Raw genomic sequence first — 72089 nt, 5'->3', positions numbered from 1 at the left:
TAAAAAGAAACATGTCCTGATTATTTTATTGTAATCATGTTACCGAAAATCATTATTGAGTTGATTTAATATTTAAGAGTACGTTTTAATTATTCTACAGTATCATCCTTTTTGAGGATGATTTAATTTAATGGTAAGGAAAGTTAATTAACTGGTAAAACGGCTGGTATGGGGAGAGGAAGTATTATGTTCGCTTCTCTACATAGTGCTTTCTCTATCCATAACAGACGTTTTTACTTATATAAAGACAGTTACATTTTTAATCAAACTGTCCGTCAGGGCTGAAAAACTGTTATATTCAGTTAAGCTTTGTTCATAAATTATATCTCTTTCTGGATTGATTCCTCTGTAGCAAGTCTGTCTTGAATTCTGTTGGTGTTGTTTCATATTTTGAACAATAAAATCCAATAAAAAATTTTTGCAATATATTTAATACAATAAGGAATACAATTTAAGCTTTTCTTAATTTATTATTTTACAATGCTAAACATGAAACGTAGCATATATAAGTTCACAGATAATTACTATAATCAATGAAACGCCATTCGAAGTTCCTTTGCATATTTTCAGTTGTCTTTCCGATTCGAAAGAGACAGGGTTATCAAGCGTATTTTTTTGTTTTGTTTTTATTATTATATTGTTGATCTCTGGATGTTTTTTCTCGTTGACACTAACGCTATCTAAAATTTCGTCTCCAGGATTAAGAATCCCAGTGAGCAAAATCAATCTTTGAATATCTCTCATCCGTGTCACGAACACTCCTGAACTATTAAAACAATACATATACAATATATACTTTGTTGTCATTTTTACTTGTTAGTGCGCCTATCTATCCAACTAAAATGCATCTAAGAGTAGCCAACTTGCTTTGTTCAGCGATGTTAGTGAGGTTAGACACGAACACAAAATAGCTTGAAAAAAAAATATTGTCCATATAAGGAAAAAAAAATGCTTGAAGATTTAGATCGCGTTAACCAATTAAAATCCTTCTTCCATTAAATTATCTTCTTCTCGTTGATGATTCGACAGTTTTGGTTGGTAAAACTGCTTTTTTTTTCTATTACTCTTTATCATTTTCTATAGGTAAGTATTTCCCAAACTGGCAGTTAAATGTTTCAAACAAATTAATCATAGCAGTTATACTGAATAAAAATAACAACGCATTGCGGCTTGATTTTTTCTTCTCTTTTCGCAATATAAACAATCCTTAAAGTAACAAGAAATCAATGAAAGACACGCGGAACAGCGACTGACAACTATATAGGCGTAATTATGCAATTTTGTTTCTAGGCTTTGTTATGTAACTGTTGGTAATACAGCTAGTTATCACCACCCACAACCAACTCTTGAGCTACTCTTTTAAAAACGAATAGTGAGATTGACCGTCAGTTATAACGCCCCCACGGTTGAAAGGGCAAGCATATTTGGTGTGACGGGGATTAGAACTCGCGACCCTGGGATTACGAGTCGAGTGCGTTAACCACCGGGACATGTCGGGTTAAAAACTATTAAAGTGAAATTTAAATACGTTAAGATAAAATTGTTTCAGTTACGATGCAAAACCCGCCAGACTAAATAATAAAATTCAAAATACAATAACAACAACTTGTACACTAGGTAAGTACTGACTTTAATAACTACATCATATCGACCTTTAATATGGTATCATCATCATCATTAGTTCAAAATTGTTGTTATTGTAATTTTATATTAACCGTTACCTTATTTTCTGCCGGATTATGCCGTGATAATTTTGTTTCCCCTGTAATTAATTAACCTGAAAATAATATATTCAACACATAATCATTTCATCTTTGTTCATATTTGCACTCACGAAATATATTAACAATCTAGTTGTTTGGTGAAGGGACCTCTGACGTGTTTTGTATCAAGAGCATCAAAATGAATACTAACAAATATGTTTATTTCTTGCTTTTCAAGTTCATACGTCACGCTGTGTTGTATCCTGCATATTGTACAATTATTTTCGTGATTCGTGGCATGTGCACGATTTACTAACGTCACGCCAGTACAAATTGCATTGTTAAGCGTCCCTTAAGTGACAACATTTCAGTGTCTTGTAACTAAGTTATAGACAAACAACATACTACTATAAAATGGTGGAAATGGTTAAAACAGGTGATCTCTCCAGGTAATCTTTTACTCTAATAATAATAATAAAAGAAACGCTGTTATGATACAAACCAGAGGTTGATTACCTTTACTGTTTTTCAACCTTCCCTGAGCGATAAAGAAGCCATAATGTTTGTTCATAGGTTTTACTTACCCACTACACGTTTTCCATCCGCTTGAATTTCAATTACACGACCATACATTTCGCCCTGTTCAGTATTGTTGCAACTAGAGTACGGTTCGGAAAGAAAAAATGTTGTTAAAGCACAGATTGTTGTTTTCCTTTTATACTAGCATGGATTAAAAAGGTAAGACATCCAATTACTGTGATGCCACGCGGATGATAGTATGAAACAAAAAAAACACGACATAGTTGTTCAAAGAAGTCCAACGAAACTGTATGATACACAAACTTAATACAATTTAAAGTTTACTATAAAATGTATTTTAAATTAGAAATCGTCGATTACCCTAAAGTCATGTTAAAAACTGTTGCATTTTTCACATCTAAATATCACTCTTTCATCAAACAGATCCTCACAGAGATTAAAAGTTAGCATTAATTTATACTTATTATATTCTACTTGGACGGGCCAGCAGTGGCTGATATTCAGTGTGCAGGGTTGCGTTTCTCAGTGTCTAATATTCGAGCCCCAATGCAGCTAAATACAGTCAGTAATTTCGGTTGTACTTGCGTTATAGGAATGCCAGTCAGTCTCATTATTTGGTTCTAAGAGATGGCTAAAGTTTCTTATGGTTATTTCAGGGTCACATAAAACATATGTTACCAAATTTGTCTGCTTGAATAAAAAATACAACAATTAGGCGCCTAAAAGAAATTATAAGTGAAAACGACTCTAAAAGATGTTGACGACAAAGACAATATGACAGGTAGTGTTTATCTAGTTTTAGCCAAGCAGCAAAGGTGCAAAGTACTTGAAGAAATACATAGATTATATTAGTAACTATGAAACCTAATTATATCATTGGATTACATACTTTTCATTGAATTTTAAGTTAACAGTTTTTCTGCTTGATAACAGATTATAATCATCAATAGTACACATTCTTATCAAAATGTAAGTTCACTATGGTGAGATAAAGACAACTAAGAATAACAATATATAATATACATGAACTGTTACGTATTTATCTTAAACCGCTTGTGTCCTATTTGATTAAGAAACTATATGAACATATTTTTATAGTTTTAAAATGTTTATTTGATACTTAGGCAATTTGATTTGGTTTCTTTTAAATTTTGCGTGAAACTACTCGTAGGCTATATACACCAACCATCCTTTCAGCAAAAGAAAGACACCTATTCAACATCAAACAACGTCAACTATTTATTTGCTCTTTTTATCAACGAATAGCGAAATTGACCGTCATATTTTAGTTTTTTCTTTACAGCTAAATGGGTGTATGTGTTTGGTGTGATGGGAGTTCAAAACAGCGTTCGGCAGATTGTGAGTAGAGCGTCCTAGCATCCACTTAAGCTAGGAGTGAGGACTTACTTGAGAATACATACCTTTTGGGCATGAAAATCTCCGGAGGAACTGATTTTTCTTGTTCATCACAGATTGTGTTAATGATTGCTCAAGATTCACCTAAAATAAGATAAAAAATGCTGATTTCTGTAAAACTATAATAACATCTCAACTAGTTTTGATTTGATATAGTAAGGAATCTGCTAGAGTAAATAATTATATTCAAAATACAATAACAGCAGCTTCTACATTAGGTAAATTCTGATTTTAATAGCTACATCATATCGTCCTTTGGTTGTTTTTTTTTATTTCTCGCAAAAGTACACAAGGGATATCTGCTAGATTATTGTATCTCTTGAATTTGAACTTGTATATAAATTATGTACTGCTTTGCTGAAGACCATATCTTAGAAGACACACCAATACTCTTTCGTTCTCCCCAAACTAAATCTCTTTATTATGTTTATAGATTATTGTTTACAAACTCATTGTTATATTAGCCTAAAGTGCTTCTTGTTTGTTTGTTTGTTTGTTTTGGAATTTCGCCCAAAGCTACTTGAAGGCTATCTGTGCTAGCCGTCCCTAATTTAGCAGTATAAGACTAGAGGGAAGACAGCTAGTCATCACCACCCACCGTCAACTATTGGGCTACTCTTTTACCAATGAATAGTCATATTATAACGCCCCCACGGCTGAAAGGGCGAGCATGTTTGGCGCGACGGGGATGCGAACCCGCGACCCTCAGATTACTGGGGCACGCTGAACCCGAAAAGTGCTTCTTTACTGAAGCATTAGAAGAAATGTTTCTTTTGCTTTATGTTACAAGTTTAATTATTATTTTGTTTAACGTGTTGAAAATCAACAAATATCTTATCCTATATTTTAATCGATAAAAAAGATAAAGCATATTTTAGGTAATACAAAAAGCAACATACGGTTAACAGAAAATACTTAAATTTATAAATATGAGTTTCTACATGGAAGAAACTATAATGGAGAAATAAAACATAATCTAAAATATCGTTTACATTACATATGTAGACGGCATAAAAATATTGACAATTCGGTCATAGCAGAATATTACAAGAGAAAAAAACATAATTTAAAATATTTTGTTAACCATGAAGTGTTAGAGCAAACGATATCTGGGAACAATTGGAAATAACAAAAAGTAAACAGATTTAATGAATCATGAAACAGAGACGCATTTCTTTGTAAGAATATGTCGAGACTTGTCATAATTTTTTTTAAATCTGAAATACGCTTATTAGACACGGTACGGGAATGTTTATAAACGTTAGAAGTGTAAGAACTCAACACGATGTTCACACTCCCTACTTTGGTGTTTAGCCTAGTATAATCATTCAAAGCACGTGAAAGTGATGTTTAATTCTAATGTTCGTTGAGATATACATATATAGGATAAGAGTGATATAAATGATTTCACTTTTTTAATCCTTCATTACCAGATCATGGTGTTGGTTGTAAATTAGTGATTCCACTAAGTTTACAGAATTGATTGGCTGTGATGTGAGATTCGATTTTTGTTCTATTTTGTCTGTGTGTAGTCTATTCCAGTTGTCAGATTATTTTATGTTCTATCATAAGGTGACGGTAGCTCATTCTCACATAAAATACAGTCCAATATATTTTATTTGTTTCCAATCCTTCTAAAGAAACAAATCTGTTATATTGCAACGAGATGATGAACAAGATTTTCCTTTGTCTTTAATTGTTTGGCCTGTAATAATATGGTTTGCTTTCTACATTTTGATCATTTTCAACTAACATTGGTTTGGTAAGAACCTGGTTAGGTGTACAGATATGTGTCAATTTTTTAATGCCCAGGATTTTTTTTATGGTTCTCTATAACTATGGCTTGAAATATTAGGCTCATGTAGTCTTTCTTTATTCTAACAAGAAAAGAGCTCAGGATATTTATTTACTACAACTACATGATTAGTCGCTTTTATCAGCTGAATATTCCGAGTATATTTTAAATTTTTGATTAAATAAACGTGAGGTTTTTATCTTCTTCAAGTACTGAAAATTATTGTTAACTGATGGTAATGAGCTTTACCTCTAAAACTATTACACCGGTTCTTTAAATGTTTTAGATGTAACAGCCAAAAGGGAAATGTATACTGTAACGATTGTTCTCCATTAAATCACTTGAGACGACTCTGATTTATTAAATCCTGATGGATATGATACTGATAGTTGTACACGATCTGTACAAATTATATAATTATCGTCATTATCACGACATGTATCACGACATGTAGATTGATTAATTACATGTTTGAAACGAAACTAAAGTTCAGTTTGCTTTCGTAAAGATAAAACAACTGTTTCGTTTTTGACTAAGTTACATGATTTTGTTTAGTGCTTCAAAAGATGCAAGAAGTTCAGTTTTAGAAAGTGGAAATTCATGTGTTGAAATAAGTATATTGATATGAAATATTTTCTTTGCTGATTTCATTTCTCCGATTTTGAATTGAAATTGCTTGAGAAATCTTTTTGTGGTTGTTCTGGCAAAGAGAAGTAACTGAACTTAGATTGGTTTTTAATTCCATACTTTCGATGCTTGTATTGAAGTTTTGCAATTGATGTAAATTTGGTAAGTGGGAGAAAGAGGCGGTTTTGTTCTTGGGTGTAGTATATGATAAAATAAATATTTTAGGAAAACATTTAACAAATTTTAAAAGATTTTGCTAATACTTTTAATACTAAAAAAAAAGAAAAAAAAAAGATATATTACCTTTTACTTTATGGCCCGGCATGGCCAAGCGCCACAGTGTATACTCTATGACGGGTATTGAAACCAGATTTCTAACGCTGTAAGTCCGTATATATATACCGCTTGCCCCTGGGAGTAATATCCAAAAGATCGAAACGATTTATTGTGGATATGAATAAGAAAATACTGGAATAAATGCCTTTTATTTCCTTCTTTTACCGGTTTCGTAACTTTCACTGTTCAAGAAATAGTTACACTGAGAATCTTCGATATCCGTTGTGGGCATAGCAAAGATAACCAGTTGTGTAAATTTGTGCTTCATTTGAAAATATCAATCATTCAATTAACGTTTGTCTCCTTTTCAAATAGCTAGTAGTAAGAGAGCAGAAAAAACTGGTTACCTACAGCCACTAGGAACTGTGAAAACTTTCTAAGACTTATAGATATGAAAAAGTAAGTAAAAGTGTGAAGTTATAGCATAAATAAATTGCATTTTTATTATAAAAACAATGAAAGTATAATTAGAATAACATTAATTTAAAAAGGAAAATATACTGACTGGTTATTTTTTAATATTTGTTTATACATGGACTGTATGATAAGTGTACATTTGGCCAGTATGTGTATTTATTTTACATTTTTATGTTTAGATTAAAAACGGTATCTGTATCTTTTATTGTTGTTGTAGATTCATAGTAAAACGGCCCGGCATAGCCAAATGGTTAAGGCACTCGACTTGTAATCTTAGGGTCGTGGGTTCGGATTTCCGTCACATCAAACATGCTCGCCCTCTCAGCAGGGGAAGGGGACGGTATAAGGTGACAGTCAATCCCACTATTCGATGGTAAAATGGTAGCCCAAGAATTGGCGGTGGGTGGTGATAACTATCTGCCTCTTGTCTTACACTGCTATATTAGGGACGGCTAGCGCAGATAGCCCTCGAGTTGCTTTGCGAAAAACTCAAACCAATACATTAAACTTATTTCACCTTTAAGTATCACATTCGTAGTTTTTAATATTTTCTCACAGCAACATTTAATGTACATATTAATCTGTCCTTGTAACAAATCAATAATGAGTTGTTATTTTTACACTCACCCGCTGATAAAACAGTAAGCCTACAGATTTACAACATTAAAATCAGGGATTCGAGTCTCCGCAGTGTACTCAGCAGATAGCCCAATGTAGTTTTATTTTAAGGAAAAAACAAACACATTTTTATAGTTTTAGGATGCTTCGGTAAGTATTAAAAAACAGAACTGCGGTTATTAATGTTATTTTTAGCGCTAATGAAATTTATGAATATAATTTACGTTCAATTCAAATTCACAGCTGCCTTCTCTTTGTGATAACCGGAAAGAAAACCCAATGACAACTGGGTCCAACAAAACTTGTAATGTAGGAATGGCCAAGTGGTGAGGGCGTTCGACCCTCTTTTCATTGATGAAAGAGGAGCCAAGAGTTTGTCGTATGGTATTTTCCATATAATGCACTTATCAATGATATTTTATGTTTTGTTTGACATAAAATACGTACATTTATTCTAAAACTTGATGCGACGAAGATCTGAATACAAGAGAAAAAGTAGGCTGATAAAAACATCGTGATAAAATATAATAACATGGACAGCCCTAACTTCAAGTGTAGAGAGAACAGGCGTGGAAGTGTTCGAAGTAGGATTCTCACAAAACGAGATACTGGCAATGATTGTGAGAATAATAAGAATAACTTTTCTTAACAGAGAGCTGTTAAAACATCCGAAGTAATGTCTCCAAAACAAAAGCTGAAGAAACGGCACATCATGCGACAGAAGGTATGAACATCCAATTCAAATCCTTCTTAAGTTTCAGACACAACCGTTCTTTATTTACAACTGTTAAAAAGTTAAGGACAACTATCAGCAGTAGTTACCACTCTTTCGTAACATTCCTAACCGAAAAACAACACCGATGAAGTTAGTTAAAATACCCTGTAGTTAACAGCTTGGAACGTGTTTAGCGACACATTGTGGCTCGAACATGGGACCATCAATTAGTGACCCCAATTTTAGCTACTAAATAACAGCTAGCACTTCTACCACGTATATTAATTTGTAAGTCTTGTAGAAATTTTACCTAACTTTTATGTCACGATGTAATTAGTACAGGTGTTTTTCTTGTTGTAATATTTCCTTTTATACTGAAATTCACAAAAATCTTATTGCATATGTTGCTTACTTTGCATATTATAATAAAACATAATCTGTCCATCTATTCCAAGTTCCCTTGTGTCTCTGTGTAAAGAAAGTCACTGTGCAGTTATGAAAGCAGCGATAACAGCATTCATTCAGTCTATTTCAAGCCAGCAACTGATAGCGGTGTTTAGAAACAAAATAAGAAGGATCCAAGCCTGTATTGATGCTAACGGGGGTCACTTTCAACATTGTTTATAATTGTCATTTATATTTACCTCATATATTCTATATTGAAACATGTCTGTTAATAAATATATAAGTGCACAGTGACTTTCGAACACCCTGTAGAAACAAAATATACATAAATTAATTGCAACCAAGAATACTGTTAGCAAAAATATTGTTACCTATCTTGACCTTCTTCTTAACGGTCAATACAGTAGCCCAATTATTGATCCTAGCTGCCTTTTTTTACTAAATTAGACGGCTAGCACAGATAGCCCTCGAGTAGCTTTTGAAATTCCAAAAAACAAAACAAACAATCTTCTTATACAGTAAATTGTTTCTATATATTTATAATTGACCTACCAGCTTTATTTTGTAACTTCCAGTCAATGTTTTCTAATTAAATGTTGTGTAACAATACTGGTATTGTTTTTATAAAAAAATGGTGGAATAGAACTTTTTCAACCAGTGAGTTGTTAATATATTATTAATATTTCCTAAATAAAATTGAAATAGGTTCTTGGTTTGTTTTATTTTTATTGAAAATCAAATTTTCATATTTTGACAGTTATAATTTCTCTTTCACCAAATTGTAAAAATTCTAAAAGATGAACCTCAGAGCAACTTGGGAAAAGTTTCACATAGTGTTCAAGAAGTAGCTGTCCTGTTGGTTGTCACTGCAACTCATTGTACACAAATGTTCTTGTATCTTTTCAAGTGATAACTAGACACTGGATCTGACTGAGATTGCCTCAACTATGCAAGGACATAATGATGCTCAAATAAATTTCAATTCTCCAACTGTATAGTTCCTGTTGAATTCTACAAATGTAACATCAGTTTCAAAATTGTATATACCACTTTGATTATAAGTTTGAACTATATAAAATATTTAATTGCAATAAATATACTGAAGTTTGAGCTGTTGAAGTTTTCAGAACAATAATATGTCAAATTCACTTAACCAGCAATGACATTCCTTTTGTAGTTTAAGCAGTTTGTATTTGTTTCTGTACATCTAGTTTGAAAGTGAAGTAAATGTGTGAAGAATTACTTTTAATGGATCATCAACTGGAATAATTCATGAAAATTCAACAAACCCATAAATTTAGCTTAGTTTTTTGAACAAGTATAAAATATTTGTCTATACTTTTGAGCTCTAAAGCCATCTCATGATCTGCAGAGACCTCAGTGTAATAGAAATTCTTCCATTATTTCCAGATATATTTATATCTTACTTTAAACAATATTGTTAGGACATAAACTCACAATTCTTAAATGTCCCCATTTAACCCTTTTAACTTGTTAGGGTCTTGTAAATCAATGAGGGAACTAGGAACACAGAATTTTACTTGTGTTTTTTTGATGAGAATAAACTATGAAACAACACTTGTAGATATAAAGAGTATAAAAAGGTATTATTTAAAACATAAATTATAATGGACATTTAGAAAGTAAAATAATAATATGACATGAAAAGTAATTAAAATGTAAATGTTCAGAAAAGGGAAATAAAGGAATTCAAATGAATAAATATTATTTTTTATAGATAATAAGTATTAAGAAAGATCAGGGTTAAAAAAGTAAAAAACTTGCACCATAACTCAACAACTAATTTTCCAAAATGTTGTTTTTCATAAAAGCACATGAACAGATCAGTAAATGACAAGCAACAGTATCTGTCTCCAGTGATGGGAAAAGTTGAAGTTAATCTATCAATTTAAATTGTTTTCTCATCCTTAAAAGTATTCCATTATATCACACTCTTGGTTTTACTCAGAACCAAAGCCCTAAGCTACTTATACCACCTGCCATGTGAAGTAATTTTTGAACATTTCGGACATGTTAAGAGCCACTCAAGAATAACATATGCTAAATCTACATTCTTATTATTTCAATTACATTACATCAAATTTTGAAATGTGAATTATGGTTTGATTTTTTTCTAACAGTTCAGTCTAGAATATCTTTCTTGTAAAATAAATTTTGGCATCAACATTATTCATGCCTGTTCTCTTATCATTTTAAAAGTGAAGGTTGAGCTTTCCCTGTGTGAGCATCACGTCAAGTGCAGCATGGGATAGGTTGCTGTAAATGGGAGATAGGTAAATGCTCAAGCAGACAACATGGATAGTAATATGTGTAAGATGGTGCTAATACACATAATCACATGAATTTGGTGATATATTGTTATTAAATTAAAAATTAGATACCTTGGTAACAAATTCTAATCATTTCTGAAATATATGTTTCAGAATTACCTACTTTATGATATAATAATTAACTGTTAATCTTGAAGTCTTCACTAAATTAATGTTAATGTACAAAGAACCTACCTCAAAATATCCATAGGAAGTATTTTTACAAAACTGTTTTTCATTTCATTAGAAAAAATAACTGTTTTCAAGAGTATACTCATTCTAAGTGTAATGTTCATGTCGAAAAACTTAAACAGCAAACTAGCTAACTCATGTTACAGTAGTCATATACAATCTATTAATAATATCATAGAAATTCCATAGGATGTAGCCATATGGTTGTTTAATGCTCTTATCATTGACTATAAATATAATTTATAATATTTTGTAGTTTCACAAATAATTCCATAATATTTCTCTACTCTCTGTAGAATTCTTTTCTAACACAGTAATCTTTGTATTGTAATTTAAATTATTATTAATTTTAGAATTATCTGTTTTATTCACAAGAACATTTATATTACTTTTGTCATTTTTCATTTTATTTCTTTTATCATTTTTTACTGATGTTTCTTATTAAAAACAATTCTTCTTTAATACATTTCCTATATCCATATACTTATTAATGATAAACAATAGCAGAACTATTCCAGTTATTTACTAAACTTTTAAATGATGGTCAATCTCATTATTTGTTAGTAGAAGAGTAACCCAAGAGTTGATGGTCAGTGGTGATGACTAGCTGCCTTTTTTATAGTCTTTCACTGTTCAAAACTCACACCAAACTGTTAACTGATTTGTTATAATCAGGTCATATTTTTCATTTTGAAACTCATTGTAATAATTTTTGAAAAATAACAGATAATCCTAAATCTTACATTTTAAAGGAGAAGTTACAAACTTGAGACTTGTTCTTAATATTGTTTTCTGTTTTATTCTAAACAAAATCAGAAAAGTTAAATACTACATTATTAAGATCAGTTATAAAAGTGTTATTCCCTGAGCTGTTGTTAAATGGTTAAGTGTATCCAAGTTTTTTGAGTAATAATTCTAAGACAATACCAATCTTTACACATAGTTAAGCTATCTCTCTTATGCTTCTGTTTTACAGATTAGGGTTTGACTTATCCTCATTGAATTCCCACATGATCTTATTAGATTTTATTGTGAATTGTGCTACTTCATAATGAGGTTATTATGAATAAAGGCCCTTTGCAAATAAGTGGTTGATACATCTTTTCATGCACTCACTCCCTTTGTGTATTTTCACTCATTAATCTTCATCCCTTTCCTCAGCACTGAACACATCAGATGTGTTTTTAATTTAATGAGATTTGTGATGTTTAAGGACCTTCCTACTCAATTTTTTTTGTATACAGACTATGAGCTTGACCAGTTCATGTGACATCTATTACTTGTATAAGTGAATAATTTCCTCATACAAGTTATGTATGGCTTATATAATTATGTTAATAGTGGGTAATGTAATGGCCATTGTGCACATGTTAGTGTGTTTTTGTATGCAATCTGGAGGATACTTCATCAGGTATTACGTTTTGCATTTTGAGAAGACAACAAGGAGGATGGATTTCATTGTCTTATTTTATTATTATACTTTGGAAACTTTTCTCACTGTTCTAATCCTAACCTTAAGTAATCTTTGTTTTAACTTTCCTTGACCTTGTAACTTGTAACTTCAAGCTTCACCTGCACATCTGTCTGATTTTTATATCCTCAATTTTAATGACTCTGAATTCCCTCTCTTTGATTCCACAATTGGAATTTCTCTTGTTAGGTTTGTTTATGTGGGAATGGGATCAGATTATTTAGTACTGGTTTCACTTTTTAGTTCTCAGTATTTTTGTCTTTGCTTGATTCTTTTTACCATACTTCACCTGTCCTTTTTATACCAAAGTCTGAGGTGCTGTACCATGCCCCAGAAAATTTGTGCAGGTGATTATCATTCCCTGTGTTCTTTTTTCCACAACATTTTTGTGGTAGTTCTTATTGAATTTAATCACATGCTGAGGCTACCCAAAATCAGTCCTTCATTTTGCTCATAGTTTCTGCACTATTTCAAACTGAAACCTCCACCACTATACCTTGTTTTAGTACCCAGTTTCCTATTTAAGAATTTCTAATTCACAAATTTCTTTTACTACATGCTACACGATTCATTGAGGTTGTCAGTCATTACTAAATCCACTTGGATCTTATGAGCAACTGTTTGTCATGGTTTGAGTACACGTTGTCACACTTTTATGTGCACAGAGGGGTAATCCTGCATTTTTACCAATAGTTTATTTCCCTAATTCTTTCTCTTATCCTCCTTATCCTGTTTCTTCCTGCAACCAATTTCAACTGTTTACAATATATCAAATACATGTTCATTAATCCTTTTGAATTTACCTTTCTCACACTTAATGCCCCCCAGTAGATCAGCAGCATGTCTATGGGCTTACAACGCTAAAAACTGGGTTTTGATACCTGTGGTGGGCAGAGCAGAGATAGCTCATTGTGTAGTTTTATGTTTAATTCAAAACAACAACAACACTTAATATTCACCTGAGAGTGTTTCTCAACTGTAATGTGGTTGTGGGCTGACTTGCAGGCAGACTGAGTGGATTCTCTTGGTGTAGCCATTGTAGTTCAACTAATACTACCTGCTGTTACATGAAATATTTATTTGAAGTGAAGATGTAATGGGCGAATGAAGCACACAGGCACTAACTCGAGGATTTATAGTTAAAACAAAGCGAAAAGTCTTGAGACTAAGGCCTCTAATAACATGTTTTATTTAAGTGATCAAACACTTAATATTTACATACATGTATACATACAGTTTATCTTTATTAATGGTTATCACAGGCAATCATTTTAACTCTATCAACATGATGACTGATGTTTAAGAAAGAATGACATTAAAGACTTATAAAGAGCTTGGGCAAGAAATGGCATTTCTGCTAATGGTAAGAGACATCTTTTCTCTTTCTTTTGTGAGATGAGCTAAAATGTAAATGATCAGAACAGTTCATATTGCTTGCTGGATTTTGAATATTCTAATGTCTGTTCTAGGACCTTTTATACTATCTGAGAGGGGAATTGTGGACCTATCCATTGTATCATGGTGTCAGCTGACTTCCTGTTTGTGATTTCTTAAGCTCATTTCATAATAATTTATACTAATGTGTCATCAATTAATCAGAGTTTCTTCTTGTTTATGAACTCCAAAACTCATGAGTTACATTGGTTAATCAGTCACCATAGCCCATACTGTCATTTGTCATGTCATCCTATTATCCCATGTTCTTCTTGGTTTCAATGTCCAAGTTTGCTTAACCACTTTTAACCTTGATAGTGTAAATTCACTTCAACTCAAACATACAATAGATAGTTTCTCATATTTATTTTATAGCTTGAATAACTCCTTTTAACCTTGATAGTGTCTATCTATTTCAATCTAAACAAATAGCAGATGTTTTTCAGCAGATTTTTCTGAATGTCTGTTTTAAATAACTCCTCTGTTGTCCTTGATAGTGTCAGTTCTTCATAAACTAGCTATAAATTAATCACATGGCAAGAAGTTTCTTGGGGTGTCTCCTTTAACCGTTGTTATTCTATAAACATCATTGCTTTGAACACATTTTATTATACTTCACTATTTTCTGTTTATTATTACAATTACTTACACAAGGCATCCAGATATCTAGTAATGCCTCACAACTTTTTTCCATTTGCCTGTGAGTCACTTGTTACTAGGATTCACACTTGTTCAACTTATAGTTCATGAGAGATTATTTGATGATTGGGACCATGGCTTTGCTAAAACCAACTAACTCTTTGTTCAAACACAGACATATGCATCTTCTCTACTGGACCTTGCGTGTATAGAAGAATCACTCACTGTAATCATGCCTAAAATAGTTCATATATTCTCTCCTCCAGCTCAGGATTTATGTTGGTGGCTTGCCTCTCTAGTATCACTATCAATGCACCACTATCTTTATCTAAGTTGAGTCTGTACGTGTTCACTGATGCTTCCTCTAATGAGTTCTCTCATCATATGAATGCACTCCAACTTCTGATAGTCTGTTAGCATGCTCATTGTTCTTATCCTTCCTTATGGATCATTTCTTTTATGTTCCATTTAAATAATTCAGTGTTGTTTTCTTCCTATATTACCTGCCATGAGGGAGCTCAGTCCAAGACCCTATGTCTTGACACTCTGGACCTTCTTTATTGTGCCAGTTCTCAGTGAGTTAAGTTGATTCCACTTCCAGAGTATGTGATGGTGAAAAATAAATAATTTTAAGAATTGGAACTTTTTGATACATCAAAAATACAAAAATAAAAGTTATGGTTTGTTTTTCTTTGTTTCAATGTCTTATATAAATCCTTACTTTTCTATCATTGCAGCAGTTTTATCAAGGAAGGAAGAATAGATAAATCAAGTGTGTACATTACAACTGTGCTTACTGTTTATAGTAACAGCACACTTCCATAGAGATGTTATTTGTAGTGTTTTAAACTGTTATATATAATACATATAAAACTTTCTTTGAGTGAGGGTGGAATAACTCTCCAGCTAACCGTCTTGTTACCAGATTGTAAGTTTGTTGAGAAGTGATATCAATTTAATGTCTGTATAGCTAAATTTTTAGATTTTCGACTCGTAACAATTTAAATTTTATTTTCATTCAGCTTTATTGTTTTAATATTCTTTTAACTATGTAACTATGCTTAACAAACCTATAAAAACCTGGTAAACAAATAACTAAAACTAGAGTAAAACAAAATACTGAATTATGTAACACGTGTGCATTTTACATGCATAGTTTTCTGAGGAATTGTTTCATTCATGTTTTCTTGTTTATTCTAATAATATTCTGAGTTTCATATTGTACTCACTTTTGTAACAATAAATAAGAATTATACTTATGAAAACAAGACTTTTGGTACTTCCTTGTGGACCTTGTACATTATTGTAGTAAGTCTGGATAAAAGTTAACACTGTTGTTAATACTTTGCTTAATTAAATTACGAGCAGAAAATAGTAATATGCAAACATTATGTAATGTCCTATAATTAATATAATTTAAGTGGCTTTCTAAATGAGCTATAACTGTATTAAAATACATCCCTTTGTCGAGGTGTACTCAGTGACATAAATTTTTAACCTGTAGCCTGAATAATTCAACAGCTGTAGTGAATATGAGATAGCCTGTTATGTAATTCAGTAAATTAGAATACCCTTATTGTTTTTATTATAAATAATGCTTTAGAAAATGTCAGATTTATGGATATCTTTAAAAGACAACGTGTAGGAAGAGATGTAGAACTAAGAAAAGAACTCTATCATTGTTGCCCCTTATTAACATTTTTGTTTAAAGTCATATTTATTATTTTTTTGATTACTTACTGGCAGTCAGACATCAGTCAAGGAAGAGTTTTTTTGCCATCTACCACATAAATTTCTTCAGTTATGTGACAGTTCCTTTTGTATGAGAAGAAAATTTATTCCACCACAATTTGTAGTTCTAATACTTAACCATGGATTCTTTACAACCAACAACTACAGCCAAGTAAGTATCTAATGGTTAGATTATGTACAAAATATCTGATATGGTTAAGATCCAACATCCATATAACTGTGGTGAGAACCAAACCTTTCTTATTTTATTAGTTGTCAGTCTCCCAGAGTTTTACCTCAATTTTCATAGCCACAAAACAGGTGATTATGGGAGGGAAAGATTTATTGTGGGTAGAATGTTGTATTGAATGTCTTACATGGTCCTCTTATTATGCAACATGTTGATAGATAATAAATGTCTGTAAAACCACTTGCCACTGATTCATCCACCAAGGCATTATACAGACACTGTTTAACATTTTGGGTAAGTGGTTGCCCCCAAAATCTATGGGTACTTGTGCAGCATTGAAAATCTTTGTTATAAAATTAGAGGGCTTATCCTCAATCTTTTTGTGGTAATGAAGTAAAAATATCAAGACAATAGGGCCTGCATCAGTAGCCATGATAAAAAAACAAAAACAGTTAAGTATGAATACCAAATAATAAGAATATACCAAATTTTTCATTTTCCTATTAAATTTATAAATATTTTTAAGAGCTGTATTGAGAGATTTGTTAAATTAAAAAGAGAAAGTTCTGGTTGGCACTCTTATGTATAGCATGGAATGCAAATCAAAAATATGTTGTACAGTATAAGGAAAATGAAGGAGTGCCATTGTAACATTGATAGGACAAGAAATATCAAGAAAAGGGCAAATTTTTAAAAAATATTTCTTGAACTTCTAACTCTTATAAGTATATACAGCATAAAAATATAAAATACAACCCCAAGAAAATTTTTGTGTAATATGAAATTTAAGTTAATAACTTTAATCACGATCAGTTATATTTGTGAACTTTGTGAAGTATTTACCGTTATATCTTTGTTTTTATACCTATGCTCATGAGACATTATATTGTTGGTTGCTATAGTCAATATACTATTGGGTTGAGGAATAGTTCGTGAGCGTTTTTTCAAGTTAGAAAAATATATTCATAAATGAAACGCTTTCGCAACATATTTCATGTCATTTGGTAGATAATTTTTTGGTTTAATAGATGGTGTGTTTGATTTTCATATGTCTTTAATTTTTGCTTTCATTTTCAGCTCATTAAATGGAATGTCAAGTGGACAAAATCGAGCGTTTTCGACACCATCTGCTTTTCGCATTTAATTTCTTGCAATTTCGTTTAAAACAATGCATACTATATATCTAGGTATTACATGAAATAAAGTATCATAATAAATGTTTTGGGTGTAATGTGTTCATGCATTGAAGTATTGTATCGTCTTGCATGTAATGCTTGAATGAAATTATTTAAAAACGCTCACGAATTATTCCTCAACCTAATAAATGCCTCAGAAGCTATAATTGTGAAAAATATATGTAAAAACGGCTCGTTTGGGTTGAGAAGATTTTTTACGTAGAGGAGTGAACAACGTTTCGACCTTCTTCGGTCATCGTCAGGTTCACGAAGAAAGAGAGAGGTAACTCACCGAAAGCTGACCACATGTTTGAAAGGGGTTGTGTAAATGCGTGTCAGAATGTAGAGGGCGGGCTTATATGTTTGAATATATAATTTTATATATTTATTATTATTATTTATTATATTATTTTTAATATAGGTATAAAGGTGTTCCTTTGTATTGGTTTATTTTGGACTTAAGTTGTTGTATAAGTAAGGCTTCTTTAATTTTGTGTTTGTTTATGTTTGTTTCTTTATTTAGTATTTGAGTGTTTTCTATGGTTATGTTGTGTTTATTTGACTTGCAGTGTTCGAAAACGTGTGAAGGTGACTTTTTATGCTCTTTAAATCTGGTTTCCATTTTTCTACTTGTTTCTTCAATATAGAAGTCGTGGCAGTTATCACATTGTATTTTATGAATAATGTTGGTGTGGTGTTTGTCAGTGTAGTTTTTACATAGTATAGACCTCAGTTTTGTGCCTGGTTTTTGAATGAATTTGGTATTAACTGGAATGTCATATGTTGTTACTAGTTTTTGCCAAATGTTGGTTATTTTTCAACTGATGTCGGGAATATATGGTATGCAACAGTATATGGTTTTGTGATTTTTTGATTCGTGAGATATATTTACTTTTGTTAGTTGATTTTGCTTTTGTCTAGGTGTGTGCGTATAAAGTTTTCTACGGTTTGTGGAGGAAACTTATTGATGTTGATGAAGTATTGTTTTATTTTGTCTAATTCATCGTTAATTTTATCTTGTGAGCATAGTTTTATGGCTGTGTTTATTTGGTTTCTTAGTATGTTGAGTTTTTGTTTTGTTTCATGTGCTTAGTCCCAAGAATGTATAGTCCAGTATGGGTGATTTTTCGGTGGATTTCTGTTTTAAATTGTGTATCGGTTCTTGTAATTTTGAGGTTAAGAAATGATATTTGATTGCTTCCTTCTTGTTCACATGTGAAGTTGATGTTGGGATGTATAGCGTTAATGTGACTGAAAAAAATTAAGTGTATGTTCTGTAGATGTGAATCCCGCAATCGTGTCGTCTACATATCTGTACCAATATAGTGGTGGATGTAATGCTGTGTTTCAACTTGTGTCATAAAAATATTGGCTAGAACTAGTGATACTGGGTTGCCCATGCTTAAGCCATTTGTTTGTATATAGTTGTGGTTGTTGAACATGAAGTTTGTCTTCATCGTGGTGAATTCTATGAGAGTTGCTAATTGGTTGCTGAGAATGTCTATAGATGGGTTAGGGTCTCGGATATAGAGTTCTGAGGCTATCTTGCAGGCTTCAGCGGTTGGAACTTCTGTAAAGAGGGATATAACATCGTAACTGGCCATTAAGGCTTTATGATTAAGTTGATTAAGATTAAACTTGAAACTAAAAGAGTCTTTGATAAATGAGCTGGCTGATGTTACATATTTGGAGAACGCCTATGCTATGTATTTACCAAGATTGTAATTAAACGATTCATATGTGGACATTATTGGTCGTATGGACAATCTGGTTTATGAGGTTTGGGGATGCCGTATATTTGTGGTGTGCGTGAGTCGGTTTTGCGTAGGTAGGAATAAAGTGTTTGTGTTTGTGAAGATCTTAGCATAACTCCAACTTCCCCACTCTTTTCTCCTTGCTGAGACGTCTTCACAGCTTTGATCAACTTGCCCCATATAGATCATAAAACAGTAACCGAGGTAATCATTATTACCACTTACCAGCCTAGTTAATAATCTCAAATTAAGTGCCTAACTAACTAAAGCCGCGAGTGGGGTGAAGGGAAACAAAAGTTTCTAACCGGCTTAGGTTATTTTTCGTACCCCTTTAGGGGAACGAAAGAATAATTTAACTTAAACGCCTACCGAGGAATTGGTATCAATGGGCGTGTTAGTAGATATCCGTCCAATAGGTATGGCATATGGAAAGTTCGTGTAGGTTGCATACGTAGCAATCTACGAATTCAAAATTTATTATTCGTGTGTTCGTTGTTATTTAATTAGTGTTATACTGTACTACGTTTTTATTGTATGTGGCGATTAAGATACAACATTAAGTTTCCTGAATTCTGTTTCTAACACAAACTTTCACTGTGTTTTGACGTATCCCTGGTCACTAGAATCAAAATACCTAAGCCTTTTGAAATTGATTACAATTTCTTCTAAACGTGTAAGAATAATACTGTACATTTTAAGCATATCACAGTTCTTCCCAATAAGAGAAAGATAGACACATGATAACAGGTTCAGCAAGTACTGGTTGATTAATAGTTCGGTAAACTAAATTCTTTTTTTCATCCTTCCTTTGTTTTATGGGTACATAAATGTACATAAACTCAAGTAATTAGGTTACAGAACATGGACGAATAACGACTTCAGGTATTGTGTGTGCTTGTGTATGAGTGTGGGAAGGTGTTATTACCAGAATTTTTGTTTTCAGATACTGTTTTTAATGTAGTCAATATAATTGCAACACGTCTTTTAACCTGCTAACAGCCACAATGCTGGAATTACCATCACTATATAGTATACGAATTCCTATAATGTTTCCAAAATATTAAGTCCACCATACAAGTTCGAATGAATAACTTTAAATTGTTCTGTGTAAAAAAGCCCCCCAGTGGCCTAGCGGTGTGTATGCGGACTTACAACGCGTTAAAACCGGATTTCGATACTCGTGGTGGAGCACAGATAACCCATTGTGTAGCTTTGTGGTTAATTCAAAACAACAACAATCTGTGTAAAATTTTAACAGAAAGCATTACTTGGTATAAAAAATCCACAGCGAAACTTTACAGTAAAAATATCATTAAAATTAAAATTGTATTAATTTCAACGTAAGTGATGGTTTTACGCGTGATGGCAGTTTACTCAACTTCTTGTTGATCATAAATGTCAATCATAAAAGACGAGAGAATTAACTTATGGATCAAGCTTGCAAAACGTGATTGCAATTAGCTGCCTGCCATCAGATATAAATGTTAAACCTATTACATTCGTAATAGTGTATTATATATCTATAATAGAACAATTTATAATAACAGCATTCAAATCACATTAATTTTGACATATCTATTGTATAGACGCGTTTCACTCATCAATAAAGTGCATTAAAAGATATAATTGCCTAATACTAGTACATGATAACAGGTGAGTTAATTATGCCATGATTTGCCATCTTGACAAAAGGCGTTTACACAATAACACAGGTGGCTGACTGGTTAGTGTGAGAGAATCATGTAGCAAAAACGTTGAATATTAATATTCTTGGTGAAATAGTACGTATAATCAATTGTGAAACTTTGCGCTAAAGAACAAACAAAACAATTAATTTAATTCAAAGGCCATAAACGTACATATTGAAGAGCAGTTTAATGTATCATTAAAGTTATCAATACATAACTATGTCAAGAGTTTTAAATAAAACAAAATGGCTGCTATAAAAAAAAGACTGGAAAGAAATTCTGAAATCAGAGCCAAAGAAATGCTTTTTTTATAGAGTAAATGGGATGAAATCACTTTTAAACGTCTGTGTTGTTCCAGAGAAAAATCCATTTTTTTTTAAACTGGTCCGCAATTATATAAAAGTTTTATTAACTCAGAATGAAAACAAATATACTGTAAAATATTTTTTAAAATTATCATTAATCAAAGAACTGATTTCTTTCATCATTTCTAAATAAAAGACCTCAGTCATTGCTTGATTTTGATTCATGCCCAATCTGTTAATTAAATAAAATAAAGAAAGTTTTTATTTAATATAGTTGTGGGATCTGACCTGGAAGAAAACTGAAGAAGGGTTATAAATTTTCAAACTTTTATTTCACTTTCAGCACTTACTGAATCTTAATGTATTGTCAATTAACCAGTGGAGGGGCCGAGGGGGGCACCATTGTTTCGCTATGTTTAGGGCATCAGTTGCCCTTAATCCGGCTCTGGCTTTTGTTCTAGCTAAATCTTGAACATGGTCACTGATATATATAAAATACTTGAAGGCAAAGTTGACTTTGTGTTCATATAATCTGAGTTATACTGTCATTTCTTGATGTTTAATTCACTGTTTTAATTTTAAATCCAGTTTTCCAAATGCAGACAAGTACCTCGAATTATAAATCAAGTTATTATTTTAAAGTTTTTTGATAACGTGAGTGTCATATATACTTAAGAATATCAGTTACTATAATCATCACACACATATATATATATATATAATTAAAAATTATCATACAATATCTATTTAAAGACAACGTATAATAAAATTAAGCTCCACGTACAGTTTATGTTCACTTATGTTTATGTTAATTAGTTTTCCTATGTTTGTGAAACTTAAAAGTAAGCAAACATAATATTTTATATACTGTTATAAACAGTACTGTTATAAATCAAGTTATTATTTTAAAGTTTTTTGATAACGTGAGTGTCATATATACTTAAGAATATCAGTTACTATAATCATCACACACATATATATATATATATATATATAATTAAAAATTATCATACAATATCTATTTAAAGACAACGTATAATAAAATTAAGCTCCACGTACAGTTTATGTTCACTTATGTTTATGTTAATTAGTTTTCCTATGTTTGTGAAACTTAAAAGTAAGCAAACATAATATTTTATATACTGTTATAAACAGTAAATTTTTATTTTGTCATTCAGCATTTAGTTATTATATACAGTGTCGAAAATACTGTCAGCAGTTGAATACGTTTCAGTGAGCTTAGAATTATTTTCATATGGAAAGATCGATTCACTTCCACTTAAATTTGTTGAAATACTTTGATGAACTTTAAAAAAAAACAACCAGTGATTGCTATAAGTAATAACAATAACCTTTCCTACAGTATCAGTCTTGACGGCATTGCTCAAAGATGACCCAAAATACAATAGAATTAGAAATCAGCAGTGGCCGTTATTGACATTTATGGCTAAAGACTTGTAAACTTCATCTAATGTTCTAAAGGACCGTTCAGTATTGAAGACATTTCTACAGTCAGCTAAATTTTCAAAAACATGTAATATCTTCAGAACATTTCAACTATGTAATATATAGAGGTTCTTCAGATTAAGACAACGCATATGGACATTTAAATGAGTATAGTTTTTCTGAATGTTTTAATGTTTGAAATACTAATTAAGGCACGCCAATTCAACCTATAGTTTATAGTGATTGTAATAGAGTTTGTAAGTCTGCAAAATGTTAAGAGAGATGAATTCTAGAACAAATAGTAAATAAACGATATCTTTGTGTGATAATTTTACCAGCACAACAATATTTTTTTCATTACTGACAGAAAAACAACAACAATGAATTTCATCGATACGGCAAATTCACTTATGTGGGTTATTAAACATTTATCTTAAATAACCATTTCATAGATTCGTCAAATCCTCACTTTTTCAAAGTTTTATATCGAGAGAGATCAGGAAACTAAATTTCATGAGGCAAACTGCTATTATAATTCATTTAATGAATTCTGTTAATTCTTATTTTAGAAATAACATGAATTATACATAATATGAAAGATTAAGACGGACATTTTATCTCAAATTATCTTATTCGTCAAGGAATAAAGCGCTAAATTATCATAAATAATGGAAAATCATGCTCATGTTTGTCAAAAATGTTAGAATTAGAATTATTGAAAGTTACGATTTTATACCTATGCCGAAAATATTTGGATTGGAAGAAGTAGAAAGAGGATATTTTCCTCATCATTTCAATACAGGATCAAACCAGGAATTTTCAGAACCTACACTGGATGCCGGTTTTTACTTTTCTGACACATTGTTAACATCCATAAGAAAAAAGTTCCTGGATTGTCATTTTCAGCAATTAGAGGAAGAATACGTCTTTCAAAAAGAGATGCACTGTTAACAACAAAAGAGAACACTCGGTGGTGATTCTTCAGATACTGTCGATTAAATGTATATGTACATCGATGGTGCTGCCTTCAATATAGGGAAGATTACTCACAATCTATAACGTAGGTCCATTCTGTACTCAACCATTGTTTCTTTATGCCTGGCTGTATACCGAAGGAAGTTTATATCACTAAGATTGAGAGCTCTCCTGCCTAATAATGGATACTTACTTTACCACGAACAAGTACAGCCAAGTAAATATTCAATGATTAGATTATGTAAAAAAATCCGAGGAAGTAACCATTCAACATGCTCCTAATAGTGGTGAGAAGCAAATCCTAAATTATCGAGTAGGTGGTTTCTGCATGGAACAAAACATGATGTATCAGTTTTACGGGTGATATTACCATGGCTGTAATAAATATTATGACAACTACACAAAGAACGTAGTTCAAAATAGATACTGTAGTTTATCATAAATCGCATATTTGTGAAACAGAAACAACTTGAAGCTCTAGGATACAAGCTCATAACAATATGGAAGTAAGTGTTTAAGAAAATGAAGCTTAATTATATACATATGTAATTAATTTCATGAGGGAGCAAACAGTAGTTTCTTGCCTTGATGTACAAGATGCCTTTAATTCAGTGAGAGTCAGCAAGAAAAGAATTTTATAAATTATATAGTGGAAGAGGAAAACCAATTTAAGATCAATGAATTGATACAGGATATGACTAATACTTAAAAGGATATACACTTATTGTCTTTGATTTTACATCATATCTACTTGTTGGGTATTCTCACTTTAACTTGGTGAAACATGGAAATTTACGGATTGAAATACGTTTTGGTAGTGCCTTGCCCAATACTATAATATAGAAATCGATTAGTATAGAAACTTTTTATCTGATATCTGTAAATCTCTAAAGTTATTGAGATATTTTATAATAGTCTCACAATATGTACACGCAAGAAAAATATTTGGAGGCATCTTTACCACTGGTCAACTACTGACCATACAGAATAACAGTTATATATTGTCGATCTGGATCTGAGTGAAAAATGCAGTAGTCACTAGGCCTGTGTTTTTTTTAATTAAGCACAAAACTACATAATGAGTTATCTGTGCTCTGCCCACCACGGATATCGAAACCCGATTTTTAGCGTTGTAAGTCTGCAAACATACCGCTGAGCCACTGGGGGGGGCCTGCGTTCACTCTAGTTGAAATAAAAAAGAGCATTTTGATCTATAAGACTATATAATCTCAAAATAAGAAACTTCGTCAAGAAGAACTGTTTAACGTGGACTCACAAGGGCTGTAATGTGGACAATATTGTATGCATTATACTTATTATCGTGGTCGACATGTCAAAATAAAAGCGCTATCTAGATTTAGATCCCACAGACATAATAATGACATTTTGTTCATGATTTTGTTGTGAAACATTTTAATGTAAATACGTCCTTAATAATTGATTCTTAAACATTAGTCTTAACAGTAACAAACAGTCTTAAGAATAAGCTACTGGAATTTTTACTGACTACTTATTTTCAAGCCACAAGTATAAATGCAGTGGTTAAGACCAGTGTAGGAGTAAAGTGTTCACAATTTTTAGATTTAATGAGTACAATGTGTGAGTTTTATTTAGGAATGTTAGACGGTCATATACATTTAAGGAAACTAATAATGAAGATATGCAACTTATATGTACATTTTCTAGGTAGGAGGAGAAGTTTGAATATGGTGAAAACTTATTTTAATGATTTTGCATTATCATTTAATATTTGCTTTGGTCTCATAGGGGTCGTGGGAGTCTATTGTTTGGATAAACTATTCTGTTACATAATATATAATATTTTTGAGTAGGTGACAATAACACTCAGTAAGGAGCATCTGACTTTTGGAGGCTATTTGTCCACAACACATGTTCAAGTGATTTTCCATAGTACAGTCAGAGATGAGCTATCTGTTTTCACCCATCTAGGGATAGTAATATTTCCCTGTTTGACCTTTTAAATGTTTTGTTTGGTTTAAGATATTACTTAGCGAATTTGAAGTTAATTCATTTTTATTTTTTCTATGTTACAATTAATTTCACACATAGGCGTTGGAGGGCACTGGATGCACGTGTCTTCCAATTTTGGCCTGGTTGCAAAGTGTCCCTTTGAATGGTGAATAGAGACTTGTTTATTACCATCGTAGAAAGTCATTATTTTAGTTTTAAATTAAATGGTCGTGGTTAACATATCAAGTAAAGTGCTCTTTACCCCAAAGCAAATTTGTTCCACCACCTATTATTTCACATGTATCATCAGACACGCACTACAATTATCTAGCCTTCCATTGAGACAGCGGTAAGTCTTCGGATTTATAACGTTAAAATTAACGACTCAATTTCCCTCCGTGGTCACAGCAGATAGCCTGATGTGGCTTTGCTGTAAGAAACACACACACGCCAGTTACCTACTCTGGCTTATCAGCTCCTTTGTAGCTAAATATTCACACAAAGCTACCTGATGGCTGTCTTGACTAATTTTTCTAATATCTCCAATAATTAGTGAGACTGACCATCACATTATTCTGTTCCCATGTAAGAAAGAGTGGGGATGTTCACTGATAGTTTTTCGACCCAGTAGCTTGCAGTTTATGGAAACAATAAAAAGCTAAATTTTAATGAGCTACACACATATTTAAAGGAAAACGACTATAATCAGACTTTTTTGAAAATGTTGTTTTTGAAGAGATGTTAAAAAAGCGAAAATTCTGCCCAAAGGCAGAATTATGTTTATTATTTGCTCTTTATCATCCGACTGTTTCCTTAGTGCCCGGGGTTAATTTCTAATGAATTATTGATATATTTCTTAATATATTTTGTTAACCAATTTTTGTTCTCTTGAAAATGGATGTCACATTGACGTGAATGTAATATATATATATATCTATTTCAATGAAATATTAATAATAAAAGGCGCCACTATTTAATTTTATTGTAATTGCTTCTGTTTTTACTGGGTTCTTTTCTATTAATTGGTTAAAGAATAATGGACAACCTAGTCCACAAAGGAATAATATTAAAAACTCTGTTCCTTAAAGTTTCTCATTTACTATAATAAATGATCACAAATAGCCTACGTCTAACAAACATTCCACTTACATAATGCTTTCACATATAAATTTCTTTCTCAAAACAAAAAATCAATCTTTTCTGTATAAACAAACTGTTTGATATTAACAGACAAACTAATATATAATTAACTGACTAACAGTTTCACTACCACTGACTTAAATTTCGTATATGACTGAAGTTGTTTCCTAAACTTTGGAAAAATTACAGATATTAAAATCAAGTTCATCATCTTATGTCAAAATTCCTTTAGGCTAAACAACAATAAAAATTTTTAGAAATGTTTAGATTATAAACACAGACTATAGCACTGCTCCCTCCCGAGATTATGAAATACCTAGAACAGCCCTATTACACAAGGATAATAAGGCATATAAGGTATATTTAAGCTGAGTTTCTATAAGCTGCAATAAATTAACTCTTTTACAATGAACGACGTCAATATTTAGAATCATTACTGAAATACGTAAAGTGCATTCAGATTTTTGAATGACAAAAACAGTCTATCCTCACTCATTTAGTTACCTTAGATTACTCTATCAGCCAGTCTATTGGGAAATTTCTCTTTTCTTTTGTTTGTAGTGGGAATATATGTTGTCCAATCGTTACTTTCCATTTTGTCATTGGGGGAGTTCTTTACAGGTAAATAATCGTGGGACTTTACTTATAGCTCCATTCTTGGTCATTCATTGAAAGTGATTTCGACAAAACTCCTGGGCTTTCCTTCAGATTGATTTATTTTTTGCAAAGATTTATTTCAAGTTAACTAGTTGGCTGTTATATAACCAATTTGTTTCCAAAGACAACCACGGTAGATGACCTTTGAAATATACAACTTGCCCTTTATGAAGTAGAGGTGGACAATATTAATCCCGTATTCTCTAATGTTCATCCAAATAAATCACTGATTCATATAAAAGCGTAAAGCGTCAAAAGAGGTTCCGAATAGTTGTTTTTTCTTGCTTCCAAACATTTAAGATATATCCATGAACAAGGCGAATTCAGTGCTTAGTTTTTAATTCAAATTAAGTTTCACAGGCTTCCCAAATCTTAAAACAAATCTTTGGAGAAGCTTGTTTGCTAGACTTTCCTCTAGTCATTAGTAAAATAGCCCATCATCACATTGATTTATTTATTTCTACTGTTTATCTGTAGTAAAGGACCAAGAATATCAATAACAACTCTCTCAAGTTATGGTCAAATGCATTGTTGTTGTAGTTGTCCATGCTCTTTCTTTCATGGACTTTTTTTTTCTCATCGCACAGTTCACATTATTTATAAAAATCGTCTTTTAATTTCAAACATCGAACCCAGTGTGAGTATTCCCGTATTTGCTTCAGTCCTAAGTATCCAGTTGTTTCATGGTCATGGAGGTGAAGGAGTAATTTTGATTGTAGTGACCGTGAAAGAACCAACTGAAGCTATACTTTCTGTCCACTTGTATCTCGCCTCTTCGTATACAACGTGCTTACTGGTACCCGTAACTTATTCCATTTTGCCGAGAACATTGTGATCTGTCAGCTATAGTGAATTCTTGTCTTCCAAAAAGTCATTCTACGCCATTTTTAATTCATGAGTAATTGACTCAATGTTTATATATTTTACTTTATCATATTTTAGTTCTGTTTTGGACAATATTAATTCTTAACCAACTGTGGATGTCTTTATCTTAGATTTTGATCTGTTGTATTTATCTAGTGCTTTTTGTCTTTTTCAATGTCTACTTTATTGTTAATTAATAGAAAGTTCTCAAGAAAATGCATCGTAATTTTCATTGTTCCAGTCCAGAGTATTGTATTATGTTGAAGTTGTAACGCTGAAATGTGTGATCTATCTAACAATCTGGCCATCTATATCGTAAATATTCATTAAATTCTTCAATACTACACGACTTGTAGCTCAGTTTTGCTTTCAACAGAAAACTTGCCTTTGAAGCATTAGCTCAGGATCAGCATTTTAGTACACTTGTATTCTAGTAAGTTCATCCTGACCTAATCTCGTAAAGGTCAAATTTCGTTAAACGTAAATAATGAATTCCTTCTGTGGTTTAATAAAGTCATGATTTATATGTAAAAAAACAAAATAATAAGTTGTAACGCCATAATCATGCTATTTATATAACACCTAGAGACTGCGCTATTGGCCCGGTATGGGTAGGTGGTTAGGGCGCTCAACTCGTAATTTATGAGCCGTGGGTTCCAATCCCCGTCACACCAAACATGCTTGCCCTTTCAACCGTGGTGGCGCTATTATGTAACAATCAATCCTACACTCTTTTAATAGATACTTTATGTATTGGAGAATATTGGAGAATTGTGTATCTATCGAATAGAGAGGTTTGACCTTTTCTTTTATGGTATGATTTTGTATATGGCAACGGGACGCGAATAATGGACCATAGATCCACAGTACTGCAGTCTAAAAATTAGGTCACAACCGGTCTTAAATGTTACGATCAATGAAAAGCAGTGAAACATATTCATATAAGTAATTATTAACTATGATAATGCAGATAAGAAAAGATATGGTGATCACATAGCTTATATAAAAATAATATGAATCTCTTCCAAATTTCATGTATATATGTGTATCTGAATAAATATTATGTTTGTTTGCTTATTACATTTAAAGCTAGAATAATGATTCAGCGAAAATGAAAAATACATGACACTTAACATGAGGGGGTCAGCTCAAGTTTTTAAGCTTTTGAATTGTTTGAATACTAACACATTAGATAAAAACTTTCGAGAATATGGAATTAATAGAATGTTAAACTATTTAGTTCACCTTTGACTAAATTTGTAATTTAATTACAGAGTGTTTTTTGTCTCTAAGTTTCACTTAGATTTTTACTAATTAGAAAATTTATTGTGCTTTCAGGATTTGTAGTAATATTGGATATATATTATATCTTTGCGCATAATTAGTTTATGTCTGCAGCGTTTATTCTTCACAAACGTAACGTTCAAATATATTTATGGTTGTTTTTGCCAGTTTATAGAAAAGCTAAACCATGATAGCGCAAACCTTTATTTTTGTGCTTATTCTGACTGACTTCAACAGATCTGCACATGTAGTGAAGTAACTAAAAATACGGCTGTGACAACAATACTTCTGACAACGGATGTCTGTTTCACAAAAACTGGTCACGAGTTTACTTACTGGCATGAAACTACTGATCTTCATCGAGATACAAACTCACGAAGGGCAAGTGTTTCTTTGACAGCTGGGCTAGTATTGCTTCTTTCTATATGATCATCTGCCTCAAGTGGTAGCACTTCAAAAGATTATCATAGCTAATACGATATAGGTAAGACTGCTGTTTTTGTACCAAAATGTAACCATACGTAAAGTAAAATTGCCTTAAAAAGGGGGAAAGTTTTAAGAAATTTAATAAGCAGCTGTACTTACGAAATCTTACATATATACATACTAAACACTTTGGTTTTAGTAACAACTAGTGTGTATTAAAAAGTTTTACCATTACATTGATTATAACTAACACTAGAAAAATATTCATTGGTGTCAACGTTTTTGTACTCCACTTTCATATTACTTTTAGTCTTAGGTGTAAAAACATACCGAAGGTAAAATACTGAAATATTGATGTCAGCAGATATATTTTTAAAACACACTGAAATTATATACATTTTAAGTCTTGGATAATGACGTAACATAAAAATATTTAAAAACATTAAATGTTAACATTTCGTAGCAAAATTATACATAAAAATAATATGTTTAAGACTGTTAAATAACATCTAATAAAAGAGAGTGGTAAGAAGAAACAGCAAGTAATATGATAATTCGTGATGATCCACTTAAAGTGAAAATGTATCTCAAGACGGCTGGTATGGGTGTTAAAACTTTTAATTAAAATAAAGTATAGAACAACGTTTCGACCTTCTAAGGTCAGTTGCAAACTCTCTTCGTTAATCTGAAAATGGCGTAAGAAGGTCGAAACGTTCTCTATACTTCATTTTAATTAAAATTTTAATACCCATATCAGCCGTCTTGAGAATACATTAATATGATGATTATCTAATTAGTCTATTAATAAGAATTGCAAATTATGATGTCTGTTGTAATGATATTTTAATACCTTACGTTTATGAAAAGAAAGGAAATATTTTACACATTAAATGATAAAAACACAGAAACAAACTGTAACGTACAGGCCTTGTACACACCGTTATTGGCCTTACTCTCTCTGTGGACTTGAGTTTCGTCTGTGCAAGACTTATAAGCACAGCATAGTAAACAAACCAAAGAAATATCATCAGGTCTCTTACAACAGTGATGTGTATATAAAATTCATGGAGTTTTGAGTCCGTTACTTCACCATATAGCAACCTAAATTAATTTACGTACGTTAATAATGTTATGACACTGTGGAATTCATACAGCGAACCAACTATTTAATTATTGTATATATAATATATTGTTAACGATTCATTTTCTTTTTCACCATAGGGTTCCACAAATCAAGGAATGCATTATATCTCTGCAGTACAGATTCTCTTTTAAATTTCCCCTTTGGTAAACTTTTAAGACACGCATACACAATCATTAAACGGTTTTTATGTTGTATAATTTGAAACAATGAATCACACGAAGTGTCATAACATTTACTCTCTCACATACCTAAATTAATTTATGTTACTATATGATGAAATAAAAGGACTTAAAACTCCACAGAGATTTATACTGAAGTGCTTCAAACACTCAATTTCAAACGTGTATTTTTTATCATACGTTGAAGATCGAAAACTTTGAAAACCAGTGTAATCATTTGTGAAATATTTATTCCTGTTTCGGTATCTGAAAACAAAACAACAACTTTATCAGCAAATTTTATTTACTCTTTAATTTTATTTGGGGCTAAATATTAATGGTTATTATTCCCCTATCCTAGAGAGATGGTGCACACTCAAGTTACCAGTGGAACGTGTTCTTGTCTGGAGGAAGGTAAGGTGTGTAAGTGTGGAATAGAAGGTTCTTCCAGAAGACTACAGGTCAGGATGGAGTCTTGGGCCAAATACAAGACTGTGTCCATGGTGACTCTTCTTATTTTAGGACTCGTCTGGGCTGTGTTATTTGTCTCTTTACTTCATTTAAAAAAACTGTGAGCTCCAGTGCAAGTTTATCACACACCATTCGACAACAACTTCCGGTCCAGCACTATCTGACGTCATTCGTTTTCCTGTCGTTGATTAGTTAACTCTATAAAGGCATACTGATTACAGAATTCTGTTGTTAGGGGATGCCAATGAGGTTGTTTTTGATATAACTGTGCAAAAATATTCTTTTGAAAATAGATGTTATTTCCTTTAAAGACTATATTCGTCAACACTTCAGAAAAACGCGCAGTCATCCAAAGCTCTATAGTATATGTATTTTACCTACCTGCATAGGTGGAAATAATCATACTTAAATATTAAACATTGCCCAAATTTTTGTTTGTTTGTACTATTTCTAACTCTTTTATTCTAGTCTTCTGATGTATTTTTATGTATTAATTTTACTGTATGTATCGAATCTTTGTTCAAATGTACAGAAGTCAATAAATGGACTGTTTTGTAACTTTAGTAACAAAGTTTTATACAGATTTAGTGTTAATTAAAGGAGAGTGTACAAATTAACAGTTAACTCCTCAGGTATAAAACCCGGTGAAATTTACTTAAAATGAATTGAAAATTACATTTTAGTCATACTAATTAATATCTCACTATAACCTTTTCATTATTTTTGTATGTAGCTACACATATACACACACACAAATTATACACATTTTCATTACACACATAATTAAAAATACTTTATACATGTTTTGTAACTATTTGGACCTATTATATCTTATACCCTTCAAATCATATATCTTGTATAAAATACATTATACCGCCCTACCTCATATCCTCCATCCTACTAAAGTTTCTATGTGTAAATGTTTTATTTTTCTGTTCTTGTACATTATGATGTATCAAATTTATATCCTGTGTCAGCCTACTATGTGTTATAAATATATATGTATATCTGTGTGTGTATTTATAAATTAAGTAAAGCTTGTTATACATATAATGTAAAGTTAAACTTTGCTTAAAAACGTTCATATCTACATTAAAAGGAAGGACAGTGTTAAAAACAGCAAGACCAAACCTATGATGAAATGAAACATATTTATATATGTATAAAATTCCTGCGCATGGGAGGAAACAATCAACATTTTATTTACTGTCAGTAACTCGTTAGGCCAAAATATGAGCATTGCACTTTATCTAAAACACAATTTCGGTATTTGAGAACATAAATTACACGTTTGTTTTTCTTGTAACTTATGATTAAAACAAAACACATTGACTATAAACATAAAAACAATCATTAACTAAAGGTATATTGGTAAGTTCCCAATATCTTAGTTGATCATGCATATCTGCCAACAGTTTTACTTTCAGGAATGGATATTGTTGTGATTTATTCAAAACACCTTTTTACAACGTAAGCATATATTATTTAATTAACAAAGTTATTGTGAAACTAGAAGACGCTGCTGGCTCCAGTAACGTCATCACTTCTGATAGTGTATTATTCATTCGTTGTATCCATCCATTTCAACTGGTAAAAGGGTCGATCTAATTATGAAATTTGTAAAGAATCATAGCGGATTTAGCGAGACACATGATTCAACACAACAAAGACATACCAAGTTTGGTGCTGAGAAGCGGATATTTTCGGTTTAATGAGAACTACTATCAATAGTTACAAGGTGCTGTTATGGATAACTGTGTAGCTGTAACATTTTAGTTACTTACATGTATTAGAACACTGGTATAAGGAAAATACATAATAAACTAGACCTACGAGTCATATATGTAGATAACATATTCGGAAATTAGAATGACTACTTAAACAATTTATTACTTTTCTATTATTTCCTCAATGACATCTACCCTACGATAACATTCACTAATAAGCACTTCAGAGAATGAAACGTGTCGTTCCTTGATATTCAGATTATCCTAAAAGATGACAAACTTGTAACTGAACTGTGTCACAAGTCTTGTGAGTAACAAGCGTTTTTATAATACCACTCACACCATCTCCTGCACGTTAAACGTGCGAGTATTATGGGGTAACTAAATCATATCAATAAGACTTATACAGTTAATGAAGGTAAATCTAAAACTATACAAGAACCGTTACATAAATTAACCACGAATGTATATCCACACACATTTACTGATAAGACTTTATGAAGCTAGGAAAATAGATCTTACAGTAACAATGCAGAAACATTAGCACAAATAGTTAAATAGTCAAGGGTGTAACCCTGTGCAGAAAGGATGACGCCTCAGGTAGGGGGAGTCGCCAGGCGGGAGTCAGGCAATAGGGGAAGGTGGGGAGACGATGACATCATAGTTCCACGAAATGTTACCAGTGGGAGCGTTGCTAGGGCGCCATGACAAGAGGAAGCTGTAATGTCGCCATGACAACAAAAGTGCTTGGCTAATCATGTTCATCTTATCGTAGTCTACATGTGTCTCATTATCTTATTATGTCATCATTCTAGATTTAATTATGTTCTAAATTTACAAATACTTCTATCACTTTAACAAAACAAGTATTATAACACTGTCACACGTGTTAGTTTCATCACACATATTATCCATCATTTGAAAGAGGCACATATTATGTTCCAGTGTTTTACTTTACATACTTTTAGAATTATCCGTCATGAAACAATTTTATTATACCTAGTGTTTTTATAATATTCAACGAGAAGCCAGTTGTATTTTTATGATTTAGTACAAAATGATCGCAGTTCTCTCTTCTATATCTAATCATACTTTTTGTATTTCTTGAGATTTTCCATTTCTATAACTAATATCTATGTGTCCTGAAAAGGATACTTATTTATCACATTTAGATTTAAGTTAATCACTAAAGTTTAAAGAATTACTATTATAGAAAATCTATATCAAGAGCTTGCTGACTGGAAACTAACAACATATAGGAGTTGTTTTCTGTTTCTGTCTGAAGGTCAATAACTTAACCATTTGCTACAACTAAATTTAATAACTGAATTAACTAATGTTTAACTAATCACATTAATATTATAAAAAGTATTAAGACAGCAAAATTTACCATTCTTTCATATAACACTTACTTCAAGTACAAAACATAGTATACAATTAAAATTCATAAATATTTGCAGTTTTAAAGTACAGATGTAACTGATCTTTTCTTTATACAGTAATCAAAACGTCTACAGCAATGTACTTTAATACCTACTTAGACATGTGACATATTTTGGATTTCATTATACGTTTAAATGGTAATGATACAGGTAGTGTTTGGTCATTGTTTTAGTCTATAGTCTAATTGTTATTTTAACTACCTCGTGTTATCATGTTTCCAAACTAATACATATTTTGAAACACCTGAAAATCAGTGTTGCTATATATCAAAACAAGATTTTGAAATACTCGATATTGAGATCATTGACAGTCACATGACAAAGGTCAGTTCTGAGTTTACCAAATCTATTTCACAATATACACTGAATTTAAAAGTCAGTATACATAGTGATACAAAATAATAAATGTGCATTAAATATATGATGGGACATTTCAGTTAGCGTACAATTCTTGTATACTTTCTATTCAATTAGAATCCATATTCTAATTATTGATTATTCACGTTTCAAACAACTACATGAAAATAAAATCACAAATTCTAAAGATATATTTTATAAGTCCATCATATGTACTTTCTATCGTTACAAAACATTTTACAATATGCTGTATGTTCACTATACTTTAACTTTCAAAATAAAGAGATTTTGTATGCCACTGACATTAGCAGTCAATAAAACAAATTTACTCTTTCGCTTTACATAATGATAAAGAAGAAGCATTGTACAATCATAAACTTTTTAATATTTAATAGAATATTAGGAAATTATTTACATCTCTAAGTTACTACTTGTTTTCGATCTAGGACTCACATAATTATCATTTAAATATAATTTTACAAATATATACTTAGTCTACCTTCTTCAAAGTATAATAAGCTAGACGTAATAGAGTTGTAGTTTTACATCTTAATTATTGACAAAAATGTTATAAGAATTGCGAAAATTTTGTAATGTTTATTGCAGTAACAAAAGTTATGAAATATTGTCACACGGTCCTCTTTAATTTAAAGTTACCTATATTAATATATCAAATAATAAATGATGTCCAGCAGAGATGAGAGAATATTATCTGATTTTAAGGTAGTTTCGTGATCATCAATAAAAAACATTCTTTTGGTAGTAAATACGTGTGCAACATTGAACATATTGTTGCTGCTACGTTATTTCTGTTGGTGAAAGGAAACTTTTTAAGGATTTGTATTTGACGGCAGCCTTGAGGTCTCATGCCAATACCATCCAGGTAAGAATCTGACGAACACCAAGATAATCAGAAATTACCCTCATATAAAGCAACAAAAGTCTTATGTTCAATCTACTCTAGTCATAATACTACCTTTTTTCTTTAAAACTGCAACGTTTTATCAATTTTAATATTTTCCATAATATGGTGATTGGTTAAACAATAATACATTAATTTACTACATTTAGTTGTAGCAAAATGGTTAATGACACTGATAGAAACAGATTTTCTACAATAGTAATATTTTAAATAACATGGTCAACTCAAAGCTCAATGTGATATATAAACGTCCTTTGAAGGACACACAGATGTTAGTTACAGAAATGGAAAATGTCAGGAAATGCAAAAAAGTACGATTAAATATAGAAGGGAGAACTAGCATCAGTCTGTACTCAGTCATAAAAACACAATGAAAAGAATGTAAAGTAAATTATTGGTTATAATATTTGCCTCATTCAAATGATGGATAATATATGTGATAAAAACTGACATATTTACAAGTGTTATAATATACCTTGTTATATTAAAATAATAGTTTTACTTGTAACTCCTAGAACACAATCACATTTAGACTGATGACGTAATCACATATTGAGGCACGTTGAAATACTCTATGCTAAGATCATCATAGTGGCATGGCAATGCGCACTGTGATTCCACTTCGTAGAACTAGCATCACACTTTCTGGATAACATTTGTTACTAAGGCGACATTATAGCTTCCTCCTAGTGACTAATCTTTCTCCTCACCTTATTGCCTGACTCCCATTCGGCACTTCCCTCCATCTGTACTGATGGGATATCCTTTGGTTACAGTGCAACACTAAACTACTCACATGAAAAAAGCTATTTCACACATATTTCATGGAATCGTAAGTTAATCCTATCATTATTTGACAGACATGCGTACAATCTGGCCTGGCATGGCCAAGCGCGTAAGGCGTGCGACTCGTAATCCGAGGGTCGCGGGTTCGCGCCTGCGTCGCGCCAAACATGCTCGCCCTCCCAGCCGTGGGGGGCGTTATAATGTGACGGTCAATCCCACTATTCGTTGGTAAAAGAGTAGCCCAAGAGTTGGCGGTGGGTGGTGATGACTAGCTGCCTTCCCTCTAGTCTTACACTGCTAAATTAGGAACGGCTAGCACAGATAGCCCTCGAGTAGCTTTGTGCGAAATTCCAAAACAAACAAACAAAAGCGTACAATCTTTTCTTGACACCAGAGTTACACAGAAAGCAGATAGAACTCTCCAATTTGCACTATAAACTTTAAACTTACATAAAAATTAAAAATTTGTTTAACAATTTGGAAATCCTTGAGCGCTTGCTACTTATTTTAATGTTAATGACATGTTTTATTTCCTCCATTCAAGAGAATTAATAAAATTCAAGGAATATTTTTGTAAAATTGGATGTAAAATTTAATTTCTTTTAATAGTTGTATCTTAGATCACTTTAGAATAAAAAATCAGACTTTTAGTAACTAGTTTGTTGAATTATTTTGTTTATAAATGACACAACTGAAAATGAATGAAAACACAAAACAGAAAAAAACCCAATAATCCGGGAGCTTTCTCTTATGGGTAAATAGCAAACATAAGTCTACTTGGATATAGATCTTATGCGTGTGATGTTATGCATATATTACAGGTAAGCCGTAGAATAAACACCGCCATTTTGGATGTAGCAGAGAAACAATCCAGTAATCATAATGTAGTTGCTGATATTAGAATTTGGGATCAAGTACTTAAAATGACAATCAGCTGTGCAGCAGTTAGCTGTACAAACAACCAAAGAATCTGGTATTATAATTTTATAGGTTTCCAAAAGAAGTAGTACTTAGAGTTAAATGGACTGTGATAACCAAACGAACAGATCTATACAAGACTGACAAAACTTGGAAACTACTGCCGTAGCACAGGCAATAAGTTATGCACATCCCATTTTATATATGGTTTGTAATACTTGTATATAAAACATACCTTGTCACAATTATATTGCACAAATATTGATAGAATCTGTAGGTTGTAATTATTTGTTACTTCCCAAAATAATGAACTTAAAATCCAGGGCTTATTTGTGTAAAATATACGATAATCTGTACTGAAGGAAGTGTTGTTAAAATACAGGAGGACTTACAATGCAATACAATACGATGTAGTATATCTGGATTGTAAATTCACCACTGACAGAACAAAAACAACTTCGACCTACCCTCGAGTAAGGTATGTAGTTGGGCGTTTTGTACACTTTCCGCAGTCTGTCACAAAATAGTTATAAGCATCAAGACTTTTATGCGCTTTGAGCTGCCTTCCTGTGTAAAGATTTTTTAGAACTAAATAATTTCGGATATCTATATTCTCAAATCGCGTTGGTTATAGCCCTAACTCGGGGCTTCCATTTACAATGTCGACTAATTTACTGGCATCTATCGCGAGTGTCACTGCTAGCAGAATGGAATAAGGATATATCGTGACAAGACCGACTTTTCTATATTTTCCTTCCTATTCTGGACTTGCATATATTGCCTAATTTGCTAGTAAGTTCGTGGAAAATGAATGGAAAACTAGGTGATTGTGTTGCAGAGGCCATATTTAAACAAATAATCTTTACGTCCAATATGGCCGCAAGTTGTTGCCGTGTTTAGTTTTGTCACGTAAACGCATAATCTCTATTCTTATCATATAATTGAGGGGGGAGTGAGCAGCTTGGACATTAAAAATGAAAACTAAATGTTCTAAAGACATAGATTTTTTTAATGTAGATAATCAAGTTACATCTACGTATAAATTAACCATCTTGCTTTTGAAGGGTAATATTTATATAATCGCAAGGAAGAGAAAGACGAATTTCTTCTCTCACATACAAACTGGTAGGTAGAATAGAACCATACAGGTTTTTGTCGTCGCTTTTTTTATTCAGACATTAATTATGCTAGTTTTTTGTCACCAATAAAGTTTATTTAAACCACTATAACACACGTGGTGTATAGTTTCCTAGAAAATAAATTTGTTTGACTTCTTCATGTAACAAATCAACATTTGTTAAGTATATATCAGGTGTATATATGTCTACGAACAAACCTTGTGGTACGTCATTGGAGATGGGTTCTAGGAAATCAAGAGCTACATCTACGTCAGCCTGAGGACGCAGTTGTTTCAGATCACTTCCCTTGCTACCTGGAGGAAAATGTAAGTAGGAATACAGTTTGGTAGCTTCATAAAATGGAAGTCCTATACGCAACATAAAGAATAAAATTAATACATGTTGAAGAAAGTGGCCTACGTGAATTTGTTATTTTTAAATCTCCTATCTTATGTGCTTCAGCAATGTTTATTTGATTAATGCCAACTTATACGCTAAGAAAAATATAGAGACGAAATTTATTCTGTAGCTGTGTTATGTCTACAGTATTTTTTTTTTTACAAACTGTTGTATTGGATGCGTTAACAAATCATTTCACTGTTTTGTCACAAGGCATTTGAAAATTACAACACACGCAATGTAAGATGACTTTGTGACCAATCTGAAATATATTTATTCAGTCTATCACATTTAGGTTTTAATTAATTTATATATGTGTTGGGTGTCATGTGCAAGAACAAAAAAAAACCGCAAATTTTGTAACAGACAAAATAACACGCCGCGACAACCATGCTTTATCAAAAAGCAATTTACTAAATTGTAACAACTGAAATAAACTTTAGCACTTACCAAAACATAGTTAATAAACATGTACCTGGCCATAACTTGATACTAATGTTAATGAACAATGAAACATAATTATCATTATTAATTAGTTTAGATGAAAAAGTACTTAATCCTGAAAAAAAATCAAAATCACCTTTCTATATTATCAACAACATCAAGTGACAAAAAGCAGTAATTCACTAACTATCTCGTTTATGAATTTTATGGCAGGGTATTTATTCACTGCTTAGGTCACGAGAGTGCATCTCATAAGATCATAAATTTACATAATTTTATGCTATATTAATAACATTCTTACCTTCAAAAGATCGATTTCTGGTTACTTCTCTCCGTGGTGTTAACGACACTGCTCCTCTCGGTACAACAGTTGCATCCTGATCAATCAAGAGTAACAATAGCATTTAGTCGATCTTCTTCTTTTATTTATTCCTGTAAGTAAAGACTTTTAAAATATTGTTTGAAAATAAATACATTATTTCGTATTGATTTAAAATTACAAATGAAAAATATCTCACTCAACTCTTTACCTATTAGCATATATTGTTATCATTTCCGAATGGTAGATCAAGATATATTTTTTCTATGATATTTTTGAAAGGTCTTAATTCATATGTCAATCAAATATTAATTAATGTCAACTGATAAGAAATTTTACTGATTTTTTTATTTTTTACAGTTGAAATAACGCAATGTTTTAATGAACTTAATAAATGAAATGTAGCTCCACTGGAGTATTTTGTCCTCTTTGTTTCTTCTTTACTGGAGAGAGGGGCGAGATAAGAAGGTATAGAAGTACTTTAGCATTGTTTTTTAGTGACTAATCTGGTTATCTTCTTCACCTTTAAAGCCAGCGATGGTGACACAATGATGGTAAGATGGATCACCTGTAACCGACCCCTAATATAAGGAACTTTTTTTTTTAAATTTCTGAAGAAGCAGGTAGTAACAATTGCCAGTCGATTCCGTTCAGGCTATGGGGGATAAAAATTTATTAGAATTAAGACAATTTTAAATGGAAATATTTATCACAAATGCGTTTTTAATTTGCTAAGTAAAGAAATGTAGGATTGTTTGTATGTGCAAGCCTTACGTTTTCAAATGTATACGCATTTTACAAAAAAAGACCTAATCTTAGGTTTCAAGAAACTATGATATAAACTAAAATAAATATTAAATTCAACGAGAAAACGAAAATAACTGCAAACAAATGGCATATTTTTCAGGCACTAAATGATTTCGATGACATAATGTGGTTTGGTATATGCTGACAGTAGTATAATTAAGCCAGAACATTCGAATAACTGAAATATGAAATTAGTTATTAATATAACACATTGTAACTTCTGTCGGTTATTATTGACCTGGCCCGGTATGGCCAGGTGGGTTAAGACGTTCGACTTGTAATCTGAGGGTCGCGGGTTCGAATTCCCGTCACACCAAACATGCTCGCTCTTTCAGCCGTGGGGGCGTTATAATGTAATGGTCAATCCCATTATTCGTTGGTAAAAAGAGTAGCCTAAGCGTTTGAGGTGGGTGATGATGGCTAGCTGCCTTCCCTCAGGTCTTACACTGCTAAATTAGGAACGGCTAGCGCAGATAACCCTCGAGTAGCTTTGCGTGAAACTCAAAACAAACAAACAAAGCTTTGCGCGAAATTCATAAAACAAACAATACTATTGACCTAGATCTATGTGACACTTTTATCTTTTTGAGTTTGAAATTTAAACTTCTTAAAACTTTAAGTATAGTAAATTACAAAAACAGAAGATAAGTATTAGTTATGAGTACAAACAGTATTTTTGGTCTCATTTTATCATTCCAGTTTACATTAATTTAGATTAGTGCTTTAAAATAATTCACGCTTCACGTCTGTGTTTGATATAAGGATCGGAATATTCACATGTTGCAACTTGATACACAGTTTTGTTCCTTACTGATTATAAATACTCTAGGAAATATATAATCAAAGACATTGCTAGTCTTTTACGATGACTGTAAAACAAATCACTATATGCTAACGCAAGTTGACATGAAACGTTTTTCAAAAAAAAAAAAACTACCAAAAATCATTTACATCATTTAACCATTATTCTTATGTAATCAGGAGTTAAAATTCCTAGGTTAACTACTTTAACGCTAACAGGTTAAATTTTCAAGTGTAAGATAAAATATTGAATACTTGTACAATTGTGAATAGTTTTCTTAACGTAATATAGCAACAGATATTTAAAACCTAGAGTAAACATCATTCTTTTGCCACTAATAACTGATTAGATTAATAAATATTTAGATGTTAAGTAAAAAACAAATTGCACTTAATGCTACACAAACCTAGTCCACACAAACAAATATAATTAGCAGGGTTAACCCTATGTGTACAAAGAAAATTATATAATTTAAATCCTGTTTTACGGTAATTTTGATAGACAGGCTTAAACAATGCCGTTTGGAGTAAGCGCTGTAAGGTAATAATAATAAAGGCTAAATACTGCAGATAGACGAAAGAATCGTTAGTTGATAAGAGCTTTCGACCTAAGATAATTGGTTTTGATTTAATGTATATCATTATGTTACACTGAAATCATATATTAAGTATTTTAAATTAATTTCCTACTTTTATGTTAGCCTGGTTTAGAATGTTAATGTACGCTTCAGTTCACAAGTTTTGGACTGTTAATGTTACCGTAACATATATTTGGTAAGTATCTATATCTTAATGTAGGCCTTACATCGTGCTAACATGACCTTACATAAATTAAATGTAGCAAAGTAGTGCCTAGGCCAATTTCTTTCATTTCCAATATATTAAACTACCTGTAAAATATTTAATTATCCTTTAAAAGATCTTTTATTTTTCCTTGAACGATAAAATAATTGCTCGTTAGTCCTAAAATTTTCCCCCACAACTGTACTTTCTCAAGCCTATTTTTGTCTTGAAGAATGATACACGAATTTTTCAAAATAATTATTTCCTCCACTGATAATATATGACCGCATGTGGATATAAAATCCATAGTAATTGGTAGTAGATATTATATAGCTGTTTTTAACTTAACTAAAAAATCTAACTAATAATATTATAAAATTCTGTTTACTAGAAGCAATCACAGGCCTAATACCACATAACAGATAACGTTAAGTCTTCAATACAAGCTATGCTCCAAAGCTACTTTATCGGAATCTTTTCCGTGAAACCCCGAATATTATTTGTCCAAACAATGGATTTAGGTGCCGTAGGTTCTTCTACAGTATTACTGATTGTAGCTTCACAAACAGCTTGTTAATAAGCCAAAAATATTATAAAAATATTTATTTGGATAAATCAGAAAGAATACAGAAACTATTTTAATGACTGAAAAAACTGAATTCGAGCACTGTGAAAAATCTCTTCATAAATACGGCCCGGCTTGACCAATTGCGTTAAGGCGTTCGACTCGTAATCCGAGGGTCGCGAGTTCGAATCCCGGTCGCACCAAACATGCTCGCCCTTTCAGTTGTGGGGGCGTTATAATGTAACAGTCAATTCCACTATTCGTTGGTAAAAGAGTAGCCCAAGAGTTGGCGGTGGGCGGTGATGACTAGCTGCCTTCCCTCTCGTCTTACACTGCTAAATTAGAGACGGCTTGCGCAGATAGCCCTCGAGTAGCTTTGCGCGAAATTTAAAATAACTAAAAAAATAAATAACTAGATCCCATTGTTTAAGTTTCAATACTCTTACCAAACAATTGTACAGTTTTTGTTTATTAAACACTCGAAATATTTTAAAAATTTGCGTGAAATTCAAAAACACAAACAAACAAACTCTTCATAAACAACTTATTTCCAACCATTTCTATTAACATTATTTGAAAATCAAATATAAATTATAATGATAAATAGTCGTGAGGCTGCTTATCAATTTTATATAAGGCACACATCACATTTAAAAAAATGTGTTAACAGAAGTGCTTTTGAAATGAGGAAATTTTGGTTCTCTGATCGTTATTATATTTTTTGAATCGTGATCTACTTTTTAGTCGTGCAAGTTTGGTATAACATAAATCAACTATAAATTTCAGGTAAAATAAGTGAAACTTAAGTCTTTGGAAAGATATTAGTAACAGTATTTATTAAAAGTGGTTATTACATTATTGTATTAATATACAAATAAGAAAGCAGCATGCAGTTAAAATGGCTGTGTGAGTTCCAATAACGTCCAATATTTCATAAATTATGTATATGTGTGTGTTGGAACTTCAAAAATAATACCTTCTGCAAAACACAATATTTTTCATATGTATGTCAACTGATGGGCTACTCTCTTACCAACGAATAGTGGGATTGACCATAACGCTATAACGCTCCCACGGCTGGAAGGTCGTGCACGTTTGGTGTGACGGGAATTCGAACCCGCGACCCTTGGACTGCGAGTCGGGTGCCTTAACCACCTGGCCATGCCGGATGTTACTGTGGAATTTCGACTATCACAAATCATTAAAATGTAAAACACATTTCCCAAGTTGTTTAAAGATTGTATTCATTCTATGACTATTTAAGCATTTATTTATATTTTAGAGATTTAGTTCATATTCAGTAATGATAATTGTATCCCACTAAACACGTTGTATTTAGAACATAGAAATAGTATGCGTTTTACAAAAACAAATTTAATGAATTACAAGAAAAAAATTTATAACGAAAATGTATGTTATACGCTGTTAGTGGCAAGCTATTTCATAAACTACTGAGCAGGAAATACTTAAATAAAATCACCTGAACATGAACTATTAAAAGCTATGATGTTTCAGGTTTATACACATACATTACTTAATAATTACCTTTCCAAGACATTTGGTTGCTTGGTTCGGTGTCTTATAGCGCAAAGCAACTAGGCTATCTGCGACAAACGTTCGGTAAAAAGTTAAAATTAAAGTAAAATTATTAAAATTCAGGGTAGATTCAAAAATCACCGTTAGTCATCTGAAGTTGGCTTTTCCAGTCCTGGTTTCGAGTTATTCAACATTAGGTCCATTTTCAGAGAGTCAAGTAGTACAGGTTTAAAACGATTTGTAGGAACATTTTAATTATTATAACTTGCCAGGATGACTGACGGGTAGTTCAAACAGCAGCGTTAGTCACTTGATGTTGGCCTTTCCAATCCCGGTTTCGAGTTACTTGACGTTATGGCCATTTTCTAATTTCAAATCGAACTAGGTGTTCTTTGATTCTTAAAAGGGAATCTCATTTTAAAAGGTATAATGTATAAATTAAAAACTTAAATAGTATTATATAGATTAATGGCCTTTAAAAACTAAAAACATTTCTAAGGTGGACAGTGTCACCATTGCCAATAACACTGTATAATGTTATGGATAAACCTTGGGACAGAATATGTTTAAAATGGTGCCGTCGTTCAGAGCCATAACGACGGCACAAACAGTAAAATGTGGCTTATTGTGACCTGAGTGTTACACAGACAACACATTAGTCAATCAGTGCTAGATAAAATAAAACGATGAGTTAAAAACCTGTGACCAATGCATAGACTAATTAGAGCAACTTCCTCTTTCCGATCCTTACGGAAGCAAGATGGACAATGTCCACTAGAGGGTTTTATTTGGAAAAGCTGTTGTGAGTCAACTGCCAACTGGTATGGAGCCGAGCCTTGAATACAAGACCATAGTCCATGTATGGAACAGGCACAGCAGTGATAGTACCAGAGCAGACAGATTTTGCTGTGGTGTCAGTAAACGACTGAGGGCAACCTGTAGCTGCTGCTCAATATACCTTATGTTTCATGACTGACATGAGATGTAAAAGTCATCAACACAGAGCCCATTTGCAACAGTAAGACGGAGTTGTTCAGTGATGGCATCAGTCTTTACACTGAAAAGCATGACACTCACAACACAGCCCTGAGGTACTCCAACATTCTGTAGAAACAAACGGGAAAGTGTTGAATCCACACATTTGAAGAATTGCCTTTCCATTAAAATATTGTTAATAAAAATGGTCAAATGGCCATGTAACCCGTATATAAGGAGATTTCACAAAATGCTATACCTCCATATTGTATAATAAGCCTTCTCAATGTCAAGGAACATTGATACAAGATGTTGTCATTTGAAAAAGGCTTCTCTCATTGACGTTTCACATTGAATCAGGTGGTCCACGGTAGAATGCTGTCGTCGGATCTTGGAGTTTGCTGAAATGTATGTCAAGGACAGGGATGGATGCTGAAGTTGATTCATCAACTTTTTAACCATGGAGGTGAAAAGACTTTTCATATGGTCTAAGAATTATTCTTTTGGAGGCGCAGAGAGATCCATCTGCACTCTCACTGTAGTAATGGAATGAAGTGCAGCAGCAGCATATGTACGAGATGAAGTGGTGAACAGCAACTTTCAAGACTCAGGGTAAGTAATGTTGTGAATCATTTTTAAATGCTGCACCACTTTTTCTTTCAATCATTTCGGGCAAGATTGAAAGTAAGACAGATGAGAGCCATTGCAATTGATGCAATGAGGGTCTGTTTCACACTCACAGGCATTGTGTTCTTTGCCACTGCAATGAGCACACATCAATGAACCATGACACGATGTCTTTGAGTAACCAAACCACTGACACTGAAAACATCTGAGAAGGTCTGGAATGTACTTTGCAATTAAGATAACCTGCCCTGCTGGTGGCAGGAGGATATGGTGATGTAAATGTTAGAATGAGGATATTGGTCAGCATCATAATTACATCTTTGTGAGTGGAGATATGCCTCACTGCAGAAACTCCTTGGGTGGAGAAACTAGCATGAATCTCTGACTCAGTAATGTTCTTCAAATCTCTCTCAACAATAGCTCCTCATGACGAAAACAAAGTAGCATGAGGCATAACCTCAGCAGGTGTACCCCCAATTTACTTTGAATACAGTTCACTGTGTTGAGATGTGGATGTTTTCACCAATATGTCACCAGAGCAAAGCTTCTTTACTAACTTTGAAGAGCCAGCAAGTTCTCTTCTGAATGAAAAAGGGAGACATTTACCCTAAAGGTTTGTCTGAAAGAATATGTAGTATAAGAAAATGTGGTACAGGTGTTACAGATGTTGAAGATTGCTGCTCAGAATCTTCAAGATGTGGCCATTTACCTATGAACTGTTTCTTCACTATTTTATTTAAGTTTTTATTTGGAGGATTCATAATAAAAAAAGAATATTTTGGTGCCCACTGACCATACCCATCATGAAACCCTATGAGGGGATGCACTATAATGCCAAACAACTATGCAGCAATGCCAGGGTTTTGTGAGCACTATACCAAAACACCAGCATCAGATACAATGTCCACAACACTTGTTGAGAACATCCAACAATGGTACTTTGGTTGACCCTAGTCCAAGTGGACCATTCGACTGACCCTAGGGGGCCACCTCAAGGCTGCCCACTTACAGGAATTCAAGATCAAAGTGGTGCATTAGAGTTGGATCCCTCAACCACCAGGATCCTCTCCTCCCCTTCACAGGTCACCACATATGGCAAATATATCAGTAGATGTTTGGATCCCAGAGGAGATAAACTAAAAGAACAGAACCTTCCATGTACAGGAATCCATATTGAGGGACTAGACTTTTGGCTTATGAATTACAAAAATAATGCTCAATTAACTTCTCCACTGTTTTTCAGCCACAAAATATTTAAAATCAATACACTCAGGTAAGCATACAAACTAGAAATGTAGCACCTTATTGTAGTAAGTTTAAAGTGAAACACATTTTTGTTAATTTTAAATGTTTTGAACTTGTATTATACAGGGTGTTAGGAAAGTCACTGTGCATTTATATATTTATTAACAGTCTTGTTTCAATATAGAATACAGGAGGTAAATATGAATGACAATTATAAACAATGTTGAAAGTGACCCCCGTTGGCATCAATACAGGCCTGGATCCTTCTTATTTTGTTTCTAAACACCGCTAACAGTTGCTGGCTTGAAATAGACTGAATAGACATATGATTACAAAACTGCACAGTGACTTTCCAAACACCCTGCATAATACATTTGTAAATAAAATTTAATATTTTCTCCAGTGTTTGCACAGAAACAAAACCACAGTTAATAACTAAATGAATTTTAATTTCAGAATCAGTACTCATTATGACAAAATATTTATTATTATTTTTAAGATTTTTGAGATTATTTTAAAACAAAAAAACCTAGTGAATAAAAAAAATGTATAAACTACAAACACTATTTTACACAACCTTGATGATTAATGCATCATGTGAATGCTACTCATTTACCAACTGATTACTTCTTGTTTGTACTAAAGAAGCTAATACATGTACAATAAAGATAACAATAAATCATAAAACTGCTAGATGATACCAGAACCTAAAAATCATGGTATTACATTTATATGAATATATCCTGCATAAGAAAATGGAAGTAGTAGATTGCATTTTCAATCACTTACAAACAAAGTTTCAATTTCAACTGCAACTTATCAATGTAATTAATGTAATATTTGAGCTCTGCATAGTAAACTCTACTCAAATTCATCTAAAAGACTGTTTCCTTCCACATAATTAAATTTACACAATACCTCATGTTATTCTAGAAATGATTTTTTCTTTCCTTTAAACAGTGAATGAACATACACAATTCAGTAATTACTTACATGGCTCTAGCTAAGCAAGAAATAAAGATTTCTAAATCATATCCTCTCAGTGACTAAATTATTTATTTCTTAAGCAAATGAATAAACTTTAACTGTAATAAAAACAGATGTTTACAAGTATTTTACAATTTACTAGTATCAGAAATTATCAGGGTTTTCTTTCATTTCTTTAGCAAGTCGTTTATGTATTATATCTAACAGTGAAGCTTCACTTGATGGTAGATTGTAACTAACAAACACTTGTTTTCCTGTTTTCTGACTAAGTTTCATTGCCAAACTAGATGATAATGCATCTACATGATTTCCCAGTAAAAATGTAGAACTAGGTAGTTTATCATATGGAGTCTTCATAGCTAGAGCTAGGTTACATAGTCTCTTTTCTTGTCCAATCCACAAAAAGAAACTGTCAACCATCTTCAACACAAAGAACTCAACAGTACTTCCAAATACAGTTTCAGAAAATTGATGTGTCCTCAGTGTTGGTAGAATTAAAAGCTCAGTAGAATCATTACAGTTCATTTTGTGTTTCCAATTCCAAAAAGTTTCTAGGGATATCAATTTATTTGTTTTTTTAATAAATCTGAAAGTAAAAAAATATTGTAATTATAAGTTATAACACTACCTCACTATCATGATTTATGGAACAATTATTTTCCTTACAAGGTGTTGCAAATGTAAATGAACATTTAGAAAAGAATCAACAAATACTTTAAAAGATAACTGTCAAAGTCTTAGAGAAAGATTAATTATTTACACATTTGCACCAGAGTATATATAAACTTACTGTTAGTTATGCATTCAATCATATCACAAATTCAATTGTTTAAGGTTCCTACAATATTTCTGGTGGATAGAATTCACCACATAAACAATGTAGTCAAATAGAGAAAGAAAAGCAGAAATTATGGTTTATTTCTATATCATAAAATACTGTAATCCTTACATCATATAAGACTAACAATTAGAATATAAATTCTCAATATTTAGGCATATAACACATTTTCCAAAATGTTTCTAATCTACCACTTTGTATAGAATATCCTTTCAGAGTATCAGCTATTCATGTGTAATATTATTATTAAATATATTAATATTTTAACTGTCATTAAGTGGATGATATTTTTTACACTATTTTATACTAAAATAGGAGATCTAACCTATCTAAAAACCAGTGTGTGTGTGTGAAATATTATAAATGCAATGAATGTTGGAACCACCTAATCTAGAGCCAAGAACATAAAATTTATCCAGAAAGTAAAAGTATCAATTCAATTTAAACTTGAATGTTTCTGAACTAAGCTATTTTCTTTTATATCACAATTGCTAAGCAACATGACATAAAAACCATTGTTGAAAAGTAGTTACCAAAACACAATAGCTTTTCTATATATTAAAAGTTAATTTAATTGATTTTTGCTAATAATTGTTTTATGAATATGTCATAAATTCATTTCATGAATGATCGTAATTCCTGATTATTTCACAAAGGCACTCACCAACATTTGACTGCACTTTTCTATCTCTTTTGTTTGTCAAGTTTGATTTTGCAAAATTTATTTATTTCAGTCAGCTATGAAATGTAAAGTTAGGGTATACTATGGGTGGAACTGGTAGCACTTGCTTTGTCATTTTTCATGGGATATACTCTATTCAGTTATAATATTTATATTAATGTTATCACATTTCACAACACTTTGTTTCAATGAAATATCTATACCGTAACTTTATTATTATTGTTTGTAAACATACTTTGTAGACACCATAAAAGGGCACATTAATGCATTTTCCGTTAAAGACAATGCAAGTTATCGAGCAATAAAGTGTAAGATTGAGGGACTTGTTAAATCAAGATATTTAACATAATATAGCATTTTGAAACAATATGGGACCTACTGGTTCATCTTGGCTGTTTTACACTCTAAACTAACTTAAAAAACCCTTTAAAACCAGCCCATATAATCAATATACTTACAAAGCTTTTTCTAAAGCTAATTTAAATTTGTTGCCTCTACAACATCTGAAAGCAACCCATTCCAAAAGCCAACCACTATGTAAGAAAAATAAAACTGCCTCAGCTGAAGATGACTCCTACCCTGCCAAAATTTATACTTGTGTCCCCTAGTCCTACTATTTTCACTCTTAAATATGACAAAAGATGATGCATCAACATTATCACTTCCCTTTACAATCTTAAACACCTCAATCAGATCCCACTAACACTTCTATTATCAAGAGAAAACAAAAGAAATATTTAAGCATCTTCTCGTATGACAACCCCTCCCTCCCAGGCACCATTCTAATAACCTATCTCCAAATCCTTTCCAACTATTCAATGTCTTTCCTAAGGTAAGGAGCCCAAAACTGAATATAGTATTCCAAATGTGACCTAAGCAATGACCTCTAGAATGAAAGTACAACCTCTTTAGACTATTTCTGTAGATACAACCTAAAATCCTATTTGCCATACTACTAGCAATAGCACAGTTTGGATGGCTTTAGAGACTTATCAACTATTACTCCAAGATCTCTTTTAGCCCATCCAAGTTATACTAAATCAAAATTAAGATAACCCACATGCATGTATTATAATTAAAACCTATCTACCATTTAGTTGCCCAACTCACTAGATGATCTATATCTTTTTGTAAATCAGCAGTATCCTTTTCACAGCTAGCAACACCAAGATCTTAATATCATATGCAAATTTAAGTAACTTATTGACTATTCCTTTATCTACATCATTAATGTAAATAAAAAAAGACTAGAGGTACCCAGTTTGACTGAACTCCATTTGTAACTACCCTCTGCATTTTTCAATCCAGCCATTCTTCTACCCAATTTGCTAACTTACACCCCACACCAACAGAGACAATTCTTTACACAAGCCTTTTATGTGGCAGTTGTCAAATGCTTTCTGAAAATCTACACCTTTACCCTTATCTACACAAACAGTAACCTTTTCAAAGAATACCAAAGTTTTGTAAGGCAAGATTGTCCCTTAGTGAAATTATGTTGACTATCCAATAAAATTTTAAACGTCGTTAAATTACTTTGCAAAGCATTTTTAATAGGGTTTCCACAACTTTTTCCACAGCAGATGTAAGAATAATGTGTCTGTGATTACTGGGACAATTTCTTTCTCCTCCCTTCAAAGGAAGGTACATAACTAAATACTAAAAATATAGCTTTCAGATTAATTGCTAGTACTAGTAGCAGTATTAACTACAAATCATGTGAAGTCAATGGTATACATATTACAAACTCTTTATGAAATCCAAAACCTAAATTAATAAATTTTAAGTGAAATACTAGTTATTATTCACATATTAATAGAAAATAAAGTGTTGTCTATTTTTGAAAAAATCTGCTTCAAGATAAAACTTATAACAATGATAATATTTATAATCCACTCAAAGCTTAATCTTTACACTTTAAAATGTAAAAATAACAAGTAATAGTTAGCTTATACAGGTTACTGATCCACTACAACTATAACAGAGAAAGAACAAAATAAGCTTACTTTGTTCACAATAAATAACATTGCCTTCTAGATTTAACTCTTTTTAGTTAAATATAATTAGTCCCTAGGCCTACATTATAATGTGCTACTGCAACTGTGTACTTGATTTCAGACATTTTTTAGGCCTAACTTAAACCATTTTTATACTGTTGAAATTTACTAATATGTTGTAAATAGATATATATCATATTTTTTATTAACTTAAGTATACACTCATTATAAAAATACAATACAAGTAATATTTATTCTAACATTCTATGACGTAACTCTTTACCTGCGTATTTACTTTTGATAAAGCGACCTCTACAATATATTAATTTGAAATTATCAAATAAAAACCAAAAGTGTCTGAGATTGTAATGACTGAAGTAATCTTGATTTTCAGAATATAGTTTCATTCAACGTAAATTTTTTAACATTCATCAAGATTTTGCATTTAGTTAATCACATCTCAAGGTCGCAAACGTGCTAATCCTTTTACACAGGTAATAACTATATATTGCAACATTTGTGTTTGGGTTTCAAGCCAGTGTATATGTTTCTCTACAGACTATTAAAATAGGCATTACTGAAACATCAAAAAACGGCTTGGGTTAACATTGTATGTGTTCAAGATTGGTTAATTTGTAGCCTGTGGACTTGGGATATACACTGCTGGCCAAAATCTTAAAGCCAATGAATATAAAGAAAAAATATGCATTTTGCGTTGTTAGACCCAACCGCTTATTTGAGTAAAGCTTCATAAGATTAAAATAAAAAAAAACCTTTTTTAGCATTTAATAAGGAAAATGTAAACACTATAAAATTAGCCTAAATACTAGCTGGATCAAAAGTTTAAAACCATACTAAGCAGAAGTTTTAAACAGGGTAGGAAATGCCCAACAAGAGGTCCCAGTAGTGAGTTGCACGGCCGTCATTGCGAATAACTTCAAACATTCGCTTTGGCATGGTCCAAATAAGCGTTTGCAGAAGGCTGTCTGGAATGTTATTTATTCCAAATGGTGAAGATGGCTTCACCAAGATCATGCAGTGTTAGGAATTAACGTCCATTTCTATAGACTTCCCTTGCCATCCATCCCCAAACATTTTCAATCGGGATCAGTTCGTGCGAACACGCTGGATGGTCCAAAAGGTTCACGTCATTCGCCATGAAAAAGTCCTTTGTCCTACGGGTATTGTAGATTGCAGCGTTGTCCTGCTGAAAGATCCAGTCATTTTCATACAAGCGAGAGCCTTCAGTCAAAAAAGATGCTCTCTCCAACATGCCATGTAGCCAACTGCTGTTTGACCCTCTGTATAACCTGCAGCTCCATTGCTCCATGGAAGAAGAAAACACCCCAGATCATGATGGAACCACCTCCACTGTTTGGTGTAGAAAATGTCTCCGGTTGGATATCCTTATCGTACCAGTAACGCTGAAAGCCATCTGGACCGTCCAGGTTAAATTGTTTCTCATCAGAGAACGAAACATTTTTCTACTTTTATACGTCCCAAGTTTGGTGCTTCTCAGCAACGTTTAACCGAGCTGTTTCGTGATGTGCAAGGAGGCGTGGCCTTTGAAGACGTTTACGGTTTTTCAAGTTTTTCTCTCGTAGATAACGTCTTATTCTTCTTGAGCTGCATTTTGCGTCCGTAAGGGCCTTAATCAGGTTCGACGATCGGCTGGTGTCTTGTCTGACAAAATGTCGAATCCATCTGCTCAATGCCGGCGAAATTTTCTTGGGCCGACCACTTGAAATTCTTGTTCAGTATCCCTTATGGTCTTTTAAGGAATGGGAACCAGCGGTTTTACTACGCCCAATCTCACCAGCAATGGCACGTTGAGAAAGACCTTACTTTTGCAGCTCGACAATTCTGCCACGTTTAAACTCTGTCAACTTTTTAGCCTTTGCCATGTTTTTACCCAATGTAACACAGAAGATGTCAATGGGAGATGTTGACAATGCTAATGCTTGAACACAAATGCCTAAATTTCGTTACGTGTTTACCGATTAAAGCTTCGTTTCAGTATGGTCTTAAACTTTTGACCAGCTAGTATTTAAGCTAATTTCATAGTGTTCACATTCTCTCTTTTCTTATTAACATCTTTCAAAGCTCTACTCAAATAAGTGATTGAATCAAACAACGCAAAATGCATATTTTTTCTTTATGTTCATTGGCCTTAAGATTTTGGCCAGCAGTGTATAACTTTAGTTCTTTCGCATGAATATTTAAGTTATTTCAATACTTTTGGCTTTCTTACTCTTGATTTCTTGTGGTCGTTGTCTCTTGTTCTGCGACACTCAACTCAAACAACCAGACGAATACTCGCTAGTAATTGTCTAATAAATAATTTTATGTTTAAAACTACACTTAGGTTTTTTCTGTTATCCACTACGTTTTGTTTTCCATTTATTACGAACTTAATAGCACTGAACGTGCATTTTATGATATCATTTTGGGTTTTCTTTAGATATTGATGCACCTGAATACCACAAGACACATAGTCATGTTAATTTGTGGTAAAAAAAGACATAGACAATACACATCCTGGTTTGTGGTAACATGGCAGTTACGCCTGTTGCAAATTTATGGTTGAAGGGCAGACGCAGACTATTTATCCTGGCCTTTGGTTAAATACAGCAAGCGTTGTTGTACCAAACCAGACGACCAATGGAAACATCAAACACATGTACTAGACATTTTATTTTGTGGAACACGAGATGTATACACAAACAACGCATGCCGTTTTGTAATCTTAGAAAAAGACTCATAACACATGATGACAGGTATAAACTACACATGATATCATACAGTAGTATTATAAATACAGAGAATAGACAAAAACAATGTTCCCTCTTGAAAATGCTCATTTGTTATATCTTTTATTATATAACAGAAAGAAATATAAAACTATGTTTTTAGAACGCACTCAAAGATATCTCTTCAGATACGATCTCAAATCATAATTTTAACACTGGCTTACGTAGAAACCTGAACTTTTCATTATTTTAGTTACAAGCACACAAACATAACATGTTACTAAATATTGAGGCTTGGCGGACACACGCACAGACATATTATATGTAAAGGCTTTCTGTCACATGGGATGACTTATTGCCACTTGGAAGACAAAAAACACACACTACATCAGTGGTTCTTAACCTGGGTTCAATCGAACCCCAGGAGTTCGGTGAGTCACTCTCAGGGGTTCAGTGGAGTTCAAGACACACACATTTTGTGTGTGTCCGTTCCGTTCACCACACTTGTATGATTCGTGACGTCATGCTCCACTTGGCCCTCATTGGCTGCGGCTGATCACGTCACATCACTTGGCCTTAATATCTGTGCTGCAGGGAACTTCATGCGCTTAGCAGTCGACTTGGGGCTGTAGTAATCGCGCATCATTTGTGTTTTTTTCCTAATCTTTCAATCCCTTCATACCAACTATGTCGAGCAAAAACAAAAAGTGGTCGGACGAATACGTACAATATGGATTCACGTGTATAACGGAACATGATGGGAGTCAGCGTCCTCAATGCATGAGTTGCAATGTCAAGTTGGGCAATTCTAGTCTAGCACCGGCAAAACTAAGAAAACACTCCTTAAAGCTGCATGGAGATGGGAAATACAAGAACACAACGCTTGATGAATTCAAGGTAAGAGAGCCAGGTTCGATGAAAAGGCTATTTTGCCTGTTATCGGCTTCGTACTCATCGACAAACCGATCCTCACAGAATCGTACGAAGTTGCGTACTTGATCGCAGAGCAGGGTAAATCACACACCATTGGTGAAGCACTCGTAAAGTAAGCTGCGTTGAAGATGGCGAATATCATGCTGGGAAAAGCTGCTGAAAATAAGTTTTCCCAAATTCCTTTTTCAAATGACACCATCAGCAGCAGAATAGATGACATGAGCGATGACATCTTGGCTCAAGTAGTTGCAGATCTGATTTCAAGCCCAGCAAAATTCAGCCTTCAACTCGACGAGACCACCGACGTTTCCAATCTAAGCCAGCTTGTTGTATTTGTGCGCTATGTGAAGAACGACGAGATAATTTTTTTTTATTTTGTAAGCCTCTTACAACAACAACTAAGGCAGCCAACGGCGAAGAAACTTGTAAATGACTTCTTCAGAGACAACGATCTTTTGTGGGATATGGTTTCTCCAGTCATGCTGGGACGAAACTCTGGTTTTGGTGCGCTGGTGAAAGCCGATGCACCACACATCATTATAACGCACTGTGTTCTGAACAGGCATACGTTGGCAACAAAAACCTTGCCTTCAAAACTGGCAGAAGTATTAAAAATTGTAGTGGAATGTGTGAACTTTATGCGAAATAGTGCCGTAAAGCAGCGCATCTTCAAAGAGCTGTGTGATGAAATGGGCTCTGAATTTGAGGTACTTCTGTACCATTCTAACGTTCGGTGGTTATCCCGAGGAAAGGTGATGAATCGTGTTTTTGCCATGCGTGTGGAATTAGTCCTGTTTTTGCGAAAACACCAACATGGTCATGCAGATTGCTTCAAAAAATCTGAGTTCATTCTCATTTTGGCCTACATGGCCTATATTTTCAATGCTCTCAATCAACAGATGCAGGGTGGTGGAGTCAACATCATCGATGCGGGAGAAAACCTGAAGGATTTTCAAAAAAAGCTACCGTTATGAAAACGACGAACAGAGAACGATAACTTCGCAAACTTTCCCCTGCTGGACGACTGTGTAAATAAGATCGAAGATGTGTCTGAAATCGGATATATTTCTTTACCCAGGGAACTGAAGCAAGCAATTGCCATGCACCTAGATGAGCTCGCAAAGTTTCTCGACGGATACTTCCCACCAGAGAGTCATATCCAGCATGGATGAGACAGGCGTTCACGTTTAGTGTTGCGACAGCAGATGTCAATGATGAATACCTCGACGAAATCATTGAACTTCAGCAAAGCCAGGTTCAACAGCAACTTTTCAGAACAACAACGCTCTCAACGTTTTGGTGTCACCAAGTCGTAGCGATTCCTCTTATTGCTAAGAAAGCCCTTGAGATACTCATACCGTTTGTTACAATGTATCTTTGCAAGCAATCCTTTTCGAGGATGGTGGACATAAAAACGAAGAAAAGGAACAGACTTTGTTGCGAAAATGATATGAAAGTGGCACTTGCCAAGGTGAAGCCGCGCATTTCTGAACTTGTCTCTGAAAAGCAACAACAAAAGTCACATTAATTTGCAGTAAATATTCATTGAGCTATGTTTTTGTTTTTGTGTGAAATTCATGTTTTGTTGGTTTTGTTCTTTGAATACAGTGATATTGTGTGCAACTGATGCATGGTATATTTTGTGCACTAATAAAATATCTACTTATGTTTTGAATTTGAAAAAATCATATTTTATTTTTTCAGTGAATACAAGTACGAAACTTCCGGGGTTCAGTACCTCCAACAAGGTTAAGACCCATTTTTCTCTAGCAGAAACACTCAACACACGTTGACTTGTTTTTAGTATGGCTGACACAGACAACGTGTGATGTTCTAAGATCATGAAGTAGAAATATTTGACACTCGGCTTTGCAAACACTCTTCACACCTCTTGAGGGTAACTAGTGGAAAGTCACCACTTAGCAATTGGAAAAAATTAAATATATTTATGCACCTTAATGTTACTTCTGTTTTCATTTTTTTTATGGAGGATGAAGTGCAAAACAATTGTAAGAGAGAAAACACTCAACATTTGTACAAAGGCTGAATAATTAATTATTATCAGTTTAAGGGTTTTGGACCATTTCCAAAAATAAACAAAAATCGAGTTCATAACTGTGTACAACATAATTATATGTTCTGATATCCATATGTTGCAAACCAAATAAATAAATATTTAGACGTTGTTTCGTTGTCTCATAGTAGTATTGTGAGATATGAGTACATGGAGTAGTTTCTACCTTCTGTAGTAAGATGTAAATAAAAAATAATTCAGTTATTATATTTTATACTGTCATACGCTTCTATAGTAACATGGTAATATAAACAATTCAGTTATTAGATTTTGTACTATCATAACAGTAATATGTATTACAAAACGAGTTACATTTATAGTATTCCAATCGCTCTCCTTTAAGTTACAATAAGTGCCGTATCATATACCTGTGAGATATTAAACATTGCCACTATAAGCTTTCTTTTGCTAAACTCTCAGTCACAACATCTTGATCTATCTTCCAAACTAATAACTGCCTGTATTGTAATCTTTGCTAGGTTTATATAGGCTTCTTTAAAAAAATATCAAAACAAGTCCAACATATACACAAATATTTATTACACTATTGGTTATCACATTGTATCCAGAGCTTAAAATAACTGTATCATTTTCGTCAAATTCCACACATAATAGTTCAGTTACTGTAGAACACAATTTGAAAATAAGAGTAATTATTCTACATTCTGTAATCCCAATACATTCAGTGATAAATTCACTTACATTGCTCCATGGGTTAAATCATTCTCCTTTACGTCAACAGCCCACACAAGTTAGTTCAATTACTTAAGTACCCAACTAACAAATAAAATTCTTCTTCTATACCTCTGTTGCTGCAATACAAGGCTGTGATACTCACTTTAAAATCATAACTATGACTGTCGATTAACACAATTGTATCCAGAACCTGAAAGAATTGTATCTTTTCGTCAAGGTCTACATAGTTTGGTTCAGTTCCTTTAGAACACAATTTTACAAAACGAATTCTTCTTCTCTACTTTGTTATTATAACACAATCTGTGATAATGTTACTTTAAAAATCACCACTATTTGCTCTTTATCGGTAAACTCACAGCCAAAAACCTAGATCTGTCTTTAAATCTAAATTTCTAATGCATATTTATACCCTGATACTTCTAGATATCATGATGCAAGATTACTAAATTACAACAACGAGAAACAACTCAGAAGCTTCTAGCAACATGACAAAATTATGAAACAATCACCAATTCGTAAGTATTGAAGCATACAACGTATGATTCCCAACAATCATGTAAACAAACCTGTGATAAACTATTGATTCAAAAATAACTAAATATAACCGTAATATTATATGACTTGTCTAACTCATAACACTTAACATTAAATTTAGACTGAAGTAGTTGTGTGTATCTAACAATAATCCCTTCTTCAAGAGAAATGTTCACAGTATTTTTTATGCTATATACAAAGACTATTTTCAGTTTGTGCACAAAGTCTACTCATATAGATTGCTCCAACATTTCCAGTCCCCTTGATGGCTTCAATGTAAAATCAATACTTATGAAGATACAACACCTACCTCCTGATTCCTGAAATGTTGATTTTGAAGCTCTGGATGTATGCAAAGGGCTGACTGGTGTTGTGTATTATTATTTATTTCGGACAAGTCTCCAATTTTTAGCGTTATGTACGTTACGTATTAGTATTTCAAATTGCTAGAAATCTGAAGTTGAGTTTAGTAGTTACTTAACTGTTGATACATGTTAAACTTATGTTATTTTTCCAACAAGACTGATACACACAATTTCCTTTTTTCACATAAATATGTTTTAATATACAAACATAAAAACAATACAGTTTATAATAACGGTTATTACTAAGAGTTATCACAAATGGTGGTTTATGTACAACAGTTTTACAAACTCACAAACTATACTGAATTTTATATCCGGTCTAGAACTGAATATTTTATCGATGGCCCAGGTTTATGACGAACAAATTAATTCTGAGATGATGTTGTTACGTCTCGTCTAAGCTAACACTATAATTTTCTTGGCTGGCCTTATACCGTGTACAAGTTGACTCCTTCCATTAAATATATTTAATGTCTTTGTAGAAATAATAACGTCCGAAGTAGTTCACTGAAGTTGAACAGTTTGTAATATTCGAAATCAATGACATTCCTGGTCAAATTCAGTAGTTTTCTGACAACTAGATGATAATCATAATTAGAGATTCCTAGGCCTATAGCACACTGACTGTAGCTCTCCAATAATATCCTCCTTCTTTGGGCGAGGCGCTTTTTATAGGAATCGCGCGATTTTTTCAGCCCTTCACCAATATTGTAGCGATTTTTGTAAAAAAAAAAAAACTGTTGATTCTCATTTTCAAGAACGTTCAATAAATTTGAAGAACAGGCGGGACTTCCGCAATACACAGTCAAGAATATATGTCACATGCAAGAAAAGAAAACAATACAGAAACATGTGTAGGCACTAAAGTAAATGTACAATGGCAAATCCGTTACACTGGATAATGAACTCCTTCCAGTATAAGTAGTTCTGGAATTTCCAGATGGCAAATATGGCAGATAAATACTCTCATTCAGTCACAGAGTAGCTCTTCTCACTATTCAACGGCTTTCTAATGATGTAAATTATGGAGAACAGTCTGTCTACGTGTTAGTGCATAAGTACTTCTCCAATTCCAAAGTTTGATGCATAATCCTTAATGATGAACCATTTGTTGAAGTGTGGCATTATAAGGATTGGCAAATTCCCTAAAATGTTGTGCAACGTCTTTCTCACCATGTAATGGAATATTCCTGCTGAACTGACTAACCCAAATGACATCCTGTTAAACTTGTAATACCTACCTGGATGCCTTATCTTTAGATTCTATCTTAATTGGGATCTGTCAATGACCCTTGCTGAAGTCGATCTTAAATCGAACTTGGCTCTAATAGCTTCTTGGTTACCTAGAGGCTTGGAGTTGAGCTTACTAAAAATGTAGAAGTGATTTGTTCCATCTCTTTTGTTCATGATTACCAATGGTGAACAGTAGACTGAATTTGAAAGTTCCCCCACTGCCTCAACTTCCTGCCTCCCAGTGGCTCAGCGGCATATCTGCGGACTTACAACGCTAATAATATGGTTTCGATACCCATGGTAGGCAGAGCACAGATAGCCCATTGTGTAACTTTGTGCTTAATTCAAAACAGCAATAGCCTGAACTTCCTGCTTTATCAGGTCTCTCATAACATAGGGTTTCACATTAATTGTGTTCCTGGTCGTGATCTCTATCTTACGATGCACAATAGTTGTCTTGTCTGGTCTATCTGCCAAGACACTTACATACTGGTACATTAAATCTCGTAGCTCTTTCTTCTTCTCTTTCTACATTTATGACAGCCACATCTGCAATATCTATTTGTACCTCAATAGCTGTACCTGTTATGTCTTCTTCCCTCTTACAGCATTTCTTTAACAGATTGGTATGATAGATCTTGGTGTTCCCGTCCACTATCACCTTATAGTCTATTTCATTGATCACTTTCTGTGTTTCTTATTGTCTGTGAATAACAGAACTAAGGCCTTCTGACTGACTTTCAAACGCAAATCCTTGACCTTCTTGCCATACGTGAGTTTTTGACTGCCTTGACTTGCGTACAAGCTCTCTTGAGCAAATTGACAGACCTATTATACTCTTCTTTTGAGGCCTAAGAAATATATTGATATGCATTCTTCATTTCTAACTCTCCTTCTCTTGTCCATAGGTATTTTGATATCTGCATTAAACCTCGTATTGTTCTTCTGCATTGCAACTCGAAAAATGAAAATCCTGTTCTTGCTTGTGAGACTTTTTAATAAGCAAATACTACTGTTTGCAAGTACCTGTCCCAGTTAAGTTGTCTATTTTTGCACGTTCTCTTCAGCATGCTATTTAATATTCCATTAACTCTCTCGCAAAGTCCATTACATTTAGGTTTGTATGGGGTAGTAAAGAATTTCCTAGTACTGATGAGTCTTCATAACTTTTGCGTCAGTTCTGAAGTAAACTGACTCCATCTGTCATTCAGAACCTCTTTTGGAAAGCCTACTCTGGACAACCCTTCTAGAAGGGCTTCTTTTACTCGCTCTGTCTCTATCTTCAAGAGTGCTATGACCTTTGGATAACATGTCGCATAGTTGATTGCGATCAACACACGCCAGTTGTCCTTGTCAAAAACAGGTGCTACTCTGCTGAATGGCTCTTCTCATAAGTTGCACTTTGCCTATCCTTTTTTAGATATTATCCTTAGGCAGATGCCACATGACCTGCAGAATCTGTTCATATTTCCAGTAAGCTCCAGCCAGTAAAAAGTGCTGAAGATTTTGTATGTCATTTTCTTTGCTCCCAGAAATCCTTCTACATTCGACTCGTGAGCCAGATTCATCACTGGGGTCTAGTATTCTGTTGATATTACGATATGTTTAACTTACTCAGTATAATTAACTTGCTAGATTCCAGGTACTGTTCAAACGTTTCTGCAGTGAAGGAATTTCTGTGTTTCTTTCAGTTTTGCAGATCTACATTTGTGATGTAGCCTTTAGATATTTGCAAGGGATGTCTTGTTTGTTTTCTTTACTTGAGCCCTAGTTGTGATTGCAGATGCTTCATCCATCTTCTTTCTTTCTAGTTACTTCAAACTTCTACTACTTGATATATTTTCAATAACTAAGTTACAGATGAGCACTTCCATATGCATAGCCTCCAGGTTTCCCATATAGTTTGGAGTGTATACATTTATTTTTGTTTTCACACTGTTCCACCAATTAGCACACAAAAATGTACCTTGTCTGTTACCTGACCATCAGATACAAAACTGGTTCTCACTGCTGCACTACTGCATCTAATGTATCATAAGATCTTCACTTTCTTGCCTCTACCAAAGACTTTGTCCACTGGCATGTGATTTGTGGTATCTCTCAATGTTTGTCACATGTTGAAATCAACACTGACCCTGTTAACTCAACTGCTAACTTAAGCTACCATCAGTTGTGCATTGATTAATTATGGAAATTGCATTTCCTTCTTGGGGTGAATATGAAGGGTTATCTTTATTACGTTTCTTCAGGTAGCAGCATTCATGGTAGTAGTCAGTCCTTTCTTTTTTATTGCCAGCACTATCTTTGTAGGCAGCTCCAGCTGTTTATTTTGAAATTTCTGCTGTTGGTATCAGACTTGCACCCAGTTGCAATACACCCTATTTTATAGCAACTATATTCTCTCTTCTCTCACTTGTCTATTAACTTTCTACCACCTTTGTCGGCTTCTTCTGATCAGCCACCATTGATTTCGACTTTAACTGGTTATTCTTCAACATGCTAGTTATACTCTCTTCATGGACTTCCATATAGTGCTCTGCTAGCTTGACCATCATATCCATATCTTTTGGTTCTTTCTCCTTTAGAAACGGTGAATGCCAGTTGAGTACGTGATCATTAACTCTTCATATATTAGTAGATCTACCAGTCTCTCAAAACTATTTTCACACTCAGCCAGTCCAGTTCATCTTGTAAACATGCCCCAGACTGAAATACAGTTTCTTCATGGTAAGGTTTAACTTCTCTGAACGTCAAACAAAAACTTCCTTTTGTGAGTTGATTGTATATCAGCAAGTCACTTTCAAGTTGTTATTGCCCATGGCCTCTTTTGACGCCAACCTACATATACTTGTTGGCTTTTTCCTGTGCAAAGGGGCTGAAACAGATTGCCCAGTTATCTTTGCTCTGTTTGGACGAATCTTCATATCTCTTTAGGAAAACATCCATCTTTATCAAGGTTGGGTAGCTTGGAATGGCTGGCCCTGACTCCTTTGTCATTTTTTAGTCTTTCTTTCTGTTGGTGAGCCTCACAATCTCAATTTATGCTCCTATTTTTAGTCTCTCCTCTTTTTCTTTTGTTTATTTCACTATTCCTATTTCCCTCTCTTCTTTTAGTACTTATTTCTTTCTTTTCTACTTAAGGCCTTACAAGTAAATACCTGGAATGTGAAAGCACAAAACATTTTGTACCCTCCTAACCCTTAGAGATGTGCATCGCATTTCTCTTCTGTTTGCTAAGTTTACTCTTTTCAGATAAGCAATGAAGTATTAAAATATATCATTTTTGTTTTTATATATATAACAATAAAAACTGAATTTGGTCATTTTACTGGCTCGTTTTTGATTGTCATGACAAAGACCTGGCAGACCCTCGTGGTAATTTTTAACAGAAATACAACCTTTTTTTTATAGTTTCTTTTAATAATTTCTAACTTTAGTTTTTTAAGACAACAGATTCAAAGTCACGTGACATACCCACAACATACGTGATGACTTGCGATCGGTTGAAGGAAACACACATACTATGATTTACGGCTTTTTTATATGAGAAAAACAGCCATGCTATTCGAGACGACTGATTAGTTAGCAGTCACACACACACGCGCGCACTACGCATTATGTACCCTTTTCAAAGATTACCAGTTTCTTCTTCATGAGGAAAAGGTATTCATTTCTCTTTAAACTTCACAAAGTTTACTATTTTTACATACGTAATGAAGTATTAAAATATATCATTTTTTTGTTTGTTTATACTTAACAATAAATTTAACACCTGGAGAATCGTTTATCCATCAACTTGGAACTTAAATTACATATGTAGCGTAACTGTTTGTTTGTTTTTGAATTTCGCGCAAAGCTACACGAGGGCTATCTGCGCTAGCCGTCCCTATTTTAGCAGAGTAATACAAGAGGGAAGACAGCTTGTTATCACCACCCACTGCCAACTCTTGGGCTACTCTTTTACCATCGAATAGTGGGATTGACTGTCACATTATAACGCCCCTACAACTGAAAGGGCAAGCATGTTTGGTGTGACGGGGATTCGAACCCACGATCATGTAGAGTAATATCTGAGACTATAGTTTTCTCTTCTACTTAACTCATCCTCTTATTACCTTTTAAATTCCCACTGCTTCATTAATTTTAATGAATGTAACATGACAGACATTAGTTCTCTTTCCATAAATTAACTACTGTGTAAGATATAAAAAATCTTCAATTACAATATCAGTTCATACCAACGACTAATGACCAGACATATCTATAAGAAAACTGACTCATTTATTTTACTTTTTTAACAATATTGTAAATTTTCTACTGGCTGTTTATGACTGAGCTGAAAAAATATGTATTGTAATATACTGTACGACGTAACAGTAGTGAAATTTTGAAAACAAAAAACAAAATTAGCAGTTGAAAACAAATAAAGTTTTTAACATATTGAACTTAAAACGTGTATAATTTACCAAGAGGTTAATGAGTTACATATTAACAGATATAAATTGAAGCAAGTTTATAACAGTATGTTTTGAAGTACTCCTTGATAATTAAATGTTCCTCTGGAATATATAACAATTCTCTTCCAGTATTTTGCTTCTCTGTTATCAATGATCCAGTGGTTAGCGTGCTAGACTGCGGATCTGAAATTTTATAGTTCGTGTTTTTTTACTGTCAAAAGTAAATGTAAATCGCTCTCTGCACTTTCGAGCCATGGGCGTATTATAACATGGGTGTATTATAACAGTGTCTGTCAAATTTGCCCAAAATTCAACAATAAACAAACCCATTTATTAAATATAATAACAGCTATCTTATTAGCAAATTTAATACAAACATGTTACAGCTTTAGGAACAATGACTGTGATACCGAATCTTCTGAGTATATACATATATATATGTGTGTGTGTGTGTGTGTTACTTACTGTAAGTTGTGCTTACACAAATATAAAGCAGTTACAGTGTCCTGAAGTTAAAGGTGTTTTATATGACATACGTTGGTCAACGGAATATTTGTATCAGTTTGAAACATATGTCTAACTAATGGAAAAGTTTTTATCAAGTATCCATGAAAATACAATTTCGACCCTGAAGAATCATATTTACAAATCAAAGTATTTTTATCAAGAATATCTTATCTTTACGCAGCACATTTATAGTTGGAAGACTTGTATGAAGTTTTGAATGTCTTTTCAACTTTTGTGGATAGAGGATACATACATATATATATATATATATAAAATACAATATATTGTTTATACATACAACTCCCGCCTTTTCATTTTAAGTCGTAGATTATTAAAACAATAAAACAGCTTCACAAGGGAACTTTATATTATTGTTGGAACAAAGTTCACGTATATGATTTCAATGTAGGTTGCACAACAGCAACAAATTACGGAGGCAATTCTGTTCTAGCAGCCTGAATAAATATCATGCATACAATAGTTGAAATTCTTCGTGTTTATATCGGAATGCCCCAGCCAGTCAGTAAGTAGTGCTGATATAATTTATAGCACGGTGTAAACTAGTGGAACATTCCTGGAATGTTAGAATCGACAAGTATTCACGACTTGCTGCTCTCATTGTTTTCTCCGGCATCCGAAACATGCGGAGGGCATCAAACGAAAGACCATAAACGTCTTCCTATTTTAAAGTGGACATGTGTGAAATGTACAGTGAAACCAATAGCTGCAATTTTTGGGTTTGTCATACACACCAAAAGAGGGTAAAACGCTATCACTTGAACAGATTCCGACGAAATTTTGTTTCTATATGTCAGACTAAAGTTTACAAGCTAGCATAATACATCCTTTCAGTATGGTATTGCTAGTTATTAAACTCTACATTCTTTGGCGTTATTTCGCAATTACCAAAATTAGTTTATTTGATAAATATACAGTTGAAATATATATATATGCTATGTTATATATATATATATGACTTTCTGAAAAAACGTAGTTTCGTTATGCAGTAGATAAGTAAAACAAAACACAACAGTACAAGAAAAAATAAATAAATAAAAAGTTAACTGGGCTCGGCATAGCCAGGTGGGTTAAGGCGTTCGACTCGTAATCCGAGGGTCGCGGGTTCGAATCCCCGTCGCACCAAACATGCTCACCCTTTCAGTCGTGAGGGAGTTATAATGTGACGGTCAATCCCACTATTCGTTAGTAAAAGAGTAGCCCAAGAGTTGGCAGTGGGTGATGATGACTAGCTGCCTACCCACTAGTCTTACACTGCTAAATTAAGGACGGCTAGCGCAGATAGCCCTCCTGTAGCATTGAGCGAAATTCAAAAAACAAACAATTTCCGAGGAAGAGGTCGACGAAACTTCACCCTCCTGGGTAAATAAACATCAGTACCCAAATACCTATAAGAGAGAGAGACAGTACGTCAAATTTATATTTATAATTCATTTTTAAAATTCCTTAAAGCAATTTAAAGGCTTATTTGAAGAATAAACCCCTGCATTCAATACAATCATAGAGTTAGTGCTGGTAGTCAATCAGGACCATTTAAAATAGTTTGTTTGGTTTGTTTTGAATTTCTCACAAAGCTGCACGAGGGCTATCTGTGTTAGCTGTCTCTAATTTAGCACTGTAAGACTAGAGGGAAGGCAGCTTAAAATCACCACCCACCGTTAACTCTTGTGCTACTCTTTTACTAACGAATAGTGGGATTGATCGTCACATTATAACGCTCTCCCGACTGAAAGGATTGACATCTGTTACCAGATGATTTTGCTGTAGTTGAAGAGATTGTAAGTAAATCCAAACAGTATAGTTTGATTGATAATATTCTTTATTACACAGGTCATCTAGGTGTCTAAGAAACAATAGACAAAGTGCCCCTATGTGGCAATTAGCCTGGTATAAAAAAAGGTCATTAAAATTGTGTTGTCACGCCATGTTTATCAAACCAGTAAATTTGATGAGAATCGGCTAACTGGATTTATACAAAGCGTATTTGTTCATTGTGACAGACTGAATAAATGTAAAAATGTAAAGTACTAATCAATGAGTACTTTTATAGATATGGTATTTCAAAGACTTGTACCTGAAAATGGATCACAACTTGTGTCTTAGTTGATGGATTGAACTTATAAAGCTATGGAAATTAAACATATCTTTACACCTCCTTATGATCCTCTGTTTAATATTACTGAAATAATAAGTAGATATATAAGTAAAATTATTATATCTATATACATTAATCAAATTTGGGATAATCACTAATCTGAATATTTTTTAGCCATTTATTCATAAGTCTACACATTACACATCAGCCAAACCCCATTTGGGACGAGAAATCTTCTTTTATTGAGGTAGACTGATGAAATACTCAACAGCACTTAAAACCATAGATGAACACAGATCAGATTACTAGATGTATTGCAGAAGGAAAAATATAATGTTGAAAATTATCTTTATGCCTGAATAAAATGATGATCGTCCTAGGAAGTTGCAGCAAAACGAAAATGTCGACTACAGAAGACTTAGAGGTCGTTCCCCCACAAAACAATGAACTTCTGCTAGTGTGTCCAGTTTTCATCCTTTAAAGGTTCCTGATGATGACTTACCCCGTCTCCTCCTCAAAGAATATTGCATCCAAGTCGCAGAATTTATTATTCTATTTGGCACTTTTCTGGTAAACTAAATCGGAGCCAGAAGTTGGAGAAAATCAAGCTGAAGATAAAAAAAACATCGATTTTGTTTTCCTTCTAAGATGAGTGTACGTAAACTGTAAAGGATTCATGATGTTAGTATAAAAAGAGAGTTAAAAGTTGGGATACGAAAATTAAAATTTTCGTAAAAATTGAAAAAAGTGATACGATAATCACTTCGTTTTTCTAAGGGGGAAAAGAGTATGAGATAACAAATTAAATAAACGAATGTATATATATATGGTTAAGGTCTTGTTTATTGTTCATTTATTACTCCTTGTATCAGTTAGTTTACCTATGAATTTCTAGTCACATTAAATCGTTAACTCACTTTCTAGCTGATCACTTTAATTTGAGTAAATACGTATGTATTACGAAAATGGTAATAGCTTCCTTAATGGTGATTTACATATATTATTAATGTATCAAAACATTTTGTAAATTTAAGACCACACGAGATGTACAGTTCTCGAGACTTAAACAGTGATTAGTTATCTTGCCTTAAGCTTCAAGTGAATTATTGGTGTTTGTCATTCGATATTGTTATTACAACTTTACAGAGTATCCTACGTTTCTTTAGAAGTCCGTGTTTGTCTATACCCTTGACTCTGAATTAGGAACAATTGTGTATAATATAGAGTGATAGCTTCTTCTTGAACTGTAACATGACATACACAGACACACACAGCTGTAGGTAAGCGGTAAACGTACAACAAAACACTTATCAATACATAAGCACGGTAAATGTCTTGCAATGAATACAAAAGATAATTAGAGTTGGAAAGAACAAACTGCAAAAGGTATAACCCGAAAAACTAATAATTATAGTAATAATACCTGAAAATGGTTGAGAATATTCTGTACCACCAGTATCGATCACCATATAATTAAATGTAGATAAAGAACCAGTGTAATTAACACAAATTCGGTGAGACAAAGGCTTGTTAACGCACGATGTCCTGAATTTCCTTCAATTCTCATGGTCAGTAATTACTGTCACGCTAAATACGTACGTTATGTTCCATGGAATAGTTATATAGTCTAAACCTTCTGCAAATCTCAGTCCTCAAAATAACTGTAAAACATAAACTTTTTGTTACAATCTGATATGTCTTGGTATTTACAATAACTGCTTTGTCTCAAATAAATTCCTAGTTTATACTCTGTAGCCCTGCAATGGAGACCTCAATATCAAAACGTCTGAAGCGAATTAATTTAAGGTGTTACATAAATATTACAGTGTTAATAACTTTTAAGCATTGATTAACACAAAACATAAGGTATATTTCTTACCATACTTCAACTCCTGTTGGATGGTTATCTGTTTCCATTAACGTCCTTGAAATATATCAGTTTATTCTTAGTAACTTCTTACCATCTAATCCCACGATTTTTTAGTTATTAGTGGATTCTTAATTAGCTGTCGACTAATTAATCTTATTCAGGATAATATGCACCTGTTTGTGTTTTAAGCTTAGAGAAATATTTAGAATGGCTAGAATTTCTATTCTTATGAAAACATGCATTCTTCATAGTAGTTTAACTAATATACTTATACAGGGTGTTAGAAAATAATAGAACCATTGACACTTCAACGAAGTTTGCAGAACGTGTTTCCCATGGTGTCTTTGTAGTTTGAAACACGTGTGAATTAACAGTAGATTTAACTCGACCTTCTCATGCTTTAAAATTGTCATAATCAGTGACTTTTTTGAAAAGATACAATTTACCTTTAGGTCCAGACTTTTAAGATACCCTGTAATGGTATAATCGATTGGGTGTGGGGTGGTTGGTGGGACAAAGTAAACCCCGAAAACCTATTTTTACAAAAATAGATGAACTGTTTATGACGTAAAACGTTTCGGAGTTCGCGAGTCAACTATATTAACCGGTAAGTTTGTTTGTTTTGAAATTTCGCACAAAGCTACTCGAGGGCTATCTGTGCTAGCCGTCCCTAATTTTGCAGTGTAAGACTAGAGGGAAGGTAGCTAGTCATCACCACCCACCGACAACTCTTGGTATACTCTTTTACCAACGAATAGTGGGATTGACCGTCACATTATAACGCCCCCACGGCTGGGAGGGCGAGCATGTTTGGCGCGACGCGGGCACGAACCCGCGACCCTCGGATTACGAGTCGCACGCTTTACGCGCTTGGCCATGCCAGGCCCTAACCGGTAAGAGCCAGATGGTTATGAGGGAAAAAATGAAGATTTTGACCTTGTATATATATTAATATTAGTAATTTTCAATAAATATAGCCCATGAAACAGACGTTTCACATTTTAAAAAATTATGACTTAGGACTCTTCCAATAGACCCCACTGCCTGTATGTGTTCTTATCTTAAAGTCATTGTACTTATTTTAAATAGTCTAAGTGTTACGATCCTATAAAATAAATGTAAGTCTAAGAAGTGGTACGTTTTCATTTCTGACCAAAACTGTGCAAACTGAACAATGCTCTTGTTGTAACCAGCAAACTAATTATAATGACTAAATAGTATAAATGTTCCCCAAAATACCTGAGTAGATTGAGATAGATGCTCGTCTCGGGCGGAAGCAAATAAACATGAACTTCATCTAATTTCGACAGTAATTATAGTATGCACCCATTGACCTTAAAAGAACGTAACTACGATAATTATAAACGGGGCTCAAACGTCTTCATACATAGGTAAAGTATGCAATGACGTGATATCGGTTATTGACAATAATTGGAGATAATTATAGTTTCAAAGTTATAGTTTATAGAATTTTGTTTGCTTGTTTTTGAATTTCGAGCATACGTACACGAGGGCTATCCGCGCTAGCTATCCCTTATTTAGCAGTGTAAGACTTGAGGGAAGGCAGCTAGTCATCACCACCCACCACCAACTCTTGGGCTACTCTTTTACCAACGAATAGTGGGATTGACTGTCAGGTTATAATGCCCCCACGGTTGAAAGGGCGAGCATACTTGGTCTGACGGGGATTCGAACTAGCGATCTTCAGATAATAGTCTTTAGAAACAACATCTGTGTACGTAATTAGTAAAAGTAGGACTTATCCTTGTTTCAGTTATATGAAATTCTTGTGTAGGAGTGACACTAATTATATACTCAATATTTATGTTTTATGTTATGTATTTTACAATGGCAAATAGCATTAGTCACGCAAATGACTATAGTTTTCACTTTTTTGTGTAATTTTCTTGAAAATGTAATGGTTTAGACACGTAAAAAATAACAGTATTATCCATCAGCTTACAATTTGAGTTATGTTCTTGAAATTTATACAAGTTTAAATGTAGTGTCTGATATTATGTATATCTATTGAAAAAGTCTTACCTTTCGAATTACATTTATACACGTCTCCCCAATATAAAATAAATAATGTGATCTAAAAATGTGAACATTCCAAATTTTATTTACAAAAATAACCTAAAATCAGCTTTGAGAGAGAACATCGTTACCTGTAGAGACGTGACCCAATTGATAAAGCACTTATGGTAAGTAATTACAGGCGTGTTAAAAAAATTGCGTAGATTAAATATCTGGACTGTCAAGATA

At 33.0% G+C, this 72089-nt stretch overlaps 1 protein-coding gene and 1 long non-coding RNA gene across 12 annotated transcripts; one reads left to right on the top strand and one right to left on the bottom strand.

Moving 5' to 3' along the window:
- Window positions 1–30060: 30060 nt before the first annotated feature.
- LOC143222731 (uncharacterized) lies at window positions 30061–32580 on the top strand. Its single transcript, XR_013012445.1, has 2 exons — window positions 30061–30302; window positions 31908–32580. It is a non-coding gene; the product is annotated as an uncharacterized LOC143222731 (long non-coding RNA).
- Window positions 32113–52606, bottom strand: LOC143222730 (radial spoke head protein 9 homolog). 11 transcript variants are annotated; one of them, XM_076449650.1, is made up of 4 exons: window positions 40973–41284; window positions 40432–40562; window positions 39506–39655; window positions 32113–32228 (listed from the first exon to the last, which is right to left on the bottom strand). In XM_076449650.1, the coding sequence occupies exons 2-4, from the start codon at window positions 40532–40534 to the stop codon at window positions 32206–32208; spliced, it is 276 nt and encodes a 91-aa protein (XP_076305765.1). In that variant the 5' UTR covers window positions 40535–40562; window positions 40973–41284; the 3' UTR covers window positions 32113–32205. The 11 variants fall into 11 exon arrangements, 9 of the variants coding, with proteins under 9 accessions (XP_076305765.1, XP_076305764.1, XP_076305766.1 ...); XR_013012444.1 differs by lacking the exon at window positions 32113–32228 and adding an exon at window positions 32722–33621 and having other exon boundaries at window positions 39506–39601; window positions 40432–40507; window positions 40973–41212; XM_076449649.1 differs by lacking the exon at window positions 32113–32228 and adding an exon at window positions 32722–33621 and having other exon boundaries at window positions 40973–41262.
- Window positions 52607–72089: the final 19483 nt, after the last annotated feature.

The sequence above is a fragment of the Tachypleus tridentatus genome, chromosome 8 (assembly GCF_004210375.1).
Source record: "Tachypleus tridentatus isolate NWPU-2018 chromosome 8, ASM421037v1, whole genome shotgun sequence".
In the NCBI taxonomy this organism is placed as follows: Eukaryota; Metazoa; Arthropoda; class Merostomata; order Xiphosura; family Limulidae; genus Tachypleus; species Tachypleus tridentatus.
This window is presented reverse-complemented; position numbering and strand designations above follow the sequence as displayed.

Coding starts and splice junctions, on each gene's coding strand:
- LOC143222730 (XM_076449645.1), bottom strand. CDS start 40,534: ATGCTATTGTTACTCTTGATTGATCAGGATGCAACTGTTGTACCGAGA. Junction 39,656..40,431: donor CAGAAATCGATCTTTTGAAG/GTAAGAATGTTA, acceptor TGTTGCGTATAG/GACTTCCATTTTATGAAGCT.